Source organism: Marmota flaviventris (assembly GCF_047511675.1).
Source record: "Marmota flaviventris isolate mMarFla1 chromosome 8 unlocalized genomic scaffold, mMarFla1.hap1 SUPER_8_unloc_1, whole genome shotgun sequence".
Classification (NCBI taxonomy): Eukaryota; Metazoa; Chordata; class Mammalia; order Rodentia; family Sciuridae; genus Marmota; species Marmota flaviventris.
In genome coordinates this window covers 233,323-305,411 of record NW_027287685.1, presented here as the reverse complement: position 1 = coordinate 305,411, position 72,089 = coordinate 233,323, and the positions used below count along the sequence as shown (strand labels likewise).

Here is a 72,089-nt window from a genome sequence, read left to right as displayed (position 1 = left end):
CCCTAAGACTCCAGACCTACTTTTTCTCCCAGAGTATCCCCAATATTAAGGCCAAACTAAGGTACCACAAGAAGGGGTCCCTAACTCCACAAGCTGAGGTTCAGAGTGGCCTTTAATGTTTATAACAGGAGAGATGAGAAGGCCCAGAAGCAAAAATATCAGATGCTTGCTCAAGCCATCCAGCCAGCCTTAGCATCTGTCCTGGTTCCACTGGTCCATGGAAGAGTCCCTTGGGACTGCCTGGACCCTGTTTTAAATGTGGTCAGATGGGTCACTGGGCTTGTACATGTCCTAAGCCTTGGAAGCCTCCAGGACCTTGTCCTAAATGCCATCAGAAGGGACACTGCACCATTGACTGTCCCCAAGTCCATAGAGGCCCCCAGCCATCCAGCCTTTGTAAACATTAGCTTTGTTTATGCCTTTGGCTCTCTAGTTTTCACCCATGCCTTTTGGTCATTCCACAGTACCTCTTCCCCTTATGGGTAGGGACATCCTCACAAAGTTGAATGCTATGCTTTCCTTCTCCCCTCATATATACTTCCATCCAGACTTGCCTGCTGCTCCCCTGATCCTCACCCTTGCCTTAGGACCATCCCCTATTCTGTCTGCCAGTGACTTCCTATTACCCACTTCTGAGGTGGTCCCTACTTATCTGGGATGTTTCGAATTCTTCTATTGCTTCACACCATGAGCCCATTCACATTCATCTCAAAACATTTTGCAGAGCATCCTTGATCATGTTCTCCCATCAGTCTTGCTCTCCCCTCTGGGGATATGAGCTGCTTTGGGATCCTGGCCTGAGGGCCCAGGACAATTACCCTTCTTCCATTCACCTAGCACTATTTTTCTTCACCTACAGTCAGCCTCATTTGGGTACAACTCTCCTCTCTAGAACTTAGCTCTTGGCCCAGCACCAAGGTTCTCACCCGTCCCTTCTGTCGGGTGTGTGGGAGACTCCCCACTGAAGTTTCCATCTTGTGAGAATGTCATGGAATCCCTTACTCCTCCCTCTCCTCTCCAAAGGACACCAAGCTGAAGAGTGTCAAATTTAAAAGTTTTCTTGACCAATCCCCACAGGACACAGTGAACACTTGCTTTTTCTTAGTCACCCTGCCAATTGGCACCTGCCACGCCACCTACGCAATCCTTAAACTGAAGATTGCAAGCACACACTCTGCCCTCACACTCTGCTCTCTTCCTCTTCCTTTTATTCTCCCTCTACTCCCTTTTTTTTAAAATTTTTTATAGTCTTTTTTTTTGATATTTATTTATTTATTTTTAGTTCTCAGCGGACACAACATCTCTGTTTATATGTGGTACTGAGGGTTGAACCTGGGCCGCATGCATGCCAGGCGAGCGCGCTACCACTTGAGCCACATCCCCAGCCCTCCCTCTACTCTCTTTCTCCCTCAGCTCTCTTCCTCTACTCTCTTTCTCTCTGCCATCCTCCTCTCCTCTCTCTGCTCTCTACCTCTCCTTTTCTTCCCCTTCAGGAAGCTCCCCAATAAAATCTCTTGGTTGAATCTCGGGTGAGTCACTTGCCTTTCACCTTCCCCTTGGCTAGTTCACTCTTTGGTCTTGGTTTCTGGCTGCTCAGCAGAGCTCAAGAAAACCCTGGCCAGGCAACCAAGACTCTCTACAGGCAAAGCCTGTAGCAGGTGACTCCTTCCCTCAGTCACAGACACTGGGTCTTGAGGGGATTGGTTGAAAAAAACATTGAATTTGTCATGCTCTTTGCCTTGGAGCCATTCAGAGAGGAGTGGGAGGAGTAAAGGATTCTGTGATATTTTCACTAGAAAGAAACTTAACTTCAGCAAAGAGCCTCCCACACACCCAACAATGGGGAACTCTCAAATCCCACCTGATTCATGGCTACTTTCTTGCCCACTTAGGCCCACTCCATTTGGCTCCTGATCTAAAGGTCCATTGACCAATTCAAGCTTCCAATCTTCATAACTTTTACAACACTCAGAAAAATGGAAGAAAATCCCTTATGTTCAGGCTTTCTCCTTTCTCCATTCAAAGCCTTCCTTTGCTCCTCTTGCTTCCCTCCTCAGCTTCTACCTGCCACTAAAACTCTGGATTCCTCCAGAGACCCTATTTCTAGACAAACAAAGGACATAGAATTCACCTACATTGTAAAGTCCTAGGCACAATATCCCTGGCCAAGGCTACACTGAAGCTAACATTGAAATACAAAGGACAGACTCAGTAGGCTCAATAGGAGTTCTAAGGGAAAAAAAATGTTTAACTTTACCCTTGCCTACCAATGTTGGCCACAGCCTCTCTACTCATTATCAAGTCAAAGAAACACACCTTTGAGGCCCCACTCACCATCCTGGTTTCTCATCACCTAAAGGAACTGCTCATCTACAAGGGTTTACATTCCTCACCCCTGTTGCCTTTTATCTCTACAGGTTTCCCTAGTGGAAGATCCCAGTCTTACTTTCCACACCTGTTCACCTTTAAACTCTGCTGCTCTCTTCCCCACTACTCAGGACTCTTCCACCTCTTCTCCTCTTATACATTCATGCATTGAAACTCTGGAGGAGTTTCTTACACATTTCTCCCACATATAGGAAGGCCCCTTGCTCCAGGCAACATACACAAGGTTCACAGATGGCTTCTCCTTCCTTCAGGAGGGATTTCATTGGGCAGGGTGTGCTATAGTCTCTCTAATCTTGGTTGGTTGTGGAAGCAGCTCCCCTCCCCAATAATACATCCAATCAGCAGGCTGAAGTTGTTGCCCTCATCAGAGCCTTCACTTGGGCAAAGGGAGACTGCCTCATTGTCTACACTCACTCTAAGTCCACTTTCCACATATTTCTCTCCCATATTGCTATTTGAAAGGAGCACAGATTCCTTACCACCAAGGGAACTTCAATTACTAATGCCCCTTTATCTCTGATCTCCTTCAGGCCTCCAAGCTTCCCACTGCCATTGGAACTGAAGGATGGCAGCTAAGTAACCCCCTTCTCCAGTGAGCACTTCTTCCCTGACTGCTCTCCTTGTCATAGGCCTTTACCAATGCTTGCCCCCTGCATCATTAGATTCATTCAAAACCAGATTTAAAGAATCTCTAACCAAATCATGAACCAGCTTCTCTTACAGGAATTCAACCCCTCAAAAATGTCGAGCTGTCCAGTGTCAGCATTGCCCAGCACCACCTGACCATCACCATTGCCTCAATGACACCCTGCACCTCTAACAAGGGTCTGGATGCTGGCCCCTCTCAGCAGGAAGAAGCTACAGAATGTTGATCTATGACCCTGTCCCTTACGGGGCCCAAAAACAAACAAAAAAGAGGAGAATGTAAGGTCCTTGCTAGGATTTATATGGCCATCTTAAGTAACAGCTGCCATCTGAAGAAAAATTTTCACTTTCCCTCCAAAGGCCTTTCTGAGAAAGGCTCACCACTCCCTCAAACCAACCCTACCCTTAACTGTCCACATTAGGACCCACCTGGCTCTATCCCCTGAGCCACTCCCTTAAAGTCTCTAACCCCAAGCCTGTGTTGCCTCTCTCTCTCTATGGACAGATGGACTTTATTTGTCAGCTCTGACAAATAAATTGTGTATATCTCTGCCTGATCTTCACCTTTAATTTCTCCTAGCCTGACTCCCTGTTCCTCACTTTCCTTTCAGTATCAATGTATTCTCAGATGATTTTATTTGCACAATATGTCATTTGTGAATGGAACAGAGACTGCCAGCTATATTCTTTCATCCTGGGCATACTACTCAATTATATTTATCAAGCTGCCTTGTAGTTAGCTCTGATCATAAGATTAAGCTTTCTAAAACTGGAAATGACTGGAAGTAACATGTGCCACTGCCAAGAATGTGCATACAATAATTCCGTTGTTTCCATGCTATTTTCTTTTCTAGGTTTCTGGGATGATTTAACTCAAGGTTGCCAACATATCGTGATGCTCTTGATGACAAAAATTTCTTCCATTCCAGTCTATGAATCATGAATTAAACCATGGAAAAGACATACCATTTCTACCTGCTTCTATGTTCTAAATTTTGACTTAAGAGATTCCTCATATTAGTGACTATTGTCTCAGCTGCTGCTATGAAGTCATTGTGTATATTTCTTTTGTAGATGCAAATAATCTCACTAGGTATATAAGAGGTGGACAATTATGGTATATGCAAATATTTATCTTTTTCCTGGCCTACTTATGTGTTTTATGTGTTTGTATCTACATGGATGTGATTAGGTGTATGTTCTTGGTATGTCTCAGTTTATACTCAGTAGCATCTTGAGCATCTTGAATATGTATTGATTTTATTGAAGGTGCTGAAGACAGCTTTGGTCTCCATGCCTCTCCAAGTGACTATTAGGAAACACACAAGTCCAAAGTATCATTGAAAATATCAGATCATCCTCAGAAGTTTTTGTAGGAAATATCAGATTGTTTTCAGAAATATGAGCTACAATTTTGTATGTTGTGGTTGGCTACAATCTGTCTCCTACCACCACTGAAGAATAATACTATCACATAAGTGTGATTTGTTCATACTTAATCTGTATATTTACCACCATTATCTCATTTCCCTTAAAAAGCGAAATCTTATTTCAATTTATCCATCATAGCTAAACAGTGTTTGTCTTCACATAGGTTCTCCAGGTTTCTATCTTAGAGTCTGCAACAAAATAGTTTTTACTCCTGAGTATATAAAATCTATATAATTTCATATACATCCCTGCATGGCCAGTTTTAAATTGTTTAAATTTCCTTCAGGATTTTCCTCATCCATATGAGCCGCTTTCATCTTCACTAAAAGGAAAAATTACTATTAGAAAATATATAAAATTATTTTCCCTCAGTTTAATTAGGAAGAGTCTAACAAAAGAACATTTGACAGATACACTCTGACTTTGGTTAGGTGAGCTGGATCCAAAGCCCCAGACACAAAACCTGGATCATTAAATGTTTTCTTTACTATCAAAAACATTGGCTCTGGGCTGGGGTTGTGGCTCAGCAGTAGCACACTTGCCTAGTATGTGTAAGGCACTGGGTTCAATTCTCAGCATACATATAAATAAATTAAATAAAGATCTATTGACAACTAAAAAAATTTTGAAAATAAAAATAAAACTTTGGCCCTCAGGATAATCTCAGGCAGTAGAATAATACTACTTTCTCCTTTCTTTCCTCTTTCAGTCTCTTTTGCTCTTTTAATCCCTCTCTCAACTCCTCTTTTTCTACTGACTAAAAATCCTCTTTCTCCTTTTTAGAATGCAGTTGCTGATTATCATAGGTCCAAAGAATATGCCAAAACATACCCCTTGATTATTAGCAGGCTGGGGAATAGTATCTTTCCAGATGTTACCTCTTTTGCCTTCCTTTCATGGTTCAATTCTTTGGAAGTTTACTCAGAACAGGTAAATTTCTCTCAGAAGCTCAATTCTCCAAAATTTAGCTGATGATGACTAAGAATGAAATCCATACCTGAAGGAAAAAAATGGAGTGATGCTATATGTTCACTAAATCTTTGTACTGAGCAGAGCCCAACACAACATCTGGATTGTTATGAAACCAGCTATCACTAAGGCCTCAACAATGTATTGTGACCTATTGATGACATCACACAGTCCAAGAACCCAGCCAACATTCATAGTACTACAGCATTGATAAAGCTCATCAGCTAATGTGATACACTTTATATAGGGGAAACTCTGTCATTAAATTGAACTTTCATACTTTGCACTTGATGTCAAAAATAGAAGTGACATGAATTAAACAAAGTAAATCCTTTCTATCTTTTGGACACTGAATTGCTCAATCTCCCCAGTGGTGTGAATATGACAGTATACAAGAGGCTCTGGCTTAGCACCATGTTAGAAAAGTAAAGGCTGTATCTCATAAGTACAATCTTTACAAACCTAGGTGACAGGCATGCTGGAATATGGTGTGATTCTGAGAATATCTCATCTGTTTATAACCTGCCCCCAGATTCATAGAAAATGGTTATTTTAATTGTATCAGTTTTCTACTGCTTTCATAGAAATTTACCAAAATTTATCACTTAAAATATAAACATATTATCTTCTAGTCCTGAGGTCAAAAGCCCAGTATGGGACTTGAGGCCTAAAATCAAGGTTTGAGCAGGGCTGCTCCTATCTGGTGTCTCAACTTGAAAAGCTTTTCATCACCAATACCACCCCCCAACAGGTTTGAAAGCTGCCTGCAACACTTAGCTCTTGTTCTTGTTCTTCAATAGGCATTAGTCTAATATCTGCTTCCATGGTTACAGGTCCACTCTGATTGTACCTCCTAAGCTGCCTTTCATAAAGGACATTGTGATGGCATTGGCTATATGCAGATGATCTAGAAAAATCTTCTCTTTTAAAATTTATGACTTCTTCTCATCTGTAAAGTCTCTTAGACCATGCAAGGTCACATATTCATAGGTTTCATGAATTAGGAGGTGGAAATTTCCAGGGGAACTGTTGAAAGAGAGGGTTCTTTCTTTATCCTGCTATACCAAAATAAAATCACAGGGTTTCAGAGAGAATTCACCTATACTCAAATATAGTAGTATGAAAATGGAAACTGGAAATTTAATAAAAGTTTGTAATGAGTGACACAGCAATGATATAAACATATTGAATAAAAAAGCAAAATACAAAGAAACAAAATGAATTTAAAAACTAAAATTAACTAGAGGAATAAAATGACAATTACAAAAAAAAATTGTTTCATGCTATAAACTTAGGCAAACATTTAACTAAAAATCTAAGACAGATAATGGGTCAATGTAAATAAAATAATATAGAGTTTTGATCTTTGGAAAATAGAGCTGCTAAACAAGTCCCTAACTGAATATAAAACCTAATTAGAATCTGAAAGATAGAATGGAGCATAAAGTCTAATATTTGGTAAATAAACTTTCATAAAGTAAGGTGAAAAAAAGAAACAAAAATATAATTTAAAGAAAACTTTCTCTATTTTTTTTTTTTTGTATTAAGAATTGAACCTGGGCTGGGGATGTGGCTCAAGTGATAGCATGCTTGCCTGGCATGCATGGGGCACTGGGTTCAATCCTCAACACCACAGAAAAATAAAATAAAGATGTTGTGTCCACCAAAAACTGAAAAATAAATATTAAAAAATTCTCTCTCTCTCTCTCTCTCTCTCTCTCTCTCTCTCTCTCTCTCTCTCTCTCTCTTAAAAAAAAAGAATTGAACCTAAGGGAACTTAAACACTGAACAACATCCTCAACACTTTTTATATTTTATTTAGAGACAGAGTCTTGCTAAATTGCTTAGGGCCTTGCTAAAATGCTGAGTATGGATTTGAACTTGTGATCCTCCTCCCTTAGCCTTCTGGACCCTATGTTGGGGTTACCAACATGCACCATTTTGTCTGACCAAAAAAGAAAAAAATAATTAAAAACACAAGTCAAGGGATGGAACAAAGTAATAATCATTGTTTTTGACCAAAATAGGTTAAAAACTCAACTGTGTAATATAGCCAACTCCAAAATAAATAGAAATGTCAAGAAAGAACGTGAGTTCAACTTTCAGTGCTAGAAGACAAGAGAACTTAGACTAGAATTATCATGGAATGCAGGTAGAAATGGTACAGGTGGGAGTTGATTTATCCAATTATAATATAGAGTTTTCAAGGAATAGTGTTCCAACTTCAGGTTCTTTAAGCCCTGGTCAGACATGACCCCTGCAGACTCGTCTTCCATCCTGCTCTGTCTTACAATGTACTCCAGGACTATGCTAATTCCTATGTTATATCCACATGATGTCTCTTGGCTTTTATTTCATTGTTCCTCCTGTATTGAAAACTCACATAAAATCCTGGGATCAAATATTATTGTGTTGGGTGAGTGTATAATCACTTGTTCAACTTAAAAGCGTTTCTGGTCAGAAATTTGGATGAATGTATCTGTGTATATCTGATCTCACATGATACTGGGTTCCCAGTGTTTTTTCCAACCCAAAGGCCATACATGGATACTTATAAGACTTTAAGAGCTAACACAATTATCAATACTTTAGTGTCTAGGCACTGTATTTGAAAATACATCTAAAACAATCAACTTGACCATGAAATCTCGTAAATTAAGAAATGACTTTAAAAGTCTACTATATAAGTATGGTAAAGGACTGAGAAGATCACTAAATACATTTACATGTTAAAATCAGAGGAGAGTATGGGAATTATGAATAGAGAAGAAAATGTAAATTTTCAAAGGTTTTATAAAATGAAAATAGCTACAAAACCCTGGTGGTGTGCACAGAGGAGGAGGTTAAGATATGTTAATATCTTCATTGCTAGTTTATGCTTCCTTGAATGATATAAAACTCACCCTTTTCAATATCTTAAACCTTTTTATCTTAATTACATGGAGGATTTTAAATATTAATACACTTGTGTTTATTGTTAGATTTCTTCCTGTTTCATTTTTTTTCCAACAAATTCAAGAATTATTAAATTCAATTCGTAATTTAAAATATTATCATTCAATTTTGGAAAATAAATTCTGTTTTACTTTCCATCATCTCTTTTTCTCACCTGAATTTATTTTAAGAACTTTATTGATGTATAATTTATATGCATTAAAGAAACATATTTAATTATACAATTGAATGAGTCTGATTCATCTACCCATTTTGCCTTATACTTATAGGTAGGGATAGATACAATATTCCTTTGTGATAACATCTAACTCATGTTGAGCATGGTTACATTTGAGTAGTAAATTCAATAACAAATTGAAAGCCAGCATCAGCAACTTAGGGAGGCTCTATGCAACTTAGTGAGACCCTGTCTCTAAATAAAATATTAAAAATGTTGGGATGTGTTTCAGTGCACTCTGAATTTAATCCTTGGGGGGGGGGGGGAGAAAAAAATTCTTTGAATTATATTTTTCTTTCTTTTCTTCATCTTATTTTATATAATGTTATTTACCAAATATTAAATTTTATGCTCTCTTCTATTTTTAAAAATTTATTTTTATTTTAATTTGTTATATATGAAAACAGAATGAATTACAATTTATATTACACATATAGAGGACAATTTTTTTGTATCTCTGGTTGTACACAAAGTAGAGTCACATCCTTCATACATGTACTTAGGGTTATGATGACCATTGCATTCCACTGTCTTTCCTAACCCTATGCCTCCTGCCTTCTCCTCCCTCCCTTTTTCTCCTCTAGATAGGGCAAAGGGGAAAACGGCTCCCTTCTCTTTCTTTCAAATTTTAATTAGGCTTTTTATTCAGTTATGCACTTGTTTAGTATCAGAGCTCTAAAGTCGGCAATTTTTAAATTTTTTTTTTACATAGATCTGCCATCTTGTCTTGGAGTTCTTTATTAAATTTTTTGCAAGATTTGTATGGCTCAAAACATTATTTTGTAATTTCAATTTCATTCCTTCTGTTAATGTTTAATTTTCAAGTGACATTTTGTTTCTTTTATTTTTCTTTGTTTTATTCATTATGTTTACATAGCTGTGTCAACTCATTCCAAACTTTTGCTCAATTTCAGGTTTTTGCTATCACAATATTATATTTTACTAGAGGTGAATCTCTCTGAAACACTTCTATTTTATCTTAGCATAGCAGGATGAAGATAGAACCCTCTACTCTGACAGCCACTCTTAGAACCCATGCATTGTGGACTGGCATGGCAGAAGAGACTTTGCTACCATTGGTCTACAAATCTATTTTGGTGCCAATACCATGCTGTTTTTTGTTACTAATGGCTGTAGTATAGTTTAAGGTCTGGTATAGTGATGCCACCTGCTTCATTTTTCTTGCTAAGGATTGCTTTAACTATTCTGGGACTCTTAATTTTCTAGATGAATTTCATGAATGCTTTTTCTACTTCTATTAGGAATATCATAGGGATTTTGATTGGAAGTGCATGAAATCTGTATAGTGTTTTGGTAATATGGTCATTTTGACAATTTTAATTCTGCCTTTCCAAGAACAAGGTAGATCTTTCAATCTTCTAAGGTCTTCTTTACTTTCTTTCTTTAGCATTCTGCAGTTTTTATTATAGAGGACTTTTACCTCTTTCATTAAGTTGATTCCCAAGTATTTTATTTGTTTTTTTGATGCTATTGTAAATAGGGTATTTTTCCTAGTTTCCCTTCAGAGTATTTGTCACTGATATACAGAAATGCCTTTGATTTATGGGTGTTGATTTTGTTACTTTGCTGAATTTATTTACTAGTTCTAAAAGTTTTCTTGTGGAATTTTTTGGGTCTTCTAGATATAGAATTATATCATTAGAAAATAGTGCTAATTTGAGTTCTTATTCACCTATATATATCCCTTTAATTTCTTTAATCTAATTGTTCTGGACACTGTTTTAAGAACTATGATAAATAGAAGTGGTGAAAGAGGGAAACCCTGTCTTGTTCCAGTTTTAAGTGGGAATGTTTTCAATTTTTCTCCATTTAGAATGATGCTGGCCTGGGACTTAGCATAGTCATCTTTAAGTTGATTGATGTGATGAATTACATATTAAAAGTAAACACAAAAATTACACATAATAAATAAATAAATAAATGTAGGTATCTATCTACAACTAAAATTAGGTTTTTAAAAAGAATGTTGGCAGGAAATCTAAAGTCAAATTTTATCATGTATATTATTTCTCTTCTTCATTGTTATTTGTTACCCTAATAGTGAACATTATACCTTCAATACATTTGAATGTATTCTAATGTTCTTAAACATTAATTGGAATCATTCTTCATCTCTTTGTTTTCCTCCTCCTAGATTATACTTGCTCTTCTTAACTCCTAGTCTCCCTTTTACATTACATTATCTGCTGCTAGTGCAAGTATATCTCTTCTTGTTTTCCCTTTCATCTTGGTGTATATTATTTATTACCTTCTTTTCTTCTTTCCTTTCTTTTACCCAATTCTTCTTTTTGCCCCGTTAAATCCTTGTTTAATGCTTTAGCAGTTTACTATATTTAATAACTAATATTTCAGTTTGTTTCAGAACTCTACTGCAAGATTATACCTGGATTACAGGAACATTGAAGAACAATATCAACAAGTTTTTCATTTTTATTAAGGAGGAAATAAATAGGGTTCAATGACTTTCCTCAAATGGTACTGTTACAGGGATCATAAAAGACCACACATTGAATTTATTTGTCCAACCCAGGGCACTAAAGAGAAAGCTCACAAAGTAATCCCTTCCTTAATTGAAGAAGCAATAACCATCTCAATAGGGTAGACATGGAAGAAATATGAAGAAGACTTCAAATGGTCTTTAGCACTTCAGCAACTGCTCCATTGAGTAATGGCTGAGAAAATTTTAGAGAAAAATATTGAGAAATTCATAGTTAAATTTGTTCAATGAGATAAAAGAAGATGTAAGGAATAAAATTAGAAAACACAGAAAGTGTCAGATCAATACAATAGAGATGGAGATTTGAAAAACAAAAACAAAAACAAATAGAATTCAAGCCAAAATTCTTCAGAAGAGACAAAGAAAATCACCTCATATTCATTGAGGGAATCATCCAACAACAACATATACCAGTTATAAATATTTATTTTTTATGTGCATAAAACACTCTTCTTGATATTAAGAATCAAATAGACCACAATTCATTAATACTAGGTGAAGTTAGCACAACTCTCTCACACTAGATTGATAATATAGACATAAACTTAGGGAAGATTGTACAGAACTAAAAAATACTCTGAACCAAATGGACCTAACAGACATCTATAGGATATTTCATTAATCAATGATTGAATTCACTTTCTCAGTAGGACATAAAATATTTAATCATATTTTACATCACAAATCAAACTACAACAAACATAAAACTGAAGAGAATTTCTTGCAAACTATCAGATCATAAGCCAGAAATTTGAAATCCATGACAAGATAAAAAATAAAAGCCTCTCTAATACCTGAAGATAAATTCACCTTTGGATAATAAATAAAGATGAAATCAGGGAACAAATAAAAATTCTTAAAAACAAATGAGACTTAGCAAGGGAAGGAAACTTGAAGTAAATAACTTTGATGAACACAGATGCAAAAATTCTTAATATAATATGGGCAGACTGCATACAAAAACACATCAAAATGTTAGTGCATGGCTGAGGCAGTAGCTCAGTTGCAGAGTGCTTGTCTAGCGTGTGTAAGGCACTGGGTTCGATCGTTAGCATCACATAAAAATAAATAAAATAATGGTATTGTGTCCATCTGCAACTAAAAAAAAACATTAATTTTTTTGTTGTATTATAGATGAACAGAATACCTTCATTTTATTTATTTTTATGTGATGCTAAGGATCAAACCCAGTGCCTCTTGCATGCTAGGCAAGTGCTCTACCCCTGAGCCACAACCTTGACCACAACAAAAATATGTTTTTTTGAAATGTTAGTACATTATGATCAAGTGGGTTTTAGTCCAGAGATGCAAGGTAGGTTCAACATATACAAATCAGTAATTGTAATTTACCACATAAATAAATTTATGAACAAAAATCACATGATTATCTTAATAGATCCAGAAAAAGTGTTTGAGAAAATACATCTACCATTTATGTTTAAAACATTAGAAAACTAAGGATATAAGGAAATTACCTCAAAATTGTAAAGCTTACATCATACTAAATGGAGAATAACTGAAAGCATTTCCTGTAAAAACAGAAACAAGAAAAGGATACCCAAACTTCCCAATACTATTGGTACTACTTAGTGCTTAAAACTCTATCCAGAGCAATTAGGCAAGAGAAGAAAATTAAGGGTAGGAAAAGAAGAAATCCAATAGTCTGTTTGCTGATGACATGATTCTAAATTTAGAAGACCCAAAATATTCCATAAGAAGATATCTAGAATGATCAATTTAGTAAAGTATCAGGATACAAGAACAACATAAATCAATCACTTTCAGATACTGCTGTGATAAATATCCCAAAAAATTAAGAAAACTATCCCATTCTATCAATAAAAAATATTTTGGAATTAATCTAATGAAGTATATGAAGAAACTCTATAATGAAAATTCCAGAACACTGAAGGAAAAAATTGAAAAAAAACTTAGAAGATGGAAAGATAGGTAGAATAACATGATCAAAATGTCCATCCTATCAAAAGCATAATTCAGGCTCAATGCAATCCCCATCAAAATACAAGTGACATTCTTCAAAGAATTAGAAATATCAGTTCTAAAATTCACGGAAAAACCAGAAAACCAGAATAGCAAAGGAAATCCCGAGCAAAAAGAGCAATGTTGGAGGCATCACAATACTGAATCTAAAATCATACTAAAGGGCTATAAAAATAAAAACAACATGGTACTGGCACCAAAATAGGCATGAAGACCAGTGGGATACAATTGAAAACACAGACAGAAACCCATAGTTATCTGTTTCTAGACAAAGGTGCCAAAAACACACATTGGAGAAAAGATAGCCTCTTCAACAAATGGTGCTGGGAAAACTGAAAATCCATGTATAGTACATGTATCCCTCTTACCCTGCACAAAACTCAAATTGAATCAAATACCTAGGAATTGGAAAGAAATTCAGCAACTGCAAGAAGAAAATGTAGGCCCAACACTCCAATACGTCAACACAGGATACAACTTTCCTAACAAGACTCCTAAAGGGCTAGAAATAAAGTTAAATTCATTAGGTGGATGGCATCAAGTTAAAAAGCTTCTGAACAGGGCTGGGGTTGTCTTTCAGTTGTAGAGTGCTTGCCTAGCACATCCGAGGCCCCGGAAATAAATAAATAAAATAAAGATTTTGCATCCAATTACTATACACACACACACACACACACACACACACACACACACACACACACTTCTGCACATGGAATATAGAACACAAAAAAACTTGATAGCAAAATACAAATGACCCGGGGCTGGGATTGTGGCTCAGTGGTAGAGCACTCACCTACCATGCGTGAGGTACTGGGTTTGATCCTTAACACCATATAAATATAAAATAAGGATATTGTGTCCACCTATAACTAAAAAATAAATATTATAAAAGACCCAATTAATAAATGGGCAAAAGAACTAAACAGACACTTATCAAAAGAAGAAATGCAGACAACATATGCATGAAAAAAAATTTAAACATCTCTAAGAATTAGACAAATACAAATCAAAACTACACTGAGATATTTTACTCCAGTCAGAAGGGTAATTATTAAAAATACTAGCAACAATAAATGTTGACCAGGATGTGGGGGAAATGATACACTCATACATTGCTGGTGGGACTGCAAACTGGTGCAACCCCTATGGAAAGCAGTATGAAGATTTCCTCAGAAAACTTGGAATGGAACCACCATTTGATTCAGTTATCTCACTCCTTGATTTATATACAAAGGACATAAAATCAGCATACTACAGTGATGCAGCCACATCAATGTTTATAGCAGCTCAATTCACAATAGCTAAACTTTGAAGTCAACCTAAGTGCCCTTCAACAGATGAATAGGTTAAGAAAATGTCATATATATATGACATATATACATACAGAATGGAATGTTACTCAGCCTTAAAGAAGAATGAAATTATGGCATTTTTCAGTAATAGGATAGAGATGGAGAATATCATGCTAAGTGAAATAAGCCAATCCCAAAAAACCAAAGGCTGAATGTTTTCTCTGATATACTAATGAACTCTCAATTTAGGAGGGGGATAGAAGTAATTCAGATTAGACAAAGGGAATTAAGGGAAAGGGAGGGGGAATGGAAATAGGAAATATAGTAGATGAACATTACTCTCCTATGTGCATATGTCATTACATAATTGATGTAATTTTACATCATGTACACCCAGAAGAATAAGAGGTTATACTCCATATATGTATAATATATACAAATACATTATACTATCATGTATAACTCATAACACATAAAAAATAAAAAATACATTGATATTTGAGCTGAGATTGTATCTCAGTGGTAGAGTGCTTGCCTACCATGTGTGAAGCACTGGGTTTGATCCTCAGCACCACATAAATACATTAATTAATTAAATAATTAAAAATACATTGATATGAATTCATGAATATATATTTATTGATATCATTTTATCATATAAACTTTGATATAGATTAATCAATATTAATTCATTGATATGATTCATCAATATCATTTCATTGATGTAGATTGATACAGACTTGATATATATTAGTTGAAATAGATTCATTGATATTATTTCATAGATATTGATTCATTGATTTATATTAATCAAAATAGATTCATGGATATTTTATTGATATAGATTCATCAATAAAGATTCATCAATATTATTTTATAGATATTGATTCATTGACTTAAATTCAGTGATATCAATTCATCAATTAGATCCATCAATGTGAATTTATATATATCAAGTCATTGATTTAAGTTCATTAATATGGATTCATTGGTTTAGATTCATATTGTGGATTCATTAATAGCACTTCATTGATTTAGTTTATTGATATAGATTCATTGATGTAGATTTATTGATATCAATTTATCAATTTAGATTAATTGTTGATTCATGGATATGAATTCTTCAATGTAGATTCATTGATATCAATTTAACAATATAGATTCATCAATATTGATTCATCAATATGTTTCATTGACATAGATTCACTGATATAGATCCATCAATATCAATTAATCAAATTTGATTCATTGGTAAAATTTCATCAATTTTGATTCATTGATGTAATTACATCAATTTTGATTCATCAACAAGGATTCATCATATCAATGAATTAATGTAGATTTATAGATATCAATTTGTTGATATAGATTCACCAATATAGATTCATCAATGTAAATTCATCAGTATTCATTTGTTGCTATTGATTCATTGATATGATTCTTCATCAAAATAGATTCATTGATATAGATTCATCAACATAGGTAAATCTACATAGATTGATAAACATTGATACATTGATATCAACTAATCAATATCTATGAATCAATATAGATATATCAATATTGATTTGATATCAATGAATAGACACAGATACATCTATCAATTCATCGATATAGATTCACCAATATTCAATTTCATTACTATGTATTCATCAATATCAATTTATCCATATAGGTTCATTGATAGATTTTTCAATATAGATTGATATAGTTTCATCAATATCAATACATCTGTATTGATTGATCAGAAGAAATTCATTGATTTAGATACATCAACATGTATACATCAATATACATTTATTGATATTGTTACATTGATGTAGATTCATCAATATAGATTGGCCAATATTGATTCATTGTTATGGTTTGGATGTGAGCATCCCACAAGTCTCACATGTGAGACAATGCAAGAGGGTTCAGAGGAGAAATGATTGGGTTGTGAGGGTCTTAACCCAATCAGTAATTTAATTCCCTGATAGAGATGAACTGAATGACAACTGAAGTGGTAGAGTGTGGCTGGAGGAGGTGGGAATTGGGGTGTGGCTTTGGGATATATATTTTGTATCTCTTTATCTGCTTTCTGATCATGGTGATATGAGCTTCTTCCCTCTGCCACCCTCTCCTGCCATGATGCTCAGCCTCACCTCAAGCCCTGAGGAATGGAAACAGCCTTCTATGGACTAAGACCTCTGAAACTCTGAACCCTCAAATAAACTTTTCCTTCTATACAATTGTTCTGTGATCCTATAGTCACAGCAGCAAAAAAGCTGACTAAAACAGCTCATTGATACCAATTCATTGATATCAATTAATTGATAGAGAATCATTGATAGTGATATGTCAATACAGATTCATTGGTATCAATTCATCAATTTAGATTCATTGTTGTCAATTCATAGATGGAGATTCATTGATACTGATTCATTAATATGGATCCATCAAACTTAATTTATCAATATCATTTCATTGTTATAGAATCCTCCATGTAGATTCATCAACAGAGACATGATTTAGATTCGTTGATACAGATTTATTGATATAGATTCATTAATGAATTCATTAATTAATTCATCAATACAGATTTATCAGTATACATATATTCATATAGATTCATCAATATCAATTTGTTGATATAGATTCATTGATATTGATTCTTCAGTACATCCTCTCATCAATATAGATTCATTGATATAAATCTTTTATATAGATTCTATATAGATTCTATATAATCTTTTATATAGATTCATCAGCATAATATATTTTCTTAATATTGTTTCATCAATATAGACAAATTAATGTAGATTCAATTAGATCTATTCACTGATTTGATTCATCAATAACAATTCATCATATCAATTAATGTGGATTGATATCAATTTGTCTATATAGATTCATTGATATATATTAATACATGTAATTACACTGATATTGATGTATTGATTTAGATTCATCAATATAGATTATGAGATATGAGATATGAGATGTAAATACACTGATATGGATGTATTGATTTAGATTCATCAATATAGATTACTGATAGAGATACATTGATGAAGATTTATCAATACTATCTTTTTAAAAAAAATATTTTTAGTTTAGTTGTTGATGGACCTTTATTTTATTTATTTATATATAGTGCTGAGAATCAAACCCAGTGCTTCACACATGCTAGGCAAGTGTTCTTCAACTGAGCTACAACCCAATATTCCAATAAGCCCAATATTGACTCTTTGAGATCAATTAATTGATAATGATTCATTCATAACAATTCATCATATAACATTTTATATTGTATTTTAATATCAGTATCATTAATACAGATGCATCAATATTGATTAAGTGATATCTATTCTTTGAAGGAGATTCATTGATATAGATTCATTCATATAGTCATCGATATTGATAAATCAATATCAATTCATTAATATAGATTCATTGATATGACATATCGATGTACATTTAGTGATATTGATTCATCGATTATATTCATTGATGTAGATTCATTGATATCAATTCTTTAATATCTAATTTCATTGATATAGATTCATTGATAACCATGCATTGATATAGATTCATCAATGTCAAATCTTCAATTTAGATTCATCAATATAGAATCATGGATGTAGATGTCATGCAGTTTGCATGGTGATTGCTGTAAAGAGATGCTCCGCCAATGGCAGCTCATCATGATCATGGGGGTGCTGTATGAATCCAATGAATGAATCTTTAAAAAGCACACAGAAGGGGGCCTGGCACTTAGGTGGCACTCTCTGGGTGGCTGTTATAACAGTATTGAGATCCAGCTTCTTTCTGTTAAACTCATTTGTTTAACCCTCTGCAGCCATGTTGATCCCATTTGATGGACAGTATCCTGCACCTCCATTTGGGTAAGTGATCATACACTGAGCAGTGAGATGCTCTTTGGAAAGCAGACAGATGTCCTTCCTGACAAAGGTAGGCTCTTGGAGCCAGGCTCCTTACTTTCCTGGCTTTCATTCATGGCCAAGCACCACCTGGGGCTTGGAGCAGGCTTGAGGGTCAGGTATTATGTCTCTTGGGTTAGACTGTACTTTCATTCATGATGTTCTTTCATGGCCAATTAGGATCAATGCCTTGTTTGCCCACCTCATCCAGTGTTACAGAGCCACTAGCATTTCCATTGCTGACCAGCATCAGGCTTTGAGCCCTCCCAGCCTCCCCATGGTAACAGGTCTCTCAAGTAGCCCTGGATCCATACCAAGACTGTTTTGCCCCAGTTTTGAATATGCTCCACCTGTGAGAATGAATTTCCCCAAGATGTGGAGCTGGCTTCTGTTCCATTTCCCAAAACCTGGGTTCCTACCCCTAAGATTGCCATGCATTATTAAGATCCTCACTGGTGAGCCTGCTAATCAGTGAAGGCCAGATCCCCTGGAGCTCTTCCCAGGAAATGCTTCCTGCAGATTTTCATCCAACCAATAATTTCCTCACCCTTGTTGAAAGCAAGGCTGAATGCTGGATGCTTATTTGGGGTATATTCATGTTTTCCTCCTGGGAATCAATGTGGCCAGAAGAACAGGCCAGCTGTGAACACCCATAGTCCTTGGCACTTTCCATTCTGGGCATGTTTTTTCATTGCAGCTCCCCACCTCAGAGAAAAACCTTTACCTGAAAGGTTTTCTGGCCACCAGTCTCCCTTCTTCCCATAAGTGAGGCATGTTGGAAGTGTCAGGAATTCAGTATTCTCCCTGGAGCATCCCTCAGCCTATGGCTGACAGTGTTGGTGCATAAATACCCAGCTCCCTTGCACCTCAGGTGAGCAAGCTCTGACATGTGCATGTTTTACACAGCCCCTCAGGGGTCCCCAAGAAGATTAGGCACAGTTGCCTCTTATAGAAACCACTTGGTAATAGCCCCCTACTCTTGATCTTTACTACCCTGTCTCACTTGACCTCCCTGATACCCATGCTTCTTAGGAGAACCTCCCAAATTATCAACTTACACTGGGATCCTTATCTGAGGAAACCCTGATGAAGCAGTGTATTTAGGACAGGGCTTCTCCATCTTAGCCTTGCTATATGATGGCTGGAAGCATCCTTCATAGGATGAGGTTGTCTTGTTCATGGGAGGATGCCTGAGCAGTGTACCAGGGCTCCACCCCTTGTGGCCAAGTAGCAAAGCTTTCATGTTCCTCCAAGTTGTGACAACAAGAAATGGCTCTAAACATTGCCTGAGTCCTCTTGGTGGGCATAGGGTTTGCCAAATTTCACCTGCTTGAAAATGAGTGATTTAAAAATAAAACCATCACTGTATTCTGTTCTGCCACTGCAGGACACCCCCGTGATCCTTCCTGTTCAAGTCTCCTTCCTAGTCTGGAGAACAGGGTAACAACACTCCACACTCATGTTGAATTCTGAGGGGCCAGAGCAATGATTGTGAAACACCTTTCACCAGGTGTAGGTCCTTGCCGGGTTTCTGTTCTCATGACTAAAAGGCTCAGGGGTCACTCCAGGAAAATTGTGCTAACTGGGCTGTGCAAAATAACCATATCAGAGACACAAATACCTTTTTCTTTGGGGTTGCTGTGACGGCTCCTCTGACCTTAAGGGTCTGCAGGAAGAGAGAGAGAGAGAGAGAGCATGTCCTGACCCTTTTTATTGAGGAGAAGCTATTCAAATGAGGCAAGGGGTTAGGTTTCAGTGGGCTGAGTCTATCTTCATGATGTCCACTATCAGCAGGTTGACTGACATCTGGGTAGGCCACACCCAAAGGCATAGTAAGAGAAGGGGACACACAAGGCACTTCCATGGATAATTCTACCTAAACAGGGCAAGGGGTTATATTACAAAGGAACAGGTGAGCATAGCTTCACCCATGGGGCTGTAGCAAGACAAGACTGGCAAGGAAGACACAAGTCACTCAAACCCTAGAAGAGTGGGGCAGTCTAGCAGCATGGGTGCCTGATGCCACATCACCCAGTTAACTTAGTCACGTGAGAGGTTGATCTCCCACAAGCCTTATCTTTGGCAGATGCGCAGGTCACAGTTGTAGGTTTCCAGTACCAAACACCCACTTCTGCATTCTCTGTCTTAATTAATTTAATCCCCACCACAGCCTCCAAGCCAGGATGTCATCACCATACCCTGTTGTGCAGAGAAGACTGAGGCATGGAAATGTTAAGCAATTGATCCATGGTCACACAGTTGGTTTTTGTCATGGCTGGGCTTTGTACACAGGTGGTCTGGCTCCCAAGCCTGTGCCTCTACCACCAGTCCAATGCACAATGGTTTGATGGTGAGGTAGAGGACAAACTGGTTTCACCCACTTCATCCTCAAGTCAGAGGCAGCCCTCAAAAATGGTGACCCCATCCCCATCCTTCTTGGAAATTTTCAGGGGCCTTATCCACACAGGTTTTACCAGTAATAATAATGATAATAATAATAATAACAATAAAGCAAATGAAAAAAAAAAAAAAAACAGAAGTTGACAAACTCCTTCCCATGGGCCACATTTTGCAAATAAAAATTTATTGGATCCCAGTCACATTTGTTCATTTTACATATTGACTGTGGCTACTTCCATGCCTTAATAGCAGAGTTCAATAATTGTGTCTGAGATCATGTTGCCCACAAAGCCAGCAATATTTATTTTCTGGCACTTTGTCGAGAAAGCATGCAGATGCTTGCCTTAAATGAGAAGACAATTATTTCACCGTGAACCATGGCCCTGTAAAGTTACTATTCAAGGAAATAAAGCTCCTTATTTTTCTACCCATAATATCAGTTTAAATATTATTGCAACCATAATTTTAAAACAATGAACTCATGGATGGATTCCAGTTCTCCTACCTGTCCATAGCATAATGTCTTATCTATACCTAATGATGAATTAATATTACTTAGTCACAAATGTTTTCTAGCTATTCTCATAGCCACTATTATTGCTATCACTGTTGCAGCAGCAATTGTCCTACAGCTGCCAGTGTGTTAGCCACTTTCTTCCAAACAGCTCATAAATTGAATACTTAAATATGCAATACATTACATAAATCACAATTACGAGAAGATGCATATTGATTTAGAAATATTAAAAAGATTATTAGCGAGGGAAGTTAAGATAAATAAAGCAAGGAAGGAATGTAGGAAGGAAGAAATAAATAGTTTTATTTTGGAAAATATGGCAACAATATGAGGGAATGAAATCTTCAATATTTGTGGCAAATACTTGGTATCATTAATGTATAAAGATTTCTTAAAGACCTTTAAAAAAGAAGACAAATACCACAATATAAACATGGGCAAAAAATGAACAGACAATTCAAAAAGGGGGAAAATTGAAGTGACTGATTATCAGCCTTTAAAGGCTCAACCTCACTAATGAAATAGATACATGAGCTGGGCATGAGGGTGCACATCTGTAGTAACAGTGACTCTGGAGGTTAAGGCAGGAGGATACCAAGTTCAAGCCCAGCCTGGGCAATTTATCAAGACTCTGACTCTCAAATGTTTTTATCTAATTCTGAAGACAGGGCAACCCAGTGTGAGAGAACTGGTATAAAACTGACTTTTTTCATTGTTTACACCTGGAGCATGGGCTCTGTGAACTTCAGGGATCTCTGAACTCTCAGGCAATTTAAACATGTGTTTGTGTTTATGGGCTTCCTTTTCTTTTCTTTTTTTTTTTTGGGGGGGGGAGTTTACCTTTCGGTTTCCAAAGGGGTCTAAGATTCATGATTATAAGATTATTTAAGGGGTATGGAAAAGTTGAATAAACCCATGTCAGTTGAAGCTTGAGGATCATGTAATTAAAGATGTGCCTTTGAAGTATTTTCCTTTGGAAGAGAATCGAGTCAGGTCTGCCTGGAGAGTTATAGCAAAACTAGACAGGAAAACTAGAGAATAGCTGAGAATTGGATTCAGACAGGCCCACCATATAAAATAGGGTAACATTCAATTATATAGAATATTTAAAAACATTAAAAGTGACTTGGCAAAATAAAAGTTTATTTCTCATTCACATAAAGATCAGTTTGGAAATTTCTAGTCAGTAGGCAGACTTGTCTGCCATCATTCAGGGAACCAGGATCCTTGCATCCTGCCTCTGTCTTCTTGTATGGCCTTGGAGCCCTCTATTAGAACCCTGTACCTAGAAAATCCATAGGGGAAGAGAGAGAAGGTGTGGGGTCAAACAAAGGAAGGACATCATTTCTGCCCACATTCCTTTAGTTGGATTTCAGTGACATGACCAAATCTAACTGTAAGGGAAGTTAGAACATGTAGTCTAACTGTACACTCACAAGGCAGAAGAAATGAGTTTTTGTTAACACATAGCCTCTCTACCCACTTAAATGAAACAACAGTATCAGAAAGCAGCTGGAGGTAAAAAAAAAAAAAAAAAAAGACACACTGCTTTAAACACCAAGATAAAGTCCAATGTCATAGGCAGACAAGATAGTCCACAGATGAGGCAAAGTAGGCAGGCTTATAGGAATAGGAAAGTGTACAAAAAACCGGATGGTCACAGTGACATTACAACCTATGTGCAAAGTGCTCAGAGTTTCAGGCATGGAGGAAGGAGGAGTTTGGGGAATCAGTCATGACTAGTGGAGGCCTAGGGACCCAATAGGTATTTAAGAAGATTAGGAGTAGGAGTGGGGAATAGGAACAGGGTAAAGCAGGAGCTGGGATGGAATAACCAAGCTCTGTGAAGGTCACAGACATGGGGAATAGAGCACAAGTGTGGATAGTCAGGACAGGTTATCTGTGAGATGGCTTATTCATGAATAGCATGTCAGACAAGAGCTGGTCAAGTTTCTTTTGCCCAGGATTAGCATCAGCCCTGGAATAATACAGTGCCTCTTGACAGGAGTCAGCTGTAAGGAGAGGCATAAGGAAACAGGTAAGACCTGATATAATCCATCAAGTGTTACAGAAAGTTTTCTCAGCTTCTTGGTCACCAAAAACAGCCATAACTAACCCTAACATCCTCCCAAATGTCCTGGGATGAAACAGCATCATTGAGTCAGTTCAAACCCTCTAGAGCACAAAGCAAATGCCCATTAATAGGATGGAGGAACTGGGGTGATTTATTTTCTTACAAGAAACAATAATAAAAATGATGTTCAATATGTGCAAGGCACAATTCTTGGGCTTTTGACATGTTTAAGCATTTAATCTTGATTTAAAACCTATGATTAAGGTTCCTTTATTTCCCCAATATTACAGATTAAACACTGAGCAATGGAGGTTTAAGTGGCTTATCCAAGCAAGCATTAGAGCTGGGATTCAAAGAGAACTGACTCCAGAGTGGATGATCTTAGAAACGCCACATTTGACCAAAGTTTCATGGAAACTTTTACTCACTCAGTGGATGAAGATGCACCCTGAAACTCTTTCCCAAGTATCTTATCTAACATTTTGTTGTCAGAAACCTATCCCATCCTTGTGCAATGAAGACTGAGTCTCCCACCTCCAAGAAAAAGATATTAACAGTTTCCTGATGAGGCCATACTCTCAAATAATTTAAGCTATCTGCACTAAAAAGTTCTGAAGTAAAATATGTCACAAGGAATGATTGCAGAAAGTCAGGGTTAGAATGAATTTCAGACTGATCTACTTGCACTAGGAAACCACGTTACTCAGCATAACTGAGTCAAGAGGATTATGACTCAGAAACTTCTGACAGTGATACAACTGCTTTAGTTATTAAATGGCTAAGGGACAATGATAAAAGGGCTCAATTTCATAGAATTTCATTTTTATGAATTGAGGAGTCTAGTATCTTGTCTAGCTAATCAAAAATTATACAGTAATCTATCCATTTATCTGTCCATGTATTTATTCATTTGCTAAAATATTCACTCACTCAAAAATATCTACTGAACCAAAACTTGTACTAAATCCTATGTGTTTCTAATTCTTTCAAATGGGATTCTTCCTTATACCTCATTTTTGAGATTTTGATAAGCTCATAGCTGGGATACCAGCATATGTTAATAAAGTTTATATTAAATATGTTTCAGGAATCATAATCAGGTCATTAATTATGGCACAGTTTGAAGGTTCCTGCCACTAATCCAAAGTAAAGAATTTGCTTTTTACTTTGGAATTCTAAGAGGATTTTTTAGAACCTAATTATGCTCCAAGATGTCTTTTCCATGCCACATGCTTAGTCTCAAGGCAAACATGAACAAGGTTCAATCAACAGTATGTTGTTTTCAGAACCAAATAAGTACTCAGTTTTCTTTCTTGTTTTTAAGTTTTCTTTCTTTTTTTATCTTTATTATTTTGTTTCCTTATTTTCATATGGTGTTGAGGATCAAATCCAGTACCTCATATGTGTGAGACAATGCTCTGCCACTGCACTACAGCCCCAGTTCCAGTATTCAGTTTTCTACAAACAGGGTCTACAAGAGTTGTAAGGTTCTTGCTGTCCTCAGTGAATAGTGCATCACCCATGACAAAGACATGTATTCTGAGTTACCACCATAGGTTTGCAGGAGAGCAGGAAAAAGGCCTAGAGAATGTCTCATGGCCTGGAATACTGACTGGCTTGAAAGGCTTTTTACTACCTGGTCCTCGATGTTATATGCATAGCCATGAAGAACTAACTTGTCTAGCAGCATGCAATCATTTAAAGACTGGACAAACAGAATTCCAGGATGCTATTTCCATTTTGGGTTTCCAAGTCATATGGTTCTAATGGATGATCTTCTAATGTTCCATGATTTACTTGTTTTCCTCTGGACACCATGCACACCACAGTGTTGATACAGCCTATTTTTACTTGGGCTATAATTGATGGAAAAATAAAAGTTTTCTAGCAGGTTAGAAAAGAGTCAACTCATTGCTCTAGACTAGATTATTTAAACAATCAAAGCAAGGTGACAAATCTTCTCAGGTACTTGAGCCACTGTCAGTTGAAATTTGTTTGTTTTTATTATAGTATATACCTAATTAGAATCCTGAAATTGAACTCAGACTTTCTCCTCATGTGCAAGAACACTGTAAGACAAAACTGGCTGAAAAGAGGCAAGACAATGTCTCTAGGCCTTTTTCCTGCTCCTGCTAGCCTAGGGTGGTAAAGAGGCAAAGGCATCCAGTTAATTCTGTAGAGGGGCTCTGGGTCAGTGTTCTTGCAGGGACAATACTGCCCTCTAGGGAGAGGTTGGAAACTTGCAGGAGCAGTTTATGGTTATCATAATATCTGAGGTTGCCAAAGGAACATACTGCTGAATTGTTTTCTTTTCCTTTTTTGGTACCAGAGATTGAACCCAGGATCCTTTAACTACTGAACCACATTCCCAGTCCTTTTTATTTTTATTTTTTTTTATTTTGAGACATAGTCTTGGTAAGTTGCTTATGGCCTCGTTAATTTGCTAAGGCTGGCATGAACTTGGGATTCTCCTGCCTTAACCTCCTGCACCACCATATCTGGTTGATATTTATGTAGGTGAAAACATCACCTTTTTATCATTTTCTGAGTCTAGATAACAACTCTGACTTACACGTTGAGTCATTTGCATGGTGTAGACATACACTGAGTATACTAGCTTTAGTTCTATCATCCACTGGCACCCTTCCTTATTTTTTGTCTTTTGCACATGGAGTAGCTTCTAACATTCTTACTTGTCTCACATCCAGTATTTCATTATCTGAGTAAGCATCTGACAATTTTCATATCTTTTCTCATGAAGATGTGCATAATTGTTATATTGAAAGTCATATTATTAAAAATTGTTTTCTTCTTGTTTCTCCAGCCTCAAGCTAGTCCCTGAAGCAGGATTTATCTGTCCTACAATAATCTTTCTGCTCAGTCCTCCTGCCCATACCTGTTGTGTATTTTAAAAAATATTGTTAAATTCTGAGAAATACTAGCATTGTTATTGTGTAACAGGTAGCTTACAAACATCTACCTGGGCTTAAAGGAATAAAACAATTTAGTAATATTACTGAGGTAAAATTAAATTTGAATCCATAATATATAAAAACTGTATATTCATTTTATATAAAGGATCCAAGGATAACTTCTTCCAGAAGGGCCTTAAAATTATATTTCTTCAAACAATTTGGAAAATCATTGTTATTCTGATCTCACTCTGAAGTTTAATCTATATAAAATACCATATTTATTTTAGTGAATGTGCATATTATTTGTCTACAAGTTTTTCTTAATTTCTGATTAAATTTAATTTATTGGGCATAGTCCCTAATAGAACTACATTTTTTAACAGCTTATGAAAGCAGTGTGGATGAAAAAAAAATCTAAAATATCTTAAATGAACCATAGAAGGATACAATCAAGCCTTGAAAGCATCTTAATATTGATTTCAATTATGCAGATAATTTACACAATAAACTTTTTTGGCCTTAGTCTTGTACTTTTGCCTAGTTGTGTAATTCAAGTAGAAAAACAATTATTGTTATGTAAGATGCAGAAAACTTGCACATATTCTGGAATATGAATTTGTGACACATTTTTGGCTATGATTTGAGAGACTTTTACTAGATACCTGTGCCCTTCCTTCTATTCAGCAAGTCTATTCATCTAGAGTCACACTCACACAGTAGCTTGAAAATACATGTTCACGTTTTTTCATTGTAACTTTGTTTATAATAAAAGAAAATTGTTAAAAAAAATGAACCTAGCCTCAATTATATATATTTAAGGCATGCATGTTCTTTAGTTCCAATCTTAACTTTTTACCCTACTCAAATAATTGTCCTCAAGGCCTTCTCTCCATGCAGTGCCTCAGAGGGAATGTGAGCCAGGTCAGCAAAGCCACACACATCAACAGTTTGACTCAGGACTCAGGTGTCTGAATCTTCTCATCTTCAGAAAAGTGGGCTTTTAGAAATCTTTCCTCCCACCTTATCTTAATGAGAAAGATTTTCTTGAGCTTATTCCTGCCTTAAATATCATCTGGAACTTTTTTTCATGCCATGTATTCACAGAAAGTAGAGAATACATCAGGCCTTGATTCTTACCTGTGTGCATTAATTCTATTTCAGAGACATCCAGGTCCTAGTATAAGCTCACATAGAGAAAAAAAAAAAAAAAAAAAAACTTGTGTGCTGACCTGGTTTTAATTATACCAGGTGTTGAACAGAGGCTGTGAAATTCCTTGCCAGGTTTGCATCCTGGGAAAGCACAGTGGTCACCTGTGGCAGCTTCCCTGAATGGTGATACCACACTTGTACAGCTTGGTTCTATATCCCAGCAAGCTCAGATTCAGGGTTCAGTAAGTAGAAGAAAATGCAAAGCATGGTGGAAATATGGGCCATCTTTTATTCAGAGGCAGCCATAGCAATTAGCCAGTCTCCCCATCTCTTCAGCTTCAGCCCCTAGCCAGTTCCATTTTAGTCCCTCCTCACACCCATTTCCATAGGCTCTTTTTATATGCAGTTGAAACAAAGAAGGCACACTGCCAACAGGTTACATGGGGTGAGCGGGGGATGCTTCCAAGTTCATGTTTATGACCTTGAGTCTATATGGTGAATTACTGTGTTTCTGACCTTGACTAACCTTAAGAGCCAATTCCTAGCTCTGGCTATATAACATAGCCCACCAGAATTCTCAGTGAGGCAGCCTAAATATAGTAATTTCTGGCTTGCCCTCAAAATCTATCTCTTTAGGATTCCTTACTGTATAATCTACACATCTGAAGTCTTCTGCAAAGATCCCTTTGCAAGGAGAGCAGAGCCCTGTATTCATAACAACATGAGCTGCAACAATATACAACTTAAAGACAAGCCCCATCCCTTATGATTACTAAAAGTAATTGCCAATTTCATCCCATACTGAGATGGCAATTAAAGTCTTTCCAGCCATGTTCAATTTTTCAGAAATAGACTCGATTCACCAGGTTGTTCAGCAAAGCTTACAAGTATTTCAGTGCATACCCAGAAGGAATCTCTGGAATAGGTGTGTGTACAGTTCACAGTGGTGTTGGTGAGGATACACCTACAGATAAAAGAAGAAAGTGGTTACAAGCATTAGTACAGATAAATCACATGCATCTGGGAAAATCCATGCCAGCTTTGAGTCCTGGGAAAGCACAGTGGCTGCCTTTGGCAGCTTCCCTTATGGTGATAACACACTTGTACAGCTTGGTCTTATACCCCAGCAAGCTCAGTGTGCACCAGCACAAGGGAACTCATATTGGGTCAAAGGGAAATAACAAATATGCACTTTAGAATTTGTGTCCCATCTGTGGTACCTGGGCCAAGTCATCCAGGGGGAGGGGCTTCATTAGTTATCCATGGCATTACAAGGAGATCACACTCCAAACATGTTCCCTGTGGGGCTAACAGGGCTACCCAGTGAAGGTGGGAGAATTTTTCTGTCCAGAGTCATGTCCAATACACAGTCTGCCCCCTAGTCATTCCAGTGGGAGCAGGCAAACGAACATTCTCTCATTTCCCAAACCCAGTCTTAAGTTCGGCATCCTTTGTTGTCACCTGGATGCATATTGGTGTTACTGTGTGACACAGCAAAGCTTCCACAGTAGCTGTTCCTCCTCATTGGGGACCCATATTCAGAGTTTTCACAGCTAACCATAGGCACTGTGCCCACCCCCATTGTGGAAGGTGTGTTGGCTGCAGACCTAAGTCCTTGCTTAAGCAACCCATTATATCTCTCTATCATGCCTGCAGCCTGTGGGTGACATAGAACATACAGCTTCCATTGAATCTGAATTGCCAATCACTATACATCCTGACCTGTAAAATGTGTACCTTAGTCACTTTCTATTGTGATGTGCTGGTTATACAAGGCTGACAACACAGGGTGAAATCATAGTGCACTGACTTGCTTGACCACTGGGTCAGGCAAACAACAAGCCTGTGGTAATATCCACTGCTGTCAAGGTGAACAATACAGGGTGATTGTCAACCTACCATTGTGTCAAAATGATGTGTCTCCACATGACCTGGCAATCTGGAAATCCAAAGCAATGTGGGTGTGTACACTCTGGAGCCAAAACCACACATGCCTGGTAAGCCTCTACCAGGGCATCCCATATTAAAGGCAAACCCCACTCTTTGACTACATTCCACATCATCTTCATACCTGTGTTTTGAAGGCAGCAGTGCAACTAAGCCACCAATTTGGTGGGAGGCACCCACTCTAATTACTGCACCCTAGCCAAAGCATCTGCTTCATCATTCCCTGGGCTAGTCATGGGGGGCATGGTCCATAACATGCCCCAATTATCTGTTCTTGGTGACTTAGCTCCCAAGGCTCTTGACACAGAACTTGTCCCCAATACACAGCACAACTATCAGTACATATCACTATGGGGAATGCTTCATTTGCTATCACCATTTAGTTCAGCTCACTGGCTTCCTTGTCTTATACCTATATCAAACAAAACAGTGCTTGTTTCTGACTTCAGAGCCACTGCCAGCCACATGGGCAATTGTCCACTACTAGAATCATTAGTGTAACAAACACTGAAGAGTATAATGCCTTAATTCTGAGGTATGGGCTTGTTTCTGATTCACCTACATAGGTAATAGGCCCTAGCACCTCTCTTTTTTTTGGCTCATGCCAGCTCCTAATACACTTGGGCTCTCTTGGCACTGGCTGGCTCCTGGCACATTTGGGTTCTGTGGTGCCTACCATCTTCCAGTATACAGGGCTCTGCTGGCTCCTGCTGGCCTCCAGTACATCTAAGTTAGAAGTTTGTGCAAGATCCATAACATGTAGCACATGGGGTGTCTTGCCCTTCTCAGCCAGCAGCACCTTTACATCTCACAGGCATAACAACAAATTGGCCAGGGGCTCTCTTGGCCTCTGTCCAAATTATTTTCCCAAATCTACCATCTCCAACTCTACTATTGGAATGAGGTGAACTTGACTATTGTGCCAGCCCTGCTGGCAGCTGCCCATCAGAGCCATCAGCTGCACTGTTTGATTTTTCTCCTTGACCACTGGCTGGGCTTGCAGGCATTAACCTTCCTCCTCCTACTGGGACTCCATCAGCATGAGGGGGGAGGCTGATGGGTATTTTCAAGGTAGGCAGATCCTCTTCCGGCAACCATACTCTGGTTCTCAAGGCTTCTTCCTTATCTTGTGACTTCTTATTCTTGGCAGTCTCTGGTAAAGCTGTAAGACACATTTACCCCATGGCCCCAGCAGCTGTGAATGCAGCTCCTCAGGCTGTTACTCTGTCTCACTGGCACCACCACTGCTATCTTTGTCCTTGGCCATGGGCTGGCACCTGGGCACCACTGCTCAGTTCACAGTCTGCTCCAGCAGGTCCACATTTACTGCAGGGTAATCAGAAGTCTTCTCTATGCTCACAAGGGACCTATTCACCATATCCCAACTCTACACAGGAATTTGTGCTAATAGGACCTTGGCAACTGAGTGCTACAAGGTGCTCATTAGCCACAGGTCCCTCCTGTCCACCAGGGTTAAAGCATCTCTCACCTGTGGAACATCCTGCCAACTATGCCAATTATCATGCAGGGGCTCAGACCCAGGAAACAGATTTAGCAGGTAGAAGATGTAAGACATGGTGGGAATATTGGTCATCCTTTATTCAGAGGCATCCATAGCCATTAGCCAGCTTCGGCTTCAGCCCCTATCCAGTTCCATTTTAGCCCCTCCTCACAACCATTTCCATAGGCCCTTTTTATATGCACTTCAAAGAAAGTAGTCACACTGCCAACAGGTTACATAAGGGGTTGAGGGTACATGTGTTGCTCCCTGCGACAAGGGTACATGGGAGACACGCAAGACCAGCCTGTCGTCTTCAAGGGGCTGAGCGACAGGGTAAGGGTTGCAGCCCAGTCCCCACCCCAAGATTGGGAAGAAACCACACTGAGCCAGGAGTTATGTCTGCCATGAAGGTGCAGCAAATCTCAACTATATTGTGTCAGGGACAAGGTTATATAGTGATAGAAGGAGGGAGTAAGGAGATAAAGTATCAAGAAACCAATAGGGGGCAGTTAGGTTACTAACACTAGAGGCCTAGGCAGATTTCAGGTTAAACAGGTGGGGCTAAGGTCAAAAGCCCACGTGTGCTGGCTAAAAGCCTGTGTTCACCAATCCAGCTAGGTCACTTATAGGGAAATGCTCTGGAAGAACCCATGAGGCCACCTCAGCCAACACCCAATAATGGCCGCAGTCCCAAAGGAGGTAAAAAGTTCCAACATACATGCTCACAAGTTCATGTTTATGACCTTGAGCCTATACCCTAAATCTGTTTCCTGGGTCAGAGTCCCTGCACAACAGCAGGGCAAAGCTAAAAACACGACTGTCTGCTTTGCAGCTTCATTACCTAGCTGGTGAACTGTCTGTGGTGATAGGACAGGAAAGAGGTGTGGTCCGAACTGACTGAGATCAGACACTGGTGTTTTAATTTCTGTTTTACTTTTGTCTTTTTAAAGTTAATCAGACATTTCTGTACTTAAAGTACAGGTATGGGAGTGGCTTCATAGAAATATTTTATGTAATCCCCTGCACACACACACATGCGTACTTGACTAGTTTGGTGATAAGCATCAGTAATTTCCACCCATCCTCATTGACTTGAACATAATAAAGACATGAAAAATCCTCACTAGTCTCTGACAAAGAAGATCTGGTTCTGTTTGGCAACTGTGCACTAAGTCATTTATCTACCATTGACCATTTTAGGATTTCAAAATTTAACTCTGGGTCCTAATGTTATGAGCCAGGCTATCTGGGCAATGACCAAACAGACTCCATCTTGCCCTGAGACTCCACATCATGTAAGAAATGCTTTCCCCATGGAAAGCCCTGCCTCTGTACCCATCAACAGTTGCTGAGCATAGCATGTTTGGCAACACAAAATGGCAATTCTTATACAATGTAAAAGTGTTCTCTCTTTGGTTCCTATTTTTTCTTAGACAATGTCTGAGATTGATGGTGTAGATGTTAGTAACCATTCTTTAAATTGTACTCACCTAGGGATATTTTGGCCCACTCCCTTTTCTGCTTATGATTTTAGATCTCAGGACATTTGTTTATGGTTTTGGATCATAGCAACAGCCACTTATGCCTTAATATGGTTTTGGACTATAAAATAGTGTACTAAAACACTGGGAGGGAGCCAAATTGTGTACACTTGTAGCCTACCTTTTGGCCCACCAGATGGTGGATCCGGAATGCTGGCTGGTGAATAAAGTTTCCATCTCCTGGTTTAAGATTGACTCAGTGATTTATTGTAATCTCTCCTTAACACTAATGACTTTTGAGAGGCTGTATAGCTGCTATAAGTTAAAAAATATTCAACAATTCAGTAATGTTCTGTGAAGCTTACCACTTTGGTGTTTTTTTTTTCCTATGAGTAATACACTTATATGTGGAAACTTAGTTTTTAATTATTATACTATTACTAATTGATTAATTGATTATACAGCCATTGTAAAAACAAAGAGTAGAGATCCATTTTAGCCCCCAAAAGAAAAAAGAAAAAAGAAACTCTGTGTGTGTGTGTGTGTGTGTGTGTGTGTATGCAGAGATGTAGCTCAGTGGCAGAGTGCTTGCCTATCATGCAAGAGGCTCTGTGTTCAATCCCAGCAACAAGAGTGAAAACAGTGAGCGGTGAACAAAACACCTGTGTACTGAGCACAACCAGCATGTTCTTAAGGTCGTATTTTATTTCAGAATATGCTGCTGAATTTAATTGAAAAATCATTAAGTGCAAGAGAAAAGCAATTATTTATAAATAAATTGCTTGAGTTGTATTGGACTTACAGAGCTTGTGAGCTCAAAAATTAGTTGTGAGAAGCTGGATATGCAGGTTCAAATACCTGTAGTCCCAGCTACTTTGGAAGTTGAGGCAGAAGGATCAGTTGAGTTTAGGAGTTGGAGGCAAGTCTGAGCAAAACACTGAGACCCTCTTTCAAGGATATACTTTTAAAAAGACATTCATGTAAAACATTGGAGATTTGTGATTTTGCCTTGGTCCCCCATCCTCTCAGCTGGGTGACCATGGGAGCATATGTGATCAACATGGATACAGCCACTCTGAACTTGACTCTTTCCTTAAGAGCACATGCTTAACTTCATAATCCTTAGCCCACCTACCCCAGATTATTTCAACCAGTTGGTGAAAGTGTCATGGATGATTAACCCTTAAATCCCCTGGGTAAGAATCAGAAAGCTGGGGCACAGGAGGATTACATCTTTAACCTGGGTCTACTGATATTTTTCATCATTTTACATTTATTGCTAAAATGTGGATAAAATTTTCAAGAAATCCTTTGAAGGCAAAATTAAGCAACATTATCTGTTGAACAAATATGAAGGAAACACTAGGTCCAGACATGCTGCTAGGTCCATTTCACTAAAATGGTGTGTTGAAAATCGGTTTAGTCTCTCATCATTTACAGTCTAGTGGAGGAGACATCTAGATGAACTGTCAAATGATATTATCAATTGGGTAATACTCTTATATGGGTATTACCCAATTAGAATCCCATTATTCATTGAATGCATATTATTTCACAGGAGCAATCGGAAAAAGGATTTGACAAAATACAGCACACCTTCATGTTCAAAATGCTAGAAAACCCAGGGATAGTAGGAACACACTTCAACATTGTAAAAGCTATATATGCTGAACCCAAGACCAGCATCATTCTAAATGGAGAAAAATTGAAAGTATTCCTGCTAAAAACTGGAACAAGAATGTTCTCTTTTACCACTTCTATTCAACATCATCTTTGAAACTCTAGCCAGAGCAATTAACAAAAGAGATAAATTAAATGGATAGAAATAGAAAAAAAAAAAGAACTCAAACTATCACTATTTGCTGATAACATGATTCTATATTTAGAAGATCCAAAAAATTCCAACAGACAACTTCTAGAACTAATAAATGAATTCAGCCAAGTAGCAGGATATCAAATCAACACTCATAAATCAAATGCATTCTTATATGTCAACAATGAGTTCACTGAAGGAGGAATTAGAAAAACTACTCCATTCACAATAGCCTCAAAAAATAAAATACCTGGAAATCAATCTAACAAAAGAGGTGAAAGACCTCTACAATGAAAACTACAAAACACTAAAGAAAGAAATTGAAGAAAACCTCAGAAGATGGAAAGATCTCCCATGCTCCTGTATAGGCAGAATTAATATTGTCAAAATGGCCATACTACCAAAAAGTGTTATACAGATTTAATGCAATTCCTATGAAAATCCCAATGACATTCTTCATAGAAATAGAAAAAGCAATCATAAAATTTATTTGGAAAAATGAGAGACACAGAATAGATAAAGCAATCCTTAGCAAGAAAAGTGAAGCAGGAGGCATACAATACCAGACTTTAAACTATACTACAGAACTTTAGTACTTAAAATGGCATGGTATTAGCACCAAAATAAACTTGTAGATCAATGGTACAGAATAGAGGACACAGAGACAAACCCCGATAAATACAGTTATCACATACTAGACAAGGGTGCCAAAAACATTCACTGGAGAAAAGATAGCCTATTCAACAAATGATGCTACACCCAAGTGAAACCTTAGTCCACCACACTGTCCACCCACATGTCCCTTTTCAACTTTTATTTCCCTATTCTGTGGCCCCTCTAGATTCTTACCTCTACAGGCATCCTACCCGGCCTATATCACTGGCCTTCCACATCTCCTTCACAAGTCCTCCCACATGACTTCTCCCTCTAGCCCTGCCCTTGGTCTCCTCTGTCCCTCCTTGGCTGTTTGCCCCTCCTTCCCCACCACAAGCAGCTCTTCTCAGGGTGGGCACTTGGGACTGTGTGGATACGTCATGGTAGAGTCCAGGAATGCCCTGTGCCTCCTGTGCATGATGAAAACCACGCAGGTGGTCAACACAGCACCCAGGTAGAGGCACAGGCACAGGAGGAGTAGCAGGAAGAGCCAGATGTTTCGGTGCCCCACACAGTTATTCACCCACCTGCAATGGTGGTCGAACTCCTAGGGGAGAGGAGGCAGGACTGAGGATCTGTCTGGACTGGCCTCCATTACCACCTAATCTTGAGGCATATGCCAATTCAGCCCTCTAGGCTGCCTGCTCTTGGCCCTACACACAGGTTCCCTTCTCAGGGAGAACCTGGCATTTCCATGGGTAGAGCACAGTTAGCCCCATAGCTCATCAGTTCACCTGTTTCTTAGTGAGGTCTTTAGAGACAAGACCTGCCTGGTATCACTTGGAGCAGGATAGAACATCTCTGGGCCTCTGTTTTCTCAGACACTGGATGAGGATGAAAAAAACACCCTTGCCCAACCAGCCATCTGCAGTTGTGAACAAGAGCAGGGTGTGCACATCATAGAAAGGCACTCAGAATCCAGGAAACCCTCCAACTGGGACACCCAGACCAAGACAGGCAAAGATCCCCAGGACATGGCAGCAGTCAGCCTAAAGAGCTGGGGATCTACTATCAAGAAGCCAGGGGAGGGGACAGTCACTGCTTTTCCTCCCCGTGACTTCACAAGGCCCAGCACAGTTGTGATGCCCTTTGCATATCAACACCTGTGCAAACAAGGCCAGCCTCCCTGGACAGGTGCAGACACACAGGTGATGACATATATAAGTGACCAACAGTGGCTTAGAGCCACTTGAAGCACTCTGGGAACATGGTCTTATACCCCCACCTGGCCCACTCATGATGTGAGGTTCCTAGTCCTGGCCAGGTGCCAGGAGATAGGTTGGTGAATAGACAGGGAGGAGTAGCAATCACCTCCACACAAATGTCACAGCTTTTGCAGTGGAAGGTTCAGGGTAGGCAGTGAAAATAACAGGTGGGACACCACGGCATATCGTATAACCTGCCATTCACTCTTGCCATGTAGGGAGCCTCAGGGTCCTGCTCGAAGGCGCCTGGCAGGGAAAGAGGTTTGGGCAGTGGAGGAGGCCCTTGTATCAATCACTCTGCTGCTCAGGGCAACCCATAGTATCACTGGGCAACAAGAAGATGGGGAGGAGGTGGGCAGGGGAATCCTGGTCCCTGTTGAGCAAACTGACCACTCAGATGAATGGGCAGTCAGAGAGAAGGACTTTTCAGCCACAAGAGATCTACATGGAGCTCCCCCCTTTGGAATGTGATCAGTGCTTGGAGTCATGTGTGAAATGGGAAGGAGGAAGAGTGAAGTGTGTGGTTTTGGAAGAGCCTGTTGGCCTCTTGTGCCAGTCTGCCCAGGCCTCTCTTCTAAGGCAACTGGGAAACCTCCAGTATTCTGTTTTTTCACAATACAGTGGCTTGGGAAATGAAGTGCCAGGGCCCAAGTAATGATGACAGGGTAAGAAGGGACCCTGAGGCCAAGGGGGGCTCAGCCCTTTAGAAATGACCCCTGGAGGCACCAGCCCTTGGGGTGCCACCTCCCTCTCTCACAGGTCTGAGCTTTACCTCTGTGTAAGACGCCTGGGTCTGAAGCATTTATAGAAATGAGGCTGTACATAGTGATGAGGCAGAGAATCCCCGTGGCCATGGGAAAGACCCACTCTCCATCTTGGGCCAGTGCTTGGCATCTGAAATCAGGGCCAGACTCAGTTCTAGTCTGGGGCAACCCGGAGCCCCCATGAGGCCTGGCTCACCTGAGATCAGACTCACACACCTTAAGGGCAGATCTGAATATCCAGGCTAGAGACAGACCCCATTCCCTTCACTAAATGTCACCAGGATTACCAGACTCCCATATCTGTGCTTCTCACTAAATATCCTCCTTCCCCTCCTGGCCTCCCTCCACTTCCCTGCCTCTGCACTCTCACTGTCTATTTCCCATCTGTCTCTTGGTGAGAAACCCGGCAGCTGGCATGGAGACTCATGGAAAGGTGAAGAACAGGCTTAGAGAGACCAGAGCTGCCATAGTCAAACAAGCCCAAAGGCTCGAGAAATGCCAGGATCTGGCTGGGTTTGCGGGTGGGGACCAGAAAGCATTTGAGATAGTCATGCTTTGCTGCCTGCTCTCAAACAAATGAGAGCCAACCACTCCTTCTCCTGGCTTGGCACCCAGAGTACCATGACTACAAGTGTGACATCAGAGAGGTTCCGGAATGGGGGCTCTGGCTGCTTCCAGTGCCCTCTGAGAGTAACCCTCCCCTGCCCTCACATTCACACTTGTAGACTGGGACATCCTGCTCTTACAATGGTGGCTTTGTTGGAGGTGGTGAGAATGGGATGTGGTTTGTCCCTCAAAGGTTCATAGGCTGGAGGCTTGGTCCTGGGTGTGGCAGTGTTGAGCTGGTAGCACCTGCAAGAGGTGGGGCCTAGAGGGAAGTAATTGTGCCACTGGGAATGAGACCCTTGGAAGGGAGTAATGAAATTCTCATGGGCCCCCATTAGTTCCTGTGAGAGAGGCTTGTTCTAAAAAGAACAAAACTCATCCTCCCCAGTTTCTGGCCATGAAGTCTCAACCCCTTGGATGTCCTCCCACCATGACGCCATTCACCATTTTGTGAGCACTCTCACCAAAGGTTAGTCACAGGGACTGCCAAATGTTGGACTTCAGCTAAATAAACCTCATCTCTTAATAAAGTACCCATTCTTGGGTAATTTGTTAGAGCCAGAGAAAGCGGGCTAATACAGAGACCATATAATATGGTTCCTGGGGAGATGGCATGGGGAGAAGTTTGGTGATGGTTATCCACTCTCAGGCCCAGTGCTAATTGAACCAGGCAGTGCAGTGCTGGTTGCTCATCCTATCTCTATTTCTTTCTCTTTCTGTTAAGAGAGAGAAAGAAATAGTATTACTGGGTAACAAGAAGGTGGGGAGGAGGTGGGCAATCTACACAACTAAATAATCTCCCAGTTTCCCTCATTAACAGGGCAGGCTTTATGACACAATTCTGTCTCAAAATAAAAAAATAAAATATGTTGGGGTTGTGACTCAATGGTTAAGCAACCCTGGGATCAATCCCTGATGATGATGACGATGATGATGATGATGATGATGATGATAACTTGAACATGATTATGGCATACAACATATCTTGAAACATATTCACTGAAGAATAGCTGAGTCAAACTATTGAACATATACACTCTTTCATTACTTATTTGTGATGAGAACCCTTAAAGTCGACTCTCTGAGTCATTTTCAAGTGTATATAACATTACCAACTGTAGTCACTCTGTTGTATGTTGTTAACTGTAGTCATTATATTGGATAGTAGACCCTGTCAACTCAACCCTCCCATCTAAGTGTAATTTGGTCTCCTGTGACCAGCACCTTACCAGTCCACAGCTCAACCACCCCTGGGCCCCTGGCAGTCATTATTCTGCTATTTCTTTCTTTTATCTGATTTTTTAAATAAATTACTGCAGAATACATTACAATTATATTACACATATAGAGCACAATTTTTATACCTCTGGTTGTATAGAAAGTATGTTCACACCAATTCGTGTCTTCATACATGTACTTTGTATAATGATGTCCATCATATTCCCCCATCATTGCTAACCCCCTGCCTGCTCTCTTCCCATCCCACTACTCTGCCTTATCTAGAGTTTGTATATTCCTCCCATGCTCCCCCACCTCCATCCCACTATAAATCAGTCACCTTATATCAGAGAAAACATTTGGCATTTGTTTTTTGGGAATTGGCTTACTTCACTTAGTATTATTTTCTCCAACTCCATTTATTTACTCAAATGCCAAGATTTTATTCTCTTTTATTGCTGAGTAATATTCAATTGTGCATAAGCCACATTTTTTTTTGTCCATTCATCTACTGAAGGGCATCTAGATTGGTTCCACAGTTTAGCTATTGTGAATAGTGCGGCTAACCTTGATTCCAGTGGAGAGTGCAGGACAGTATCCATGTGTCAAAATCCTTAACCATAGAGTGAATTGTACTGTGTGTAAATTATTCCTCAAGTAACAACTTAAAAAAAAATTCTACCATTGCTCCCAGATTTTTACTGCATCTGAACTGAATTCCACTCTTGACTTTCTGGACCTTTTTAATCCTGACCCCCAGGGGGTCAGCTTCACTGTCCATGCCACCTTGGGCTTCAATTAGAGCCATATCCTCATCATTCCCTTAACATCCTACTTTTGGGATTCTGTGCCTTTTAGCACTGGTGTGTCACTCACAGGCCATGCCCTCCTGTCCTCTGCCTCTCTGCAATCACACCTAGGACAGGGAGTGTGGCCTCGCCACACTCTTAGCTCCTTTCACTCGGCTTCAACACTCAGGACCAACCCTGCTCACAGTGTTCCTGGGTGTCTCCGGTGTTACTGTGATTGCAGGTTGCTCATCAACAGAAGTGCACCATGTACTTACTCACCTCTCTACCCATCGCTCAAATAACCCACAGCCTAGCACACCTAGCACACAGTAGGCTCTGGAAGCAATGTACCCAGGAGGGAGAAGGACCAGCGAGCTCCAAGTGGATGAGAGGTCTGAGCTGCATCTGAAGAGGTAGGTGTGGAAGGACTAATGAGGCCAAGGGAAGTGGGGAAAGCATAGAAGGTGGCGAGTGGCAGAAGTGCAACTTCACTCTGCACAGCCAGGTATCCTGACATAAGCCCTGGGCCCCACTTTATATGTCCCTCTGGGGCACCTGGTGGTGCTCACAGCTACAGCCTGGATCAACAGCCCCAAAATGAATGGCAGCAGGATGGCTGTGGCGGGTACAGCCCCTAGGAAGCTGTGCGTGAGCTAAGAAGCCAACCCTGGGGACAGTTGCTCACTGGCCCCACCCCTTGATGAGACTCTGCCTTCCATGGCCCTTCCCTCATATGGCCCCACCCACCTACTCTACCTCCCTGCACTAGATAGTTAGTCCAGTACACCCAACGGAAACCTCACTGTACCACACTGTCTTCCTACCTCTCCCTTTCTTACCGTCATTACCAATCTCTCTGGCCACCTAGATTCTCAACTCCACAATATATCCTATCCCACCTAGCTCCCTGACTCCACTCACCTTCCACTCGTCCTGGACAAGACCTCCCAAGGGACTTTTCCCTCTAGACCCACCCACATCAGTCCAGCCCTCTGTTATCCCACCCCTTGGCTTCTTGCCCCTCCCTCTACAAACTGCTGCTGTTTCCAATGTGGGTCCTGGGGACTGCATGGACAAGTCATGGCCTTGTCCAAGGACAACGGCATATCTCTGGGGTGCACCAGGAAAATGACACATATCACCAGCAGGGCACCCAGATACAGACAAAGAGACCCAAGCAGCAGCAGGATCTGCCTGATATTACTGTGCCACATGCAGTTGTTCACCCACCTACAGTGGTGGTCAGACTCCTCTGGGGAGAGGAGGCAGACCTCGAGGTTCTATCTAGCCTGGCCTCTATCACCCTCAAATAATCAGGCCTTGCCCAACCCGACCCTCTAGGCTGCCTGTTCTTGGCCCCACATATGGGCTCCCATCTCAGGGAGAACCTGGCATTTCCACTGTTAGAGCACAGTTAGGATGCCATGGCTCATCAGATCACTGGTCATGAGTGAGGTCTTTAAAGACTAGACCTGCCTGGTGTCACCTGGAGCAGGATATACAATAACTCTGGGCCTCTGTTTTCTCAGATACAAGATAAGGACATAAGAACACCCTTCCCCAGCCAGGCTTCTGCACTTGGAAAGCTGTGCAAGGTGTACATATGAGAGAAGAGTACTCAGAACCCAGGAAACCCTCCAACTTGGACACCCAGATGAGGACAGGAAAGGATCCCCAGAACAGGGCAGCTGGCCTAAGGGTCTAGGTATCTAGTATCAACAACCTAGGCGATGGGACAGGCACTGCCTTTCCCTCTGACTCCACCTGGCTCAGCACAGATGTGATGCCCACTGCATGTCAGTTCCTGTGTAAAAGGGCCACCCTCTCAGGACAAGTGCAGACACAGAGGTGATAAGAAATGTAAGTGATCAAGAGTGGTTGGGATCCAGTTTTAAGCAATGTGGGAAGACAGTCTCATACCCACTCCTTATGCTGTGAGGATCCTGGTCCTGGCCAGGTACCCAGTGATGGATTGGTGAGGGGACAGGGAAGAGGGGTGCTCACCTCCACACAAATATTACAATATACACAGTGGAAGGTCCTGGGTGGGTGATGGAAGAAGCAATGGGGGCACCTGAGTATCTGAAATGCCCTTCGATACATCCAAGTGATGTATGCTGCCTCAGGATCCTGCTCAAAGTAGCCTGGCATGGGAAGAGGTTTGGGCAGTGGCAGGAGGCCCTTCCATCATGTGGCTGCCAGAGGCAGCCCCATAGCTTTTCTAGGGCAACAAGAAGGATTTAAAAGAGGTGGGCAGGGAAATCCTGGCCCTTGCTGAGCAAGCTGACCACTCTGATGGGTTGGCAGTCTAAGAGAAGGGGGTTTCCAGGAACAAGAGCTCTGTATGGAGCTCTCCCCTTTGGAATAGTGATCAGTTCTTGAAGTCATGTGTGAAATGGGAAGAGGTGAGTGTGGAAGGACTAATGTGGTTTGGAAGAGCCTGCTGGTCCCTTTGTCCAGACTGCCCATCCCTCCCTTCCAAAGCAACTGGAAACCCTCTAGGATTCTGTTTTTACACACCTCAGTACCTTGGGAAACAAAATGCCACAACCTAAGTAATGATGACATGGGGAGAATGGACCCTGAACCATAGGTGGGGTTAGCATTTTAGAAATTACTCCTGTGGGCATCAGCCCTTGTGATGCCACCTCCTTTTCTCAGTGGTCTGAGGCCACACCTCAATGTAAGATGCCAGTGTCAGAGAAGTTCAGAGACAGCAGGCTGCTGAAGGTGACCAGAAAGAGGAGGCCAGTAACCAGGGCAAAGTCCCACTCCCCACTCAGGGCAAGCCACCTGCACATGAAACCAGAGCCAGATTCAGTCGTAGTCTAGAGCAACCCAGAGCTCCCCATGAGGCCTGGCTTACCTGAGGTCAGATTCACAGACCTTAAGGACAGATATAAATATCCAGGCAAGAGACAGATCACAGAGACTCCACCAAATGTCACCAGCATTACCAGCCTCCCACAATTCCCTAAATGCATCAGGTACTCTAAACCTCCGTGCTTCTAACTATAGATCCTTCTCCCCACTCCTGACCCTGTCCACTTCCCTGCTTCTGCATTATCTCCTTTCTATGTCTTTGTAAGCAACTTGACAGCTTGCATGAAGACTCACAGGAAGGCAAAAAACACGCCACTGACATTCAACAGCAGCACCACGTTGAACGTGGCAGGAAGACTGGGAATGAACCGAGCATATCCAACTGGATGTTGGGTTGGGGACTTCAAGTCATTGGAGAACTCCATGGCTTGGCCTCCTTTTCCCAGCAAAATAAAGCCACCAGTGACTTCTTCTGAGTTGCCACTCAGAGTGCTGTGACAACAGCAGGAAAGGAAAAAAGTATCAAAGGAACATCACAAAGATTACAGAATGGGGAGTCTGGATGCTTCCTGTGCCCTCTGATATCAACCCTCCCCTGCCCTCACATACACACTTGTAGACTTGGACATCCTGCTCTTACAATGGTGGTTTTGTTGCAGCTTGTGAGGATGGGATGTGGTTTGTTTCACAAAGGTTCATAGGCTGGAGGCTTGGTTCTCAGTGTGGCAGTGTTGAGGGGGTAGAACCTGCAAGAGGTGGGGTCTAGTAGGAGGTAACTGTGCCACTGGGGATGAGGCCCTTGGAGGGAGTAATGGACTTCTCATGGGTCCCCATTAGTTCCTGTGAGAGGGGGTTGTTCTAAAAAGAACAAGACTCATCCTCCCCAGTTTCTGGCTATGCAGTCCTCCCACCATGTTGCCATTCACCACGTTGTGATGACCCTCATCAAAGTTCAGTTGTAGGGGCTGCCAAATGTTGGACTCTGAGCTAAATAAACCTCATCTCTTTACAGAATACCCATGCCTGGTTATTTTGTTAGAGCAATAGGAAGCTGACTAATACAGAATCTCTAGGGAGATGTCATGGAGAGGAGTCGGCTGATTCTTATCCCCCTTTTGGGCCCAGTGTTAATTGAAGCAGGCAGTGCTCATTGCTCATCCCATCTCCCCTTCTTCCTTTTTGTTCTGACAGAGTTCCAGTTTGGGGAAGGAGGTAGCAATCTACCAACTAAATATCTTAGTTTCCCTCATTTCTGGGGTGGAAAACTATCACAATTTCAGAATTTCACAATTCTGGTGAAAAGGATGTGTGCAAATGTCTATTGAGGATTTCTGGAGAAACTTTTCCATTTTCAATAAAAGGGAAGATGATGCGGTTGTCAGAGATCTGCCCCCCCACTTCCTTCTGTCTTGAGGCTAGACCTGCTGACTGGAGTGCCACTTGGGAGTGCCACCAAGAGTGCCATCCTTGAGGCAACAAGTCATGGTACCCAGACACTCCTTGGGATATTGTTGAGTCCCTGTCCTGTCCCTCAACTGCCTCCCCATGAGCTGCATACTATGAGAAAATAATTGTGTTTCTTTTATACTGACATGTGTCATTGTATTGGCCATGGAGCACCTAAAACTCTGTGTTTGGCAGATTCTTCCCACCATAAGACTCGGTGAGGGACAGAAATCATCTTCCCATCCCAACTGGAGCAGAAAATGGCCATATAATTCTGGTTTCTCTCTCACAATGAATACAGAAACCTGTGATCCAGGTGACATCAATTTCACTCTAGAACTGCTACCACCGACTGACTGAGAAGTCTGTGCTGAGATGCAGCAACTGCACAGTTGTCTAAAGCCCATATGTAGTGACCCCCTTTTTCTGGATGGGAATTGGACCCAGGGGCACTGAGCTACATCTCCATCCCTTTATATTTTGAGACACGGTCTCAAAACATTGCTGAAGCTGGCTTTCAACTTCCAATCCTCCTGCCTCAGCCTCCCAAGCCTGTGGCTTTAGAGGGATGTGCCACCACCGTGCCTGGCCAAGGAAAATTAAATTGATGAAAGATAGATCAGGGCTGGTGGCATTGAGACCAGGTAAAAGGACAGTCAATGTAGATAAAGAAGGATTGGGTCAGAAAGATGGAGACTCTTTAAAAAGGAAATAAAATGCAAATATCTCCAGAGCACTTCCCCCTCCTCCAACCTGTTGCCAAAGTTACCTGCATCCAGGGAATTGTTTATCCCAGAAAGGAGTTGTTAATGAGTACCCACTCAGTTGTTCCCTTCCTGACATATGTAAAACAGTTAGGGTGTACCAGCTGGATGGCTCCCTTCCCACCTTTTGGCCACATAGGCAGGATGGAAGTAGAGGGATTTGACAAGAAAGAAAAATCTGAAATCTATTAAAGGTGCAAGACTTCCCCACTCCCTTGAGTATCAGCTCTGGATCCCCTCCTCTCCAGAGAACTCAATCTCTCTCTCTCTCTCTCTCTCTCTCTCATGTGTGTGTGCGTGTGTGTGTGTGTGTGTGGGGTGTTCTATCCTTTAAAGAAAACTTTTTACTCTTGCCTTAGTGTTTCTTGGGTGTTAATCTTCAACACTGGGAGGAACAGGACTTGATCCTGATTTTCTGGTTCCAGATCGGCACTCTGCAGGGATTACCAACAGGATAAGCTCCTCCTCACCCCAATTCTTTCAGAGATGCACCTTTCTTTCTTTCTGGAAGACAATAATGGGCACATGTCAGCTAATTAAATGCAGTTATTGCAAGCTGCAGTTCTACCAGACTCCGGTGACAGGATTCATGACCTATGTGGCTCCTAACCACCTGTCCTGTCAGGCATGTTGGCTTCTGGCAAAGCCATTTCTCATCATTGTACCCAGGCTTGTAGCATGTCTGGTATGAGTATACAGTGTCTCTAATCCCATCTGCCTTTGGATTTTGTGGAGATGAACAAAGGGCTGGTGTAAGCAAAAATAACCAAAACGGTTTGCCACTTTAATTTAATTAAAGCACAAATTACTGGGGCGGGCACAGACTTCATGGATTAGCTATGCCTTTTATTCAGTAGCAGAGTCAGGCATCAGAGAAGCTCAATTTCTGAGTAGAAAATGGAACCTCAGTTACAGAAGGAGCGTGGGATTTTTGTATGTTACACTGACAAATGACTTATCTTTTCAACAGAATGTGTCACTTTGTGCATTCAGAAAAGAGATTGAAAAAATTTGAAATTTGTTTTTATTGGGCAAGGGGGGAAGGCCCAGAGTTGATCTTTTCCCCCAGGGGATCACTGTACTGTCACTGAGAAAGGATTCATATCTGGCTTATTCCTCTGAGGCCTATTGTTAACTCAGAGCTTCACTATTTTGTTTTTCTCCTTCCAGGACTCATCAGCAATAGGAAAGGGTGAAGGTCCAGTGTTGAGGGCTGCGCACCCTGGTGGCGGCCGTTCTGCGGCTCCCGCGTCCTCCTCCGTATCCCCGCCTTCCCTCGCGGTGGCCCGCCCTGTCTCCACCTCCCTCCGCAGCCCCAGTGGCGGTGGCCTTCTCGCCCGGTCCAGGGTGCCGCCTGCCAGCGGTCCGGGGATCCACGCTGCCCACGACGCCTCCTCCGGGCACGGGCTGAGGCGAGAGCGGGCCTGGTCCACAGGTGGCGGAGAAAGGAGCAAACCACTCTGAGGAGGCAAGATAAAGGGGCCAGGCTCCACCCGCTCAGCTGATTGGCTCCTCTGAGGTGATGCTCATTGGGCTGTTTCCCCGCCCTTTCAGACCACGGAGCTGCTCATTGGGGTACTCTTTTGGCTCCGCCCACACGACCCAGCCAATCTGCCTCAAGAGCGGGAAAATTGAAAATGACCTAAGAGTTCCCATTGAGTGTGCTCGCTGGAAGTGCCAGAGGTGGTGGTTGGGCTCTCCGGGAATTCCTGGAGAGCTCCCTTGGTTGGCGTGGGTGCTAAAAATAAAGTTTGTTCCTGCTTGACAAGTGGCTTGTGAATTGTGCCCAGCCAGACTATGGCAGTCAAGAGTGGTGTCACATATCCACCTGGTCTCTTCAAGACCCATTGTCACTGGGAAGGGATGAATGTTTTGCTTTCTTCCAAAGTTATGGGCCAGGTTATATGGGCTGTGACCAAAACAGACTCCATTTTACCCTGAGACTCCATGTCATGAAAGAAGTGTTTCTCCCATGAGAAAACTCCACCTCTGCTATCTTGAATCCTGTAGCACACCTTGCTTAGAAACACAAATATTTCTATTCTTATGCAATGTCAAATTGTTCTCCTTTGGGTACCCATTTTTCGTGGACAATCTATCCTCTCAGAGAATGCTTGTCTAGACATTAGTAACCATTTTTCACTTGTACCCAACCAGGTAGAAGGGTACAACCCTTCTACTTATGCTTTTAAATATCATGATGTTTGTTTATGATTTTGAATCATAGCTACAGCCACTTATGATTAATGTACTGGCCTAGTATATTTATAGTATAAAAAGTATACTCAAACCCCTGGAGGAGGTCAAAGGGTATAGAATTGCAGTGTGGCTTTTCACCCAGCACTGGTAGATCCAGACAGCCAGTTGATGATTGAAGATGCTTTAAGATCCATTCAGTAATTTATTGCAATCTCTCTACAACACCTCCCTCTTTCCTCCCAGGTCACATTGTCTTGGGGGCTGTCATTTTCCGTATCTTTCAGTTGGGACAAATGAGAGATTCTGGCTAGGGTCACTTCCCAGTGAAACGAAAAGTTTTCTCCCCCAGCTCCTGTCCCAATCCCATTTTGGGGTATCCTGTGGTGACTAATGGATGAAAAGGTGCTCTGAAAAAGCCCCAGTGACACACTTCAGAATGAGCCAAACTCTACTCTCCCACATTCATTCCTCCTGAGCATTCCTCTCCCCTCTCTGACCAAACTCTACCCATTGAGAGAGGGGCATTACCTGGAGTGGTTCCTCAGGAAATGGCTGGGTTCCATTTGTTTGCTTATGAAGCCTTTATAAACCTGTAAGGATTATACCTACTGTTGTTTCTGTGCTCCATTGAGTTTCTTTGACTGCACAAGGGAGGCATTTTCAATTCACCCCTTCTGCAAACGTTAAGCATCTAATAACCATTAGCTGTCCTCCTTACCCTCCAGAGATTCCTTTGGCTCACAGAGTAAAGAAATATGTACCACAAGGGTCATTTTTTCAGTGGGTTATCACCTTTGGACATTTATAGTGACAGGAGAGGTCAGTCATGCCTCTAAGTCTGAACTCTCCAGGGTCTTGGCATAAGGCAAAAACAAAGACCCTTGTTCATTCAGCCAAATGATGCCAGCAATAGATTTGGCAGAACCATGTGGTGAGAGACAGTTTTTCTGCCCATCAGAAGCTCATAGGGAGATGTTTCTAAAGAAAAAACATGACTTTTCTCTGGCCTGGGCACCTGAGTTATGTTTCCTCCAAAAGCAGGGTTGGAAACTGCTGGACACTAGTGGCTCTGGGAGCTGGATGCTCAACAAGTGCCTCATTTTCTTCTGCTGCCAGGCCTAGTAAATGACCTAATTTTCACATTTGGATAAAGGAGATGTCTCATATCCAACCTGGCCTGATTACCAACAGGAGTAATGAAAATTGGTCTCCAAAGGAAACAGAAACTATAGGACCACACCTTAAGAGACTTATTTTACCAAAGGGGAAAAAAATGGTGAAAATGTCCGGTGTATGAGGTTTTGCCTCTTAAGCTCAGAATAGTAGCCCACAGCTTTGGACAGAATTCAAATTGCCTGTTGAAAGCAAGGCAGTGATCCCTCTATTTGAGACTGTAGAGGCAGCCCTGAGGGTCTCTGAATTGCCTTGAAGACTATTTTTCCTTTGTCCTGAATAACAGTGTACATTCTTAATCAAATATCTCTATGGTTCATTCCTGTAAAATCCAAAGCTGACCACTGACTGCCTTCATTCCTTCCCCTCTCCTTCCCCTGCAGTTCAAGCAGCAGTTTCCCACCTAGGATAACTGAGTCAATCTGTGATTCACATCAAATAAAGCTCCCTATCAAATGGTCACTTGGCCACACCCTTAAGGTTCCATTTTCCACCTTGTGGAGAGGCTGTGAATTTCCATTTCCTTAAGTTCTGCTTTCTTTTTGTTTAACAATTCTGCCCTAAAGTCATTTCTCTCATGGCATTTTACTATTAGCCAATAAAAGGAGCCAGACCATTCCTTCAACACTTTGCTTAGCAATTTTCTCAACCAAATATCTAACTTTATGGCTCTCAGTTCTACCTTCCACCAAACACTAAGATACAAACATGATTTATAATATTGCCACTCTATAACAAGGATCACCTGTCCATGTTTCCAATAACATGTTCCTCATTTGCATCTGAGACCTCCTCAGAGGTCTCTATTTCCCAGATTTTCTCATGATTCCTTAAGTATTCTCTAAGACCACTCCTTCTCTGCAGTTCTCCTCTTTTCTTCTGAGCCTTCATCAGATTTGCTTTCAACAATCCCTTCAATGTCATATCAGCTTTTTTCTATTTCCTTCCTTCCTTCCTCTCCAAGTAGAGGGGTTGTCGGAGGGGTAACAAGAGGGCACCCAGGCTTGGACTCATTCCTCTTTCTCCAACTCATTCCTTGAATAAATGGTTTGTACCATCAGGGCCCAAGTCTTATTTATATGTAACCTTTGACAAAATATGTTTGTATGTATGTACACACACATCACTATGTGGAGAGATCTTACTTACATAGACCTCTTGAATGTGTGAATCTGAGTATATATTTTTTTAAGAAACGCATTGTGCACTGTGTATTTATTTTGAATTGAACTCTGTACTAATCCAATAACTTTATAATGTAGACTTTTTACATGGTTCTTTGAAGAAAGTTTTACCATTCTTTTTAAAGGCCCAACATAAGAAGTTCACACACATATTTTGAAAACATGTTATAGGTAGATTATAGATAAATAGATATATGATAGAAAGAGAACCAGTCCAAATTCATGGCCTTTCTGCCTTAACTGTTATATATAAAACAGAATGACTGCCAATTAGTTCAAAGAGCCATAATACAGTTTGCCAGCCACTCTCTTTCATTTGTGTATTTGAAAATGCTAAGCCCCTTTACTGAACAAAATGACTTTTCCTGCTTGATTTGCCTGGAAAACTCAAACTTATCAAAAAGTTTCAATTGTTTTAACTGACTGCTTCCTATGAGTTCCCTAACATACTCAAGCTTGGCCAGTGTTAGAAAGTTAGTTAGGGTGACCAGTTTCTTAGAAAATCAACCCAGGCCACAGTCATACCAGACAAAAATAACATAACATAATATAAACATTATTACTTTAATATAAAAAGATAAAATAGAGGTATATTTGAAATTACTTATTACTCTATATTATTTGCTTTTATGTTGCAAAATGTTATTATTTAAGCAAAAGAACAATAAGATAAACAATGGAAATTAGTAGTAATTCATAATAGCAATCAATGTGTGTGAGAATAATATAGTATTCTTAGGATATTTTTATTCTCTGATAGAGTAATTAATTTTAACTCTGTTTATGCAATAGGATATTTAAATGTTACTGACCATAATAATATATTTTGAAGATGAAGGCATTTAAAAAAGGGGAACACAGCAGGTGGGGATATAGCTCAGTTGGTAGAGTGCTTGCCTCACATGCACAAGGCCCTGGGTTTAATCCCTAGCACCATTAAAAAAATAAAAGAAAAGAAAAAGAGAACATAAATACAATTGGACCAGTTGAAGAGTTACCTGTGTTCATTAAAAATAACGTGCTTCTTTCTGTCCCTCATGACCCAATAATATAGTTTATATGCTTCCTGTTTTCTTTTCCGATATTATTTTTCAAAACTCCCTTCAACCTTTAGGACACCCTTCTTTCCTTTCATGTAGTGGTAAAGCTGAAGACAGCCAAATATAAAATTTGCTTTGGCTTATACCTCTGCTCTTCCCAAACCAGTTTAATGTGATGACATCAAGCTAAATATCTTCTCAGAAGTGTTTGAGCATGAAGTAGTTGGAAGAGCAGACATTTTTGCCTTCAGATGATTGAAATTTCCAACCCCCAAGCTGTGCCCATTCACCTAGTACCTACAGGTTTGTTTGGGGAGCCCAGGTGTTTGTTGTTCCTCTTGATATTTGACCAGAAACAATGATGGCCATCTTACAGATGCACATCTAAGGAGATGCACATTTCTGTAAAGTCAAAATTTTAATTCAATACTTTTGCACATTGTGAGAAAACTGAAAAATGACCAAAGCTTTCATTATGAAAACCATCAATAACACAGCAAGCAAAACATACCCTTTCCAGCAGTGTTATATACATGGTATGCAGGATTGTTAGCAGGTAAGATCTTTCCATTTTCTTTGTAAATAAGTTTATTGACAGAACAGAATTTGCCAAAATTACATACGCTGTCGGTCAAATACATGCGCGCAAGAGTGAAGATGCTACGTTTAGATAAAATAGCAACAATCTTTGGTTTTCTTCAATTTTATTAGAATTTTCATAGAAACCAAGAAGGTGGTCATTTCTTTCTCTCCCAGCCCCTTCAGTAGGCACAATAACTCTCCCCTGCCCAGGCCTGGCCCCTGGCTCTAATCACTCCACCTCCTGCTTCCTAGATAAGGGAGAAGACATGGGGCACTCAACTCCTCCTCATCCCCATGTGTGCTCCCATGCACTCTCTGTGCCCTCATTCTTTCTGCAAAACATGCTGTTTGGATAGAGGAGTGGAGGAGGCAAGCAAAGCACTTGTAGCTCAGTGGTAGAGTGCTTGCCTAGCACGTGTGAGGCACTGGGTTTGATCCTTAGCACCACATATAAATGAATAAAATAAAGTTCCATTGACAACTAAAAAAAAATGTTAAAAAAGTATTTTTTTTTAAAAAAAGCATGAAAGAGCATAATTCTCAATGTATTCTTTAAATACAGTATTTTTAATTGAAATTAATAGTAAAAATTATGAGCATTTTAAATAAAGCAGGGTCCAATTCTGCATGTACACAAAACTCTCTCCATCCTGATGACTGTAGCTCTACCTGAGTACTTACTGAGTGCTTCTAACTAGTAGATGATCTTGATTGTGCATTCATAGCTACATCTGAAACAGTTTTACCAAACAATATTTAACCTTACTATTTATCCTATATAGTATTCAGTATCCCTCCCCCCCCCCCCCCAATTCTGGTGGCAACTCACTAAGTGGATTCCATGAACAATTAATTAGTGGAGACGTGTAATTTGAAGAAAACACCAGTAGAGGGATCCACAGTTCTATCCTTAACTTGATACTTGGCAAAACAAAAGTAAATCCCCAAATTCCAGAGAAGTAGGTGATATAATCCAAAAGTATGACTAGTGGATTATAATTGGGTGATATTATATGACTATCAAACAAAAACCTATGTCATTTACTCATCCAATGTGACTCCAGATTTCTCCTTTTTAGGGAAGTGTAATGAAACATGCTTATTTAAATGTATCTCTAGCTCCTCTATGTAAATGCACTCAAATTTAGGTCTCTTATTCTAGTCTGAATACACAGTCTCATCTGCATTAGAAAATAGGACTAGTGTTCTAACTAAATAATCAGTCCAAGATTCAAAATACCCCATAAAACTGATGAGTTTAAGTTTTGAACATAACTGATAAAGTTCCTCTAAGAAGCTACAGTAAAAATTGGTCACTATGCCTTTTACTTTTGCTTTTTAAATCCCATAGTAGGATGATTCTTGGTTCTTGTCCAGGGATGGGCAAGCGAAGAAAGATTAAATTATCTGTAAATTATTTATGTTATATCAGTTTCTACATTCTATTTTCCCTATCTTTTGTGGTGATATATTCCTGACTAAAGCAATTTATTCCTGTTAAAACCAGTCCAGGAGCCAAACTACTGTCACAAATCACTCAGATTTGACTGGAAAACTTGTAATTTCAACTCCATGAATTTTTCTCAGTAAATCCATTGATACTGGGAAGTGTGAATGACTACTATTTAGTAGTAATTACTTATCCTATCTGCCTAAGAAGGGAGCAACCAAACTGAAGATCAAATTTATAAACCTAATTTTTAGTGTGGAAAAGTTCTATATCCAGTTGTTATACCATTAATTAATTCAAATTTGAAGTCTTCTAATTTGCTTGGCTCCTCCAGAGAAGATAAAATTTTACTCAATAGCTGTCTTTGGGTGTTTGATGACTGTGACTAGCCATGACAGGCTGATGTCATAGGCAAAGATGAGAGAGTTTTCACACACACACACACACACACACACACACACACACACACTCTACAACTACAGAGAATTAATTTTTGATCAATGTTAGCCCAAAGACTAAATTGCAATTTTGTGTGAATGCTGGGCAAAAGTAAAACTTGGGTCATGTTGCCATCTCTCTGTTGGCAATTTAAGACCTACTCTGTCAATTCGGTAACAAGATCCCACCTACATAAACTAGTTTATGTGTTTGGTCAGAGTTAAGTAGGAGTGCAGAATTCTGTTCATTGGTGTGAAAGAATAAAGGCAGGAAACAGCCAAATGAACAAATAGAAAAACATAAGCCCGAATATTTAGTTTAAAACAAGGATTATAGAGTGTCAATGTATTTTAAAGGAGTTATGTTAAAACCCATTTAAAATTCTTGGTACCTAGTTTGTGCAGAATTTCAAACCAATAAAAAAGCTGACATATAAAACAGGTCTCAGAAAGTTCAGACTCTTGCTTTTCTCCATCGCTCCTGAGTCAGGGCTCTTGAGACACAGTTGTCTTGCTGATGGGTCTGCTTGTTATTCTGAATGCCAATCTTGTCTTGTCAGTGTTTTTCTTGGCCCCTTAGGAAACACAGGTCTCCTTTGGCAGGTTCCTTCCCATGTGTACTGCACACCAGGCACTGTTCCAAGTGCTTTGCATCCATGGTAACTCATCAAGTCTCCCAACAAACTATGAGGGAGAAAAGATCTCCATGTTTCACAGAAGAAATGGAAACACCAAGATACCTGGTTAACCATGTCACCTTCATCAGGTTTCAGACCCCGTGACAGTTCAGAGCAGAGAAGTTCTCCCATCAGTCCCCAAGGTGCTCACTGGCCTTCCTGGCACAGCTCCTCCTGCAGTTCCCATCAGGATGGGAGGGCAGGGAAGTGGGTGGGGTGGTGTCAAGAGCCCAGATCCTTAAAGTCAAAGTCTGTCTGAAGTTTGCATTCATTTATGCTTCCCCACCACCTCATTTTGTTAGCACCTGTCCTCATTTTCTTCATAATGTATCCTTTTCTAACCCTCCACCTTAACATTTTTAAATAACTCCACTCAATAAAAGCCACCCTAAAAAATTTTCACCAGGGAGAAAGTTGGAGGACCCAGGAAGAGGACCTGGAGTGGCAGTTGCTGCTGCTGTCAGGCAGGAGGGGAGTTCAGAGAAAGAGAACAGGAAGAGGAGGAGGAGACAAAAGCATAGCATAAAGCATAGCTTATCTATCAGAGAGTGTGTCTTAAGAAAAATTTATCTTAATGAACATATATGGGTCTGTACAGTTAGAGACATGTTTCTTCCTACCCCAGAAAATTTTGCTTTATTATAAAGCAAAATTAAAACTTAAAAATCTATGTTGCATCCTTTTTTTTTTTTTTTTTTTTTTTTTTTTTGGTACTGAGGATTGAACCCAGAGGTGCTTAACCACTGAGCCACATCCCCAGCTCATTTTTATATTTTATTTAGAGATAGGGTTTCACTGAGTTGTTTAGGGCCTCACTAAATTGCTGAGGTTGTTGTTGAACTTGAGATCATCCTGCCTCTGCCTCCAGAGCCACTGGGATTATAGACATATGCCAGGCGCCTAGTGTGATTGCTTTCTTAGAGCACTGCATCATGTTTTTTCAATCCTTCCATTTTTATTGTAGATCCCACACAGGGGCATGACTCAGCACTCAGTATTATTTACTTTCAGTGCAAAGTGTAGAGTTTATTGCCTCAAAGTATAAAACATTATTTGCCCATCGAACCACAAAGAGTACTAATTTATAATTTATATCTACAACTTGTTATAAAACCACCAGCATTAATCAATACTTAAGTAATTCATTGTTGAATAGAGAACAAATCTCATCTGATCTTTTGCTCCATCCACTCCAAATATCAATCCTGAGCAGAAGCAGCCAATATATAGAATACTGTATATATTGTATGCTCAAATGCCCACTCAAGTTTATCTTCCTTTCAGGTACTACTCACTTAAGTTCCCATGTCAGAGTTTTACCTGCAAAAATACATAGGACCCCACCCCAATAACCTGTGGACTAACAGTCATACTTTCAAAATTTAAAACCCACATAATCTTACATATAATAAATCAACCATATAAATAAACACTCCCAGAGTAAGTCAGGAGATTGTTGAAAGTATGTTGGGCTTTTTGTGGAAGAGAAGACAAACAGCGTATAGATGAGAGCTGCAGACAGCCAGAATGACCCAGAATGCTCCTCCTGAGGCCTACACATGGACTCACACCAGGGAAGTGGGAGGGAAGGGAGGACCCTTTGCCCATCTGGAAACATTTTCTAGAGGAAACTGGATCCCCAGGGAAAGCCTTAAAGGATATAAACAGAGTAAGTAGTAGGTTTTGTGGTTCAGAACAAGGTGTTTCTGGTGGAAGAAATAGAGTATAGCTGGGCATGGTGGCACATTTCTATAATTCCAGTAACTCTGGAGGCTGAGACAGGAAGATCATAATTTGGAGGCTAGGCTCAGCAACTTAGTCAGGTCCTTAGCAACTTAATGAGACCCGGACTCAATAAAAAATAAATAGGACTGGGGACAAATCTCAGCAATAAATCATCCCCTAGTTAAATCCCAAGTTCATCCCCCCCCCCAAAAAAATGTTGCATAGGTGATAGTCTGAGACATCGTCACCAAACTGGGAACTGGGGAGATGGCCAAGACTGACTCCAACATTATGCAGGATCACCTTGGTGGTGCTCTTGCAATGAATGCAAGATACATGTCAGACCGTGTCTCATCAGATCATTCTAAGAATTGATAATATCGGTAATCACATCTGTCATAGGGGAAAAAAACGCTGCAGACCTTATAACTCAGGCTGGGATGGAAGAGTTTGAAAACAGAAATAAGATAGTTGCCATACAAAGGAGTTGAATTTTGCTAGTAGTTTACACTGAAATTTGGAATACCATTTTCCTAAGCTAAAAATGATTTCCTGCAGCTAACTACTATGTGTTGAAAGGTTTTATATTATAATGCCCATTCTTATCACATACTATGTAGATAGTTTATAGAGTAATTTCCCCCGGTCTCTTGAACATAGTATCTTTGTGTCTTGCACCTGATCAGTCAAGCTATTAATTATTAATCACTAAAACTTGGAGAAATTGTCAATTATGTAGTACACCACATTAATAGTGGAGGAAAAATATCATACATGATCATTTGGAACAGAAATATCATTTGACACAATCTAATACTTTCCATAATTAAAAAAGACACACAAACACACACACACAGATAAAAGGTAACTTCCTCAACCTTATGAAGGACATTTATGAAAAATCTTTCATTATATGTATTAAAAGTTATAGCCACAGAAATTAGGCAAGAAAAATATTTAATATCCAGGTGAGAATGAAAGAAGGAAAAACTATCTATTTGCAGGTGGCAAGATCATGCATATAGAAAACCCTAAGATCTCATGGCAGTTAACTCCTGTAACTTGGGAGGCTATGGGGCAGGCTGAGACAGGGGACCACAAGTTGGAGGCCAGCCTTGCCAATTTAGTGAGAGCATGTCTGAAAATAAAAAAGGGCTGGGGATGTTACTCAGTGGTGGAGCACTTGCCTACCATGCATAAAGCCCTGGGTTTGATTTGATCCCCAGTACCACATACAATCTCTCTCTCTCTCTCTCTCTCTCTCTCTCTCTCTCTCTCTCACACACACACACACACACACACACACACACACACACACCTAAAGAATACACACATGTGCACACACAATTAGAACTACTAATAAATAAGTTCCATTTCTATGTTGTGGAGTAGTTTGAGGGGCACTTGGTATTATCCAGGTTGGTCAGTTTTCTCTCCTCTCATGTCCAGCCCTTGCCAGGAAGCCAGCCAGGTCAGCCACTGTGATTATTACTGTTGCCATATTTTAAGGATGAGAGAAATGCTAAGTGTCTAGCTCAAGGTCAAAAAGCCAGACAGTGTTGGTTCCTGAGCTTGGGTCTCCAGAGAGCAAAGATCTTCTATTCCAGGAGGGTTCTGTTCAGCCCCTCATAGCTCCCCACACCCACAGGAAACATGCTTCTCTGAATGGAGAACAAACAGACAGAGAAGTGAAAAAACCAACAAAAAATATATTTTATAAGGATTAGATAACTATGGGGGTCATGGCAGGCCCAACAGGGGATTGAGTGAGGGCTCAGGCCTGAGAGACCTTGATGTAGGGCTCACATCCTGGCATCACTGGGTGGGATGTTGCAGCACTGGCCTGATGGGAAGATAAACACAGAGTCAGGACATGGGGGCTCTCTCTAACCTCCACCCCACTGCTCACAGTCAAGTCCCTCAGCTCCTGGAGGCAGGAAAAAGGAGAGGGCTGGCACCACAAGTCATTGCAAGGGCCCTTGGGGGGCACTGGGGGTTACCCACCCCACTGCACTCCTAATACTCCACTCCATCTGATTCACATGGGACTGAGTAAAAATTTCTAATTGAAAAAAAATTACTTTAAAACATTAGAAGCTACTGGACTAATCTCAGACCTCATTAATGGCTAGTTAGAAGTACAGTCTTTTCTCTTTGTCTATCCAGGGACAACTGGGTGTGCTCTGAAGCCCTGTGACCTGGACCCTACATCCTCCAGGTCCATAATCCCACTCCTTAGGCTCCAAGGGCTTCAGCTTCAGGGCCAGCCCGCATCGGGGGCTTCCCCCAACACATGTGCAACCACAGACTCCCATGTTTCAAAGCTCAACCGATGATACTCCTTACCTTCTGTAAGGGTGCAGACTTGCCACACCTTGGGAGGGCCTCAGTTGCAGACCTGGGCCCAAGGAGGTCTTTAAGATGTTACGTTGGCCCCTAGGTGATGCCCTGCTCCACCTGAAGGCACACAGCCTCTGACATGTACCTGGGAAGCAACAGGACAAATGCAAGGAGTCACTACCCACCTTGGCCTGGTCTCCCTGACCACTCTCACCCTTCAGCTGGGAAAGCACAGAGCCCAGGGCTCTCATCCAGGAGCCTTATCCAGGCTGCAGTTCCCCTCTACCACATTTCTTGGGGCAAGAATCTAAAACACCAAGGAAGAGTGAAATTCCCAGAAACTCCCAGAGTGCCCTGGAGAAAAGCCCAAAGCAAAGGAACAGGAAGTGTTAAGGCCTGGGAGGTGGGAAAGGGACCAGGGAAATAGACCCAGATTTACCCACACCACCAGCCCCAGGGTCCACCACTTGAGCCCTTGGTTTACCAACTCACTTGTGTCCCAAGGGTGTTCATAGAATGATGAAACAGTTTCTTCTCCAGCCCTCATCATATGGGTTATCATCCTGGAGGGAGATGAGGAAGGGAAGAGGAGCTCAGAATCAGAGGACTGGGCAAGACCATCTCCTAGTGACCCTCGCTAAGTTGGTCAGTTAAGCCAGGGCTCAACCTGGGCCCAGGGCAAGGCTCCAAGAATGACCCAGGGCCTCCTGCCTTCCCAGGCTCCAAGGAAGAGTGACCTCCCTCGACCCACTTGTGAGCAGCTCTCCCCAGACAGTGCTGACCCAGCACCCAACTCTCCTGCCTTTTCAGGGCTGCTCATCTCCTTGTGCTTCCCTTTGCAGGATCCTTGCTCTGTCTCCATTGGCCACACCTATCCTCTCACTTCTTCCTTCCAGGTACCTTTTAAGATCTTTCTAGTGCTGTTCTGATCAACTGATCCAAAAATGGTGTCACCACCCTGCTCCCACTTTATTCTTTTATCTCTCAATTTTTTCTAAAAACCTACCTTCATTGAATTCAACTATCTGGGAGACTAGTGGCAGCAGGGGATGCCCAGACATATTTACCTAGTCACACACCTGTAATCCCAGTGACTTGGGACACTGAGGCAGGTTTGAGACCAGCCTCAGCAAATTAGTGAGACGCTGATTTACAATAAAAAGTAGCAGGGACTGGGAATGTAGCTCAGTGGTAAAGTGCCCCAGGGTTTATTACTGAGTAGCAAAATAATAAAAACCCAGTCACTGCACTGGAAATGGAAAGAACCCTTCAAACACCATGGCCAGACTACTTTCAGTGGTGAGGGCAGCTGCAACACAAGGCCCTGAGCACCATGGGGAGTGGCCAGGGTAGAGCAGAGAGAGGGTGTCATGGGAACCATGTAGGCAACCCAGCTCACAGCACCCAGGTACATGAAGAGGAGAAGCCCAGAGAGTGAAGTGCTGAGACAGCTACTTATGGTTCCAGAGGCTGTGTCCAGTCCAGAAAGAATAGTCTGAAGATGTCTGCTGGCTTTGGCCATTAATGAGAGCATCATCCTGATAGCAAGGGCTGGGTGGACCTGGGCAAGGAAGGGAAGGGTGAGATAGTGAACAAGGTCAACTCTTTCATGAAATAAGGCCCAGAAGGTACAACAGGTGGAGTGGAGGCCTGGGATGTTAAGGGTGGGATTTGTATGGCTTTTAAGAAGAGGCACAAACGTGTGAAGATGACCATGGGAAGGAATGGTAGTAATAGTAACAGCAGCACATAGGGCCCTTCTTGGTACCAGCCACTGTTGTATGTGTTTTACATGAATTAACCCACAATTCTCTGTTTTACAGCTAAGGAAATTGAGTGACCAGGGGCTAAGTAGCATACCCAAGGTCTCCCTGCTGGTCAGTTCTAAAGCTGAGATTTGAACTTATGTGGTCTTCGCCAGAGTCTTTGCCACCAACCACCAAACAAGTGACTCCAGGAGGAGTTGCAGTCAGAGAATGGAGTATGGTAGGAGTAAAAGTTGGAGCATGGGATCAGTGCCTGAAATGGGTGCTGCAGGTAATGGAAAAGAGCCCTGTCTGAAGAATCCCATAGTGCAGACCACATTTAGGTTCCTTGAGACTTGGCGACCCTGGACTTGGATGGCCTCACTCTGAGCAGATGAGGAAGGGCAATGGCGAATAGCCTAACCTGGAGCTGGAAGAACCACAGGATGGGGGAAGGGTAAATACTGCCAGGCAAACTCAATGGTGATACTAGAAGCTAGAGAGAAGAGAAGACAGGCAGACCACAGGGCTGAGGAATAAGGGCCAAGCACAGGAGTCACAGGTGGGAGGGAACCACATATGGCAGTGGTGGGCTGGTGACTAAAAGGATGGGAGGTGATGAGCAGACAGGCTCCTCTGTCTGTTCAGCTGTCTCGGGGTCTTCAGCTTCCCCTCCTCCACTGATGCTGCCCACCAGTCTTCCTGAAAGAGCCTTTAGTCAAGTGATTGCCATACTAAAGGAATCCCATGGCAGAGATGCCCACTCCTATTATTCCTAGTCAAAGCTCAAAGAAAAAGCAATAAAGACACACAGATGGGGTAGAAACAATGAAACTGTTCCTCACACAGGACATGAGGTTCCATTAAGAGTGAACAACAAGGAATGCTGGGGAAGAAGCGCAGTGGTCCAGCACCCTGTCTCAATCCCCAGTGCTGGAAAAACAGCAACACTAAGGATCCTGCTCTTCGGAAGATGCTATGAAGAAAAGGAAATGACAAGCCATGAATTGCAAGAAAAGATTTGCAAAACATAGATCTGAATCCAGTATACAGAACTCCTGAAACTCAATAAGAAAACAACATATTTTTTTTTGAAATGGGCTAAAGATTGGAGCAAAGATTTGACCAACAATATACCCATGGCTGAGAAGACATGAAAATATGCTGAACATCATTAGTCATTAGGAAAATACAGACTGGAGCCATAGTGAGGTACCATTTCTTATTTATTAGGCTACAATTTGAAAACAAAGAATAGTAACAAATGACAGTGTCAAAAGCTCGTGAGGTTGTGGAGCAACTGGAATTCTCATTCATTGCTGGTAGAAAGTAAAAATTGTGCAGTTGTTTCCTTAAAAGTCCCACATATGTTTACCTTATGACTCAGCAATGCCACCCTTAACAATTTATCCAACAGAAATGAAAACTTATGTCCGCATGTCTGTGCACCAATGGTTATTGTAGCAGCTTTATTTGTAACTGCCCAAAACTGGCTGGGCACAGTGGCCCGTGCCTGTACTCTCAGTGGCTTGGGAGGCAGAGGCAAAGGCAAGAGGGTGGCAAGCTCAAAGCCTCACAAACTTAGTAACTTAGTAACTTAACAAGGCCTCAAGCAACTTAGTAAGACCCTTTCTCAAAATTTTAAAAGTTTTTCAAAAAGAAAACATAAGGGTGCGGGGGATGTGGGGCTGAGGGGATCTGGGAATGTTTCTCAGTGGTTAAGCACATCTGGGTTCAATCATTGTTACAAAAACAAAACAAAATAGACCAACAAAAACACTGCCAAAAACTAGATGCAAAGTAAAAATCCTTCAATTGGTAATGTATAAATAATCTGTAGGGAAATACAATACTACACAGAAACAAAAGACAATAAACTACTGATATGAGCAGCTACATAGATGAATCTCAAATGTGTTGTGCTCAGTGAATGAAGCCAGACTAGAAAGCCCACAACACCATTTATGCATGATTCTGGAAAGAGAAACACCACAAGGACTCAGGGAGAGAACTTGACAAGAGATGAAAGGATTTTCTGGGGTAATGAAACTGGTTAACCTTGATCTTGGTGGAGAGTACACGATGTCATTTGTCAAAATCAATAACTAGAGACTAAAAAGGGTGAATTTTACTGTTTGTAATTACCCTCAATAAATCACATTTTTACAAAAATTTGACCATGGCTCCCAGGTTTCCACTACTTGAAAAACTACATTCCACAATTGACATTCTGGGTCTTTCTAATCTTGACCCCCTTGGGGTCAATGTCATGCCACCTTGTGCTTGAACTAGATCCGTTTCTTCATCATTCTGTTAACATCCTACTTTCAGGTTTCTGGGCCTTTCTGAAAAATTGTACCTCTCCAAAAGCACACAGGACACAGAGAGTGGCATGTTCTACTCTACAGCATGGGCTTCACCAAACTCCCAGTCTCTTCCAGTCTGTTACACCACTCAGGACTGACCCCTCTTTTCACAGTGTTCCTGGGTGTCTCCCGGTGTTATTCTGATTGCAGGTTGCTGATCAACACAAGTGCATGACATACTTACTCATCTCTACACCCATCCCTCAAATAACTGCCACCTAGCACACAGTAGGCTTTCAATGCAATGCACCCAGGAGGGAGAATGGCCACCAAGCTCCAGGGTATAGAGATATCTGGGTTGCATCTTCAGAGGTGGGTCAGGAAGGACTCATGAAACAACATCATTGCCAAGGGCAGTGGAGAAAGCACACAAAGTGCCTAATTGCAGAGGTATAAGACACCTTTACACAGTCAAGGACACACGCACGGCCACTCTCTTGATGAACAACTGCAGGATGAGGGGTAGCAGGAGGGCCCCAGCAGGTACAGCCACTAGGATGCTGTGCACAGGCCAAGAAGTGAAGCCATGGAATAGCTCTTCCCTGGCCCCGATTTTCTACCCAACTCCTCTCTCCCTCCCTCCCACCCCAGCTAGCACCACCCATACACTTTCCCTCCCTGGACTGGACAGTTAGTCCAGTGATAAAACCGGAAATTCATATGTAGCAAAATGAAATTAAACCTCTGTCTCTCACCCTGCACAAAATCAACTCAAAGTGGATCAAAGACTTAGGCACTAGTGCAGAGATCCTGTACCTAATACAAGAAAAAATAGACCCAAATCTTCACCATGTCAGCCTACAATCTGACTTCCATAATAAGACTCCTATGTGCAAGAAGTAAAATCAAGAATCAATAAATGGGATGAATTCAAATTAAAAACTTCTTCTCAGCAAAGAAACAATTAATAATGTAAGGAGAGAGCTTACAGATTAGGAGAAAATCTTTACCACATGCACCTCCGATAAATCATTAACCTCTAGGATATAAAAGAACTCAAAAAACTTACCACCAAAAAAAATAACCCAATCAATAAATGGGCTAAGGAGCTGAACAGACACTTCACAGAAGAAATATAATTGATCACCAAATATATAAAAAAAACTGTTCAACATCTCTAGCAATGAGAGAAATGCAAATAAAAACTACTCTATGGTTTCATCTTACTCCTGTCAGAATGGCAATCATCAAAAATACAGGCAACAATAAATGTTGGTGAGGATGTGGGGGGAAAGATACACTCATACATTGCTGGAAGGATGCCAAATTGGTGCAATCACTATGGAAAGCAGTATGGAGATTCCTCGGATAATTGGGAATGGAACCACCATTTGACCCAGCTCTCCCACTCCTTGGTTTATACCCAAAGGATTTAAAATCAACATACTATAGTGACACAGCCACATCAATGTTTAAGGACTCATGAAGCAAAATCAGGGCCAAGGGCAGTGGAGAAGGCACACAATGTGCCTAATTGCAGAGGTGCAAGAAGCCTCCACACAGTCAAGTACACACGCACTCCGACCTCTTACCTGTTCCTCATAGGGTTGCCTGGCAGTGCCCATGGCCACTCCCTTGATGAACAACTGCAGGATGAGGGGTAGCAGGAGGGCCCCAGCATGAGCAGCCACTAGGATGCTGTGCACAGGCTAAGAAGTGAAGCCATGGAGTAGCTCTTCCCTGGCCCCACCTTTCTAGCCAACTCCTCCTTCCCTCCCCTCCCACCCCAGCTAGCCCCGCCCACACACTCTCCCTCCTTGGACTGGGCAGTTAGTCCACTACACCCAAGTGAAACCTCACTCCACCACACTATCCACCCACATGTCCCTTTTCAACTTTTATTATCCTATTCTGTGGCCCCCCTAGATTCTTAACTCCACAGGCATCCTACCTGGCCCATATCACTGACCCCACTGGCTTTCCACATCTCCTTCACAAGTCCTCCCAAGTGACTTCTCCCTCTAGCGCTGCCCTTGGTCTCCTCCATCCCTCCTTGGCTGATTGCCCCTCCCTCCCCACTATACCAGCACTTTTCAGGGTGGGCTCTTTGGACTGTGTGGATATGTCATGGTACAGTCCAGGAATGCCATGTGCCTACTGTGCATGATGAAAACCATGCAGGTGGTCAGCACGGCACCCAGGTAGAGGCACAGTCACAGGAGGAGTAGCAGGTAGAGCCGGATGTTTCGGTGCCCCACACAGCAATGGTGCTCAAACTCCTAGGGGAGAGGAGACAGGAATGAGTATCTGTCTGGATTGGCCTCCATCACCCCCTAATCTTGAGGCATATGCCAATTCAGCCCTCTAGGCCGTCTGCTCTTGGCCCTACTCACTGGTTCCAATCTCAGGGAGAACCTGGCATTTCCATGTTTAGAACACAGTTAGCCCTATAGTTCATCACTTCATCTGTCCTGAGTGAGGTCTTTAGAGACAAGACCTGCCTGGTATCACTTGGAGCAGGATAGAACATCTCTGGGCCTCCATTTTCTCAGACACTGGATGAGGATGAAAAAGCACCCTTGCCCAACCCGCCATCTGCACTTGTGAACAAGAGCAGGGTGTGCACATCATAGAAAGGCACTCAGAATCCAGGAATCCCTCCAACTGGGACACCTAGACCGAGACCGGCAAAGATCCCCAGGACATGGCAGCAGTCAGCCTAAAGGGCTGGGGATCTACTATCAACAAGCCAGGGGAGGGGACAGTCACTGCTTTTCCTCCCCCTGACTCCACAAGGCTCAACACCGTTGTGATGTTGTGATGCCCTTTGCATGTCAACACCTGTGCAAACAAGGCCAGCCTCCCTGGACAGGTGCAGACACAGAGGTGATGACATATATAAGTGACCAACAGTGGTTGAGAGCCACTTGAAGCACTCTGGGAACATGGTCTGATACCCCTACCTGGCCCACTCATGATGTGAGGTTCCTGGTCCTGGCCAGGTGCCAGGAGATAGGTTGGTGAGTGGACAGGGAGGAGGAGCACTCACCTCCACACAGATGTCACAGCTTTTGCAGTGGAAGGTTCAGGGCAGGTGGTGAAAATAACAGGTGGGACACCATGTCATTTCATATAACCTGCCATTCACTCATGCCATGTAGGGAGCCTCAGGGTCCTGCTCGAAGGTGCCTGGCACGAAAGAGGTTTGAGCAGTGGAGGAGGCCCTTGTATCACTCTGCTGCTCAGGGCACCCCATAGTATCACCGGGCAATAAGAAGGTGGGGAGGAGGTGGGCAGGGGACTCCCGGTCCCTGTTGAGCAAACTGACCACTCAGATGAATGGGCAGTCAGAGAGAAGGACTTTCCAGCCACAAGAGATCTACATGGAGCTCCTCCCTTTGGAATAGTGATCAGTGCTTGGAGTCAGTTTGAAATGGAAAGGAGGCAGAGTCAACTGAATGGTTTTTGAAGAGCCTGTTGGCCTCTTGTGCCAGTCTGCCCAGGCCTCTCTTCTAAAGCAACTGGGAAACCTCCAGGATTCTGTTTTTTCACAATTCAGTGGCTTAGGAAATGAAGTCCCACGGACCAAGTAATGATGACAGGGTAAGAAGGGATCCTGAGGCCACAGGGGGGCTCAGCCCTTTAGAAATGACCCCTGTAGGCACCAGCCTTGGGGTGCCAACTCCGTCTCCCATGGGTCTGAAGCCTTACCTCTGTGTAAGATGCCTGGGTCCGAAGCATTCATAGAAATGATGCTGCACAAAATGAGGAGGCAGAGAATCCCCGTGGCCATGGGAAAGGCCCACTCTCCATCTTGGGCCAGTACTTGCTTCTGGATTCTGGACCAGACTCAGTTCTAGTCAGGGGCAACCTGTAGCCCCCATGACGCCTGGCTCACCTGAGATCAGACTCACACACTTTAAAGGCAGATCTGAATATCCAGGCTAGAGACAGACCCCATTCCCTTCACCAAATGTCACCAGGATTACCAGCCTCCCACAGTTCCCTAAAAGCCTCAGACTCTCCACATCTTTGTGCTTCTCATTAAATATCCTCCTTCCCCTCCTGGCCTCCCTCCAATTCCCTGCCTCTGCACTCTCACTGTCTATTTCCCATCTGTCTCTTGGTGAGAAACCCTACAGCTGGCATGGAGACTCTCGGAAAAGTGAAGAACACTAGGCTTAAAGAGACCAGTGCTGCCACAGTCAAACAAGCCCAAAGGCTCGAGAAAAACCAAGATCTGGCTGGGGGTCTGGGTGGAAACAAGAACTCATGGTGAGCCTGGTCTCAAACAAATGAGAGCCAACTGCTCCTTTCCTGGCTTGGCACCCAGAGTACCATGACTACAAGTGTGACATCAGAGAGGTTCCAGAATGGGGGCTCTGGCTGCTTCCAGTGTCATCTGAGAGCAACCTTCCCTTGCCCTCACATTCACACTTGTAGACTGGGACATCCTGCTCTTACAATGGTGGCTTTGTTGGAGCTGGGGAGGATGGGATGTTGTTTGTCCCTCAAAGGTTCATAGGCTGGAAGCTTGGTCCTGGGTGTCGCAGTGTTGAGCTGGTAGCACCTGCAAGAGGTGGGGCCTAGAGGGAGGTAATTGTGCCACTGGGGATGAGGCCCTTGGAAGGGAGTAATGAAATTCTCATGGGCCCCCATTAGTTCCTGTGAGAGAGGTTGTTGTAAAAAGAACAAGACTCATCCTCCCCAGTTTCTGGCCATGAAGTCTTGACCCCTTGGATGTCCTCCCACCATGATGCCATTCACCATTTTGTGAGCTCTCTTACCAAAGGTTAGTCACAGGGGCTGCCAAATGTGGACTCTGAATCAAAAAAATCTCATCTCTTAATAAAGTACCCATTCTTGGGTATTTTGTTAGAGCCAGAGAAAGAAGGCTAATACAGAGTCCATATAATATGGTTCCTGGGGAGATGGCATCGGGAGACGTTTGGTGATGGTTATCCACTCTCAAGCCCAGTGCTAATTGCTCATCCTATATCTATTTCTTTCTCTTTCTTTTAACAGAGTTACAGTTTGGGGAAAGAGGTAGCAATCTACACAACTAAATAACTTCCCAGTTTCCCTCATTAACAGGGTGGGCTTTATGACACAATTCTCTCTCAAAACATAAAATATGTTGGGTATGTGACTCAATGGTTAAGCAACCCTGGGATCAATCTCTGATGATGATGATGATGATGATGATAACTTGTACATGATTATGGCATACATATTCACTGAAGAATGTATGAGTCAAGCTTTTGAACATGTACATTCTTTCATATACTTATTTGTGGAGAGAACCCTTAAAATTGACTCTCTGAGTCATTTTCTAGTGTATATAACATTGCCAACTGTAGTCATTCTGTTGTATGTTGTTATTAACTTTATTCATTATATTGCACAATAGATCCTTTAATTGCCTCCCTCCCATCTAAGTATAATTTTGTCTCCTGTGACCAGCATCTCCCCAGTCCAAGGCCAGCCACTCCTGGGCCCCTGGCAGTCACTATTCTGCTCCCTATTCTTTCTTTCTTTTTTTTATTTTTTTAAATAAGTTATAGCAAAATGCATTACAATTTATATTACACATATAGAGCACAATTTTTCATACCTCTGGTTCTATATATACTATGATCACACCAATTCATGTCTTCATACATATACATTAGATAATGATGTCTACCACATTTCACCATCATTGCTAAACTTCTGCCCCCTCCCTTCCTGTCCCACCCCTCTGCCATATCTAGAGTTTGTCTCTTCCTCCCATGCTCCCCCTTCCCACCCAAATATGAGTCAGCCTCCCTATATCAGAGAAAAAATTCAGCATTTAGTGTTTTTTTTTTTTTTTTTGGCAGAGGGGATTGGCTCACTACACTTAGCATTATCTTCTCCAATTCCACACATGTATCTGCAAATGCCATAATTTTATTTGCTTTTATTGTTGAGTAATATTCCATTGGGTATATATGCCACATTTTTTTATCCATTCTTTACTGAAGGGTATTTAGGTTGGTTCCACAGTTTAGCTATTGTGAATTGTGCTGTTGTAAACATTGGTGTTGCTGTGACCCTGTAGTATGCTTTTTTTTTTTTAAGTCCTATGAGTTCAACTTTTCTAGATCCCACATGTAGGTGAGGTCATGGGATATTTTCCCTGTGTTTGCCTTATATCACCTAGTAAAATGTCATTTGGGCTCATTTATTTAACACAAATGACAGGAGTTCATTATTTGTTTAATGACTGAGTAGTGGTCCCTTATGTTTCTAAACCATATTTTCTGTATCCATTTATCCACTGATAGACAGCTTTTTCCATATCTTGGTTATGAAAATAGTGCTGAAATGAACATGGGGTGCAGATGTCTTTTAACACACTCATGCCATTTCTTTGGATACATACCAAGTAGAGAGATTGCTGCACCATAGGGTAGTTTGTTTGTTTGTTTGTTTTTTGGTGGTGGGGATCAAACCCAGGGCCTTGTGCATGCAAGGCAAGCACTCTAACATCTGAGCTCTATTTGTAATTTTTAAAGTAACTTCCCATACTGATTTTCATAATGGCTGTGTTAATTTGCATTCCCTCAAACATTGTACACAAATTCCAGTTTCTCCACATCCTTACCAGAACTCAGTATTCTTTTATCTTTCTTTCTTTTTCTTTTATATTTACTGGGAGTTGAACCCAGGGGTACTTTACTACCGCAGTCTGGCTGGGCAAAATAACCAGGGGGCGAGTGACAAGGAACTTGTGAAGGTTGACACAGCGGGAGCAGCTTTATTGTCGGACAGTAGAGGTATATATACACTTAACTGATTATACAGAGCTTGTTTCAATTAACATCTAGATACATCAATTGGTCATTAAGTAATCCTCATGAACTTAATAATTACACACAACTTAACTTAATCGACATAATCTAGACACAGCAGTCAGTCATTAAGGAATCTCTATCATCTTAATGGATTGCTGGTGTTACTTCTCAAACCGCTCCTCTTGGCAAAGTGCCAGGAGCCATCTTGACTTGTTTATGGATCCTAACACTTTATCCCTGTGATACATCTATAACCCTTTTTATTATTTATACCCAGACCAGTTCTCACTAACTTGCTGAGTTTTACCTTGAATTTGTAATCCTTTTGCCTCAGCCTCATTCTGGTTTTAATTATCATTTCTGTAATGATTAGGAATGTTGAGCCTCTTTTACAGATTTCTGTTGGCCAGTTGGGTTTCTACTGAGATGCAATAATGTTTGGGCCACAGTCTACCATCAATTTTTATGTTTATTTCTGTTATAGCACAGGAAGGAGGAATCACTTGCATTGGGTCATGGGAGAAAGTCAGAAGTGGTATTAGAATCATACTAACCAGGTTTACTGAGCTTTGGGGCAGATCATGCAAGCCTTAGTTTTTTTTTTTTTTTTTTTTTTTTTTTTTAATTAGGTATATATGACGGCAGAATGCATTTTAATTCATCATGTACAATTGTAGCACAACTTTACATTTCTATGGTTGTACAGGATGCACATCGTGCCATATGTGCGGTCATACATCTCCTTATGGTAATGATTTCCATCTCATTGCACCATCATTTCTACCAATATGCCCCCTCCCACCTCTGCCTCCAATTTGCCCCACTAAAGTGCCTCCAATTATCCTATGCCCCCTACCCCCAATATGGATAAGTATCCACTTATCAGAGAGAACATTTGGCCTTTGGTTTTTCGGGATTGGGTTACGTCACTTAGCATAATATTCTCTAATTCCATCCACTTATCTGTACATGTCACAATTTTATTCTCTTTTAATGCTAAGTAATATTCCATTAGGTATATATATCACAGTTTCTCTATCCATTCATCTATTGAAGGGGATCCAGACTGTTTCCACAGTTTAGCTATTGTGAATTGAGCTGCTATAAATATTGATGTAGCTGTGTCCCTGTAGTATACTACTTTTAAGTCCTTTGGGTATAGACCAAGCAATGAAATAGCTGGGTCAAAGGGTGGCTCCATTCCAAGTTTTCTAAAAATTCTCCACACTGCTTTCCAGATTGGTTGCACCAATTTGAAGTCCCACCTGCAATGAATGAGTGTGCCTTTCCCCCAATATCCTCACCAATATTGTCTGTATTCTTGATAACTTCAGTTCTGACTGGCATGTGATGAAATCTTAGAGTATGTTTGATTTGCATTTCTATAATTACAACAGATGTTGAACACTTTTTCATATATTTGTTGCTTGAATGTATCTAAATCAAATGCATTTCTACATCTCAGTGATGAATTCTCTGAAAGAGAATTAGTAAAACTCCCCCATTCACAATAGCCTCAAATAAAATAAAATACTTGGGAATCAACTTTATAAAAGAGATGAAAGACCTCTAAAATAAAAACTGTGGAACACTAAAGAAAGAAATTGAATAAGAGTTTAGAAGATAGATCTCCCATGCTCTTGGATAGGCAAAATGAATAATGTCAAAATGGCAATACTACTAAAAGTTCTATAGAGATTCAAAGCAAATCCAATTAAACTCCCATCATCATTTCTTTTAGTAATAGAAAAAGCAATCATGAAATTCATTTGGATAAATAAGAGACTCAGAATAGCAAAAGCAATCCTTAGCAACAAGAGTGAAGCAGGAGGTATCACAATACCAGACCTTCAACTATACTACAAAGCTACAGGAACAAAAATGGTATGGTATTGGCACCAAAATAGACATATAGATCAATGGTACAGGATAGAAGACACAGACAAACCCACATAAATTCAGTAATCTCATAGTAGACAAAGGTGCCAAAAACATAATTTGGAGAAAAGATTGCCTGTTCAACAAATGGTGCTGGGAGAACTGGATATCCATATGCAACAAAATGAAAATTACCCCTCTCTCTCACCATGCACAGTACTCAATTCAAAGTGGATCAAGGACCTAGGAATTAGACCAGAGCCACTGCACCTAAAAGAGAAAAAACTTGGCCCAAATCTCCATCATGCCTATTAGGCCTTGACTTTCTTAACAAGACTCCTAAAGTGAAAGAAATAAATTCAAGGATCAATAAATGGAAGGGTCTCAAACTAAAAAGCTTCTTCTCAGCAAAAGAAACAATCAATGAGGAGAAAGGGGAACCTACAATTTGGGAGCTAATTTTTGCCACACGCATGTCAGGTAGAGCACTAATCTCCAGGATATATAAAGAACTAAAAAAATTTAACACTAAAAAGATGAACGACGTGAGGTTTCATTGGACCAAAGACTTCCTACCACAACAATTTTTATTTATTTATTCATTCATTTATTTTGTCTGTCTCAACAGAAATCCTTCCTTAAAAGTGGGAGTCCATTCCATATGGTTAGCCCCTTCCTTCCTCTTATAAGGCTCATGGCAACTCTGGACTCTGGCCCAGCCAGTGTACCCTCCCTGCCATTTTGATAATGGTATAATTATTTCTAAATACTACAAATATTACTAATGTTCATAAGTTGGCACATGATCCAAGCAGAGCCAAACTGTTTTCACCAAATTATCTCATTGAGTTTATTCAGATATCAGGAGCCTAGAGCTCCTGATAGCCCCTTTGTCATAGGACAGGGAGAGTCTACTGGAGGATAAAATCACAGAAGGGAAAAGCAAGTGAGGAGGAGATGAGGATAAATAAATGTGTTGTTGATGGTGTCCTTTGGACCCTTGAATCCAATCAAGTCTTCAACCAGTTGCACCCTTCCAGACTTTCTAGTTATAGGAATCAGCTAGTTATCAATTCACTAGTTATGAGAATTGATACACTCCTTCCTCATTGGTCATGCTAGTTTGATTTTCTGTGATTTACAACTGCAAGGATCCTGACAACAATGCACTGGGTAGGGTATGGGGAAGGATGTTGGGGCTGACCTCTGTGAAAACTCATGGCCAGCACATGGCCAGCACAGGGCCCAGCATGCTGCTGAGTGGACTTGAAGAAACACCTACACAGCGAAGCTGGCTGGTAATACAGAATCAACAGGCAGGTCTGACCCTTTATCCATGGGTGGGAAGCAGGGCCTGCCTGGGTGACCTGGCAGCCTCCCCTCTCTGCCTGCTGTAGGCTGCGGAGCATTTCTGTTTAGCTTGCAGAGCCAGTTCATCAGGACAGCTTTGAGATGAAGGGGCAAACCCAACACCACTTCTGGAAAAGCAGTTACTTCCCCATTCTTCCCAGTCCCTGAGCCTGGGGAGGTGGACTCCCAAGTTCAGCCCCAGCCGATCCTTTCAGAGTTCCCTAAGTTCCAGAAACTATTTTTAATTATTAACTGAGAGGACACACACACACACACACACACACAAAAAAAAAAATCACAGGATATCAAGTGACAGGGCCCTAGAAAGCATCCAGCGGGGGAAGTGTCCCAGCTCCAGTTGCCATAACAAAATTCCACCAGTGGGGTTTATTAAACCACAGAAGCTTAACAAATAATCAGATAGACAGGGTTAAACAAATGAGGGGGATTTCTTTTTTTGCAGAAATGAAGGGTGAAAGTCTGAGGTCAAGGGACCTGAGGCCTCTCCTCAGCTTCAGATGGGCTGCCTTCTCCCTAGGTTGTGGGGACACAGGCCCATGTGTCCATGTTTCCTCTTCTTATCAGGGACCATCATATTGGATTTTATACATGATCATTTTTCTGCAGGCCATTTTTTCCCATGACCAACCCAAAATGTACATGGTTGGACAGGCCGATCCTTAGGCCCCTGCAGGGTCTGGCATCAGAATGGGGTGTGACACCAACTCTGGGAAAGTTTCATGGCAATACACCCCATTCATCTCAGCTAGACACCCCA

The 72,089-nt window shown here is 41.2% G+C and overlaps 2 pseudogenes; one reads left to right on the top strand and one right to left on the bottom strand.

The window, feature by feature from the left end:
* Positions 1 to 40,495: 40,495 nt before the first annotated feature.
* LOC139703687 (palmitoyltransferase ZDHHC19-like) lies at positions 40,496 to 42,622 on the bottom strand (annotated as a pseudogene).
* Positions 42,623 to 55,141: 12,519 nt separating this feature from the next.
* LOC139703686 (heat shock factor-binding protein 1 pseudogene) lies at positions 55,142 to 55,365 on the top strand (annotated as a pseudogene).
* Positions 55,366 to 72,089: the final 16,724 nt, after the last annotated feature.